Source organism: Aegilops tauschii, chromosome 2 (assembly GCF_002575655.3).
Source record: "Aegilops tauschii subsp. strangulata cultivar AL8/78 chromosome 2, Aet v6.0, whole genome shotgun sequence".
NCBI lineage: Eukaryota > Viridiplantae > Streptophyta > Magnoliopsida > Poales > Poaceae > Aegilops > Aegilops tauschii.
The window spans coordinates 610,739,618-610,811,031 of record NC_053036.3 but is presented as its reverse complement, the minus strand read 5'-3'; the positions used below and the strand labels follow the sequence as shown (position 1 = coordinate 610,811,031).

The window sequence follows — 71,414 nt, the reverse complement described above, 5'->3', positions numbered from 1 at the left end:
GTGGCACACTGACTTAGGTCGAATACAAGTGCCCAAAATTGTGTGCATGTTATAATAAGGATTCACTTAAAATAGTACGTGAGCGAACAGAGGGATCAATTGGACAGTGTTCCCAAGTAGTAGCGAGATGTGTGAGGTAAGATACACCGCTGGCGCTTTTAATTTTTCTTATTAATTTGTTTGTTTCACCCTCTGACTGGTGGGACCCGACGTACTACGTGGAGAGAGGTAAGGTGACTAAGGCTGCATTATTTCTGCACCACTGTGGATAGTCTTACCACCAAAGCCACATAACACAATTATGATTTAAATCCCAATGACTCCCACACAAAAAAACACGGCATGCTTGTCACACGAATGCAGGAATGTATAAAAGGTTATTTTCCTCTCGTTGAACATAACGGGAGGGTTGTGTAGCTGGTTAGCCTGTTCGCTCATCAAACTTGAGGTCTCGGGTTCGATAACTACACTTGAGCATAATTCGTGCCAGGAGGATTCTTTGACTAGTCAAAATGGATGGATACGGAGCTATACGATCAGCTGCAGTCTCCAGTATATATATATACACACTGGAGCCTCACCGCTTGTAGTTGCTCTCTTCACACTCTCTCACCCTCTCCAGATCTAAACAAGACTTCGTTGGCCTCTCTCTCTCCCCTCACTGCTGGTCTGCTTGTAGTTGCTCTTTTCACACTCTCTCACCCTCTCCAGATCTAAACAAGACTTCATTGGCCTCTCTCTCCCCCCTCACTACTGGTCAAAGAGCCGACATGATCCGTCTGCCGGGAAGGGAAGGAGGCTTAACGCTGTCGCTGTCGGTGAGGGAGGGAATCCACTACCGGCGCAGCTGTTCACTTTCACCCAGCGGCGGCGCGGGAGGGCCTCTGACCCCTTCTTCTTCGCCGCCGTACATAGTGTGGGCCGAACAGCCTCCGGTCGCCCACCGAACCACACCCCAAGAAGCTTAAGGTATAATTTACTTATTCCACATGCATTGCTCTAGCTGCATGTGGGCTTTTTCCACTTCTGCACTCGAATCTAGGTGTTGGATCAAACAGGAAAGTAGTGGGGAAAGTTGTATACCATGAATCTAGGACGTGGTTCAAAGAGGAAAGGAATGGGGGAAAGTAGTGGGAAAAGTTGTATAGCATGAATCTAGGATGTGGTTCAAAAAGGAAAGGAAGGGGGAAAGTAGTGGGAAAAGTTGTATCGCATGAATCTAAGACGTGGTTCACAGAGGAAAGGAATGGGGGAAAGTTGTATAGCATAAATCTAGGACGTGGTTCAAAGAGGAAAGGAAGGGGGGAAAGTACTAGTACAGATTGGCTATCCAGCACCTACGTTGGTCGAAAAGGGAAAACAATGACAAACGTAGTACGCACATCTGTAACGAACTGATCTTTTGTTTTGGGGGACAAGGCTGTAGAGTTTGAGCAGGACTAGATTTGCTGCGCTCACATAGGGAAAGGTGTCTAAAGATAACAAAACTGGGACCAACACAAATATGCTCCTTGGTTGTTTGTTCTTTGTTGCAACTGACTGTGCATCACCCCAGTACATCGGTAGATGCACATGGTGCTGGTGCGTCCACTATCCCGTGCAACTTTTTAGCTGTTGTTAATCTAAGGCCCTTTTTGGCTAAAAACTCCCTAGTCCCTACCTGCTTGGTTCCAGGGACTAAACCTGGACTAGAGTTTATTAAATGACATGCTAAAAGACAACGTTACCCCTAGTAATGAACGAATAGAGACAAGGTGCGATGCGTGGTAGGGGCAACTGTTGGAAAAAGTCCCAAAAAGACTCTCCCTCGTGGTCTTCTTTCTTTAGTCCCAAATGCCCACTTTTAGTCCCTAAAAGTCCCTCCTGTTTGGTTTAGATGGGACTGACACGGAGTTTTTTTAGTCCCTCCACCACAATGTCCCTGTAAACAAACACCCTCTAATAATGCCGCTAGAAAATTGATGCAATGCCACAGTTAAAAGCAAATTACATGTTTAACAAATTTTATTGTTAATACAATCTCTATGTTAATATTAATCAATGCCATCGTTTGAGAAATGCTACTGTCTTGCTTTCTTTCCCATTTACATAAGGTAGATGCTTCTTTTTGTTGGCTTCTGTGTCATCCACCGTTATTGACCACTAGTTGTTTCCTTTGCACCTCTGTGTAAACAGGGTTATCTACTTCACCTCGTTGCCATTGTGACCTTTTGTTGCACTGCACAAAACACTTTTGTTTTAAGAGTGTTTTGTGCAGTTCAACCAAAATGTCACACCGACAATGTTGCTTGATTGCTTGATCTTAGTGGAACTGCACAAGAGGAGATCTTACTTCCTATTCGTGTTGGCAAATTTGGTTCGGATCTTCTTCTTGTGAGTTGTTTGAATTCCGCGTCATGAGAGGTCAGTACTAGCCTTCTTTCACATGATTCTGTAGTGTGCTTTCATATGTTGTGCTACTTGTACTGTAATGTTGCTTGATTTTAGTGAACTGCACAAATGGAGACAAGACTTCCAATCTGTATGTGCACCGTAATATCCCATTGAGGTAAGATAAGGATATTTCACAACTGTTGGCCTGTATTTTGCCACTTTCATCAGAAAATTAATGTCATTGTTTAGTGCTATACTTGTGCAACCTAATTGACATGCCAAATCTTACATTGAAGGCGAAGCTTGTCTGTTATTGAACCAAGTGATGAAGGGGAAGAACAAGCGGAAGAAAAACAAAAATCAACTCCCGGTGCTGAAATGAAGTACTGGAACTGTGATGACACAAGTAATGATATAGTTTTGCATCTTAATTTATTGCTATGGCTGGAATGACCAATTGTTTGCCACTGATTTGTTGCCACTCTTAATGTAATACGTAATTATCTCTACTTGTGCAAACAGGGATCTTCTTTGAAGATACCATATATTTTAGTGGAACTGCACAAGAAGATGTTGAAAACATTAAACTAATCGAGGAGTATATAGTAAGCATGGCCACCACAGTAGATAGCAACAGATGGTTCCGGAGAAGTGCTTCATCTGTATGCTCTACACAATAAGCCTCCTGACAAAGGTTGGTACTCGCCCACTGATTTCATCCATATGATTGAGCTTTGTCATCTCTATTGGTGTTGTCCTACTGTTTAGATATTGTCATGAAAACGTGGTATTGTCCTTGAGAAGTGCTTCATCTGTGCTGTTTTAAATATTTCCTTTCCTTTTTTCGAGCAAACAGGGATGCTAGCATTTAGTTGTCCTCTTGTCTTTGCACAACAGGATCATCCTCCTCTGAAGAAGAATATGGAGTACGTGAAGTGACTAGTTCCGATTATGCCAGGATGAAGAAGCCCTGTCTATCTTCTCGTCAGAAGGAGCAATTGAAGGATGGTTACATTACTCCCCACAAGACAAAACTAACTTCAGCTCAGAAGGACTGACAAATCTCCATTTTCTTGCTGTGATGCGTGAGTACAATGTTGTTCTAGGATTCTTTCCGGTGTGTTCCATTTTTCTAAAAGTGTGCTCTACATGGACCATCTAGGTGCATGTTTAAACTGTCAATTCATAGTACAGTTTGCTTTATACTAATCACTTTTTTGTATTTGTGCAAACAGGGGTGCTCATCTTGATTTCAATGGGAACTGCACAAAATGTTCATGAATACATCGAATCATTCATTTCCACCACAAGAAAGGAGGTGCCGATAAGTTCAAGGCGTTGCAACATATAAGGGCGAAATCATACAAGCTACGCGCGAATTTGGTTGATTTTGGTGGAACTGCACAAAAAGAACAGCTGGTTTATTTAGCACGAGGTGCCATGTCAATGTCCAAACTGATGGCAAACCCTGCCCATTCCACAATCGTAGGCATTTGATATTTTGGAATGGGACAACCTTGTCAAATTTTGCTCATTGATTTTAGCAAGAAGACATGCGTTTGATATTTTTGAATGGGGCGCCCTTTGCTGTCAGCAGCGTTGATCCATTTTTTCTTTTTTCTTTAGTTGTGAAGTAAATATTGGCTCTGACATGTGAATCGCTGAGATGCATAATCATCGATTGTTTTGAATGTTCTCTATGAATTGCCAGGCCTGTGTGTTTGATTGCAATGTACAGGAACGCTAAAAAGCTGCTCAAACTCTTTGTACTCCCTCTGTTCCTTTTTACTTTGCACATTGTGAAAGTGCATACTTTTTTCTATAAGATTGGTCAAAGTAGAGATACTTTGACTGCAGACAAAACTTGTATGCAAACTAGAAAGGACCGGAGGGAGTACATGTGAAACTGCTGCAAACGAGGTGATCACCCTGGGAATAATGCTAGTACTGTTTTGCATGTTCATCCAATGCCAGTGATACAAGAATTCGAACTAATCGAAATAAATTCATTCATACACGGTCGGATTTCATATAAACATGTCGGATTTCATTACATTTCATACATTCTTCAACTAAAAACGGGTGCGCTGGAGGTATAATTAATTAACCGAAGCTACCCACCTGTGTCCGACTGAGCCGAACAGAAGCTTCAGTGACTTAACTATAGGTGCAGATGCGTAACTGACAGGTGGCCCAGATGCCTGTTGGGCCCACGTGTCAGTCAGCCAACTGCACCAGCAGTTAAGTAGAAGCAGCGTCCTTCTCCAACATAGCTCTCCGACTCCACGTCGCCGCCAAGAAGCTAACCGGCCGTCAGTGGTCAACCCGCCTAGCTTGGCTTCAACCGGAGGGTAGCAGCAGTGGCCTTACTTGGACCCGAGCGGCGGCGACCTACCGTGTTCTACTCTTCCTCGTTTTCTGTGTGGCGCGGCCTCGTTGGCAGCGGGGCGGGGCCTCGGCGGAGCCAGCGATGTCCTCTGTCTCGTTGTCGATGGGCGGCGCCTCGGCGGAGGGGGGGATCCTCTCCCTCGTTGCCGGCAGGGTGGGGCCTCGGCGGAGCCGGCGGTGTCCTCTGCCTCATTGTTGGCGCCGCGGGGCCTCGGCGGAGCAGGGCCTCGTCGACGCCAGCGGAGCGGGGACTCGTCGGAGCCGGCATTGTCCTCTGCCTCGTCCTCGGTCTCGCCAAACAGCGCCTCGCCCGCTTCATCGCCCTCTTTGTAGGCGGCCACAGCCTCCGCCACCCACATGCGGTACCGCTAGCGCTCGAGGCGGCCCTCGCGGGCGGAGCGGTACGAGTCGAGCAGCGCCTCCTGCTCCGCCCGCTCCACGGCGATGTGCTCCTCCGCCTGCAGGTGCTCCTGGAGGAGATGGTGGTTGTAGGCGGCGCCGGGCTGCGCCTCCCGGAACTTCTCCTCACGCTTCTGCCTCACCGTGTCCATATATTGGGCACGGGCCTCGCCGATGGTCATGGTGTTGGGGATCGTAGCAGAAATTAAAATTTTCTACGCATCACCAAGATCAATCTATGGAGTTTACTAGCAACGAGAGGGGAGGAGTGCATCTACATACCCTTGTAGATCACGAGCGGAAGCGTTCAAGAGAATGGGGTTGATGGAGTCGTACTCGTCATGATCCAAATCACCGATCCAAGCGCCGAACGGACGGCACCTCCGCGCTCAACACACGTACGGAGCGGTGACGTCTCCCACGCCTTGGTCCAGCAAGGAGGAGGGAGAGGTTGAGGAAGAAGGCTCCAACAGCAGCACGACGGCGTGGTGGTGGTGGAGTGACAGTACTCCGGCAGGGCTTCGCCAAGCACACGCGGAGGAGGAGAGGTGTTGGGGAGGGGAGGGGTTGTGCCTTGGATTCGGTGTTGCAGCCCTCCCCTCACCCCTCTATTTATAGGGAGAAGGGGGAAGGGGGCCGGCCCCTCTAGATGAGATCTAGAGGGGGGGCGGCGGTGGTAATCACATACAAACCTTCCTTATAACCCTAGCGTCATTGAACCTTAAGTGTGTAGACCCTACGGGTTCGGGAATCATGCAGACATGACCGAGACACCTCACTAGCCAATAACCAACAGCGGGATCTGGATACCCATGTTGGCTCCCACATGTTCCACGATGATCTCATCGGATGAACCACGATGTCGAGGATTCAAGCAATCCCGTATACAATTCCCTTTGTCAATCGGTACTTTACTTGCCCGATATTCGATCGTCGGTATCCCAATACCTCGTTCAATCTCGTTACCGGCAAGTCACTTTACTCGTTCCGTAATGCATGATCCCGTGACTAACTACTTAGTCACATTGAGCTCATTATGATGATGCAATAGCGAGTGGGCCCAGAGATACCTCTCCGTCATATGGAGTGACAAATCCCAGTCTCGATCCGAGCCAACCCAACAGACACTTTCGGAGATACATGTAGTGCACCTTTATAGCCACCCAGTTACGTTGTGACGTTTGGTACACCCAAAGCATTCCTACGGTATCCGGGAGTTGCACGATCTCATGGTCTAAGGAAATGATACTTGACATTAGAAAAGCTTTAGCAAACGAACTACCCGATCTAGTGCTATGCTTGGGATTGGGTCTTGTCCATCACATCATTCTCCTAATGATGTTATCCCGTTATCAATGACATCCAATGTCCATGGTCAGGAAATCGTAACCATCTATTCATCAACGAGCTAGTCAACTAGAGGCTCACTAGGGACATGTTATGGTCTATGTATTCACACATGTATTACGATTTCCGGATAACACAATTAAAGCATGAACAATAGACAATTATCATGAACAAGGAAATATAATAATAACCATTTTATTATTGCCTCTAGGGCATATTTCCAACAGTCTCCCACTTGCACTAGAGTCAATAATCTAGTTACATTGTGATGAATCGTACACCCATAGAGTTCTGGTGTTGACCATGTTTCGCTCGTGTAAGAGGTTTAGTCAACGGATCTGCGACATTCAAATCCGTATGCACTTTACAAATATCTATGTCTCCATTTTGAACATTTTCACGAATGGAGTTGAAGCGACGCTTGATGTGCCTGGTCTTCTTGTGAAACCTGGGCTCCTTGGCAAGGGCAATAGCTCCAGTGTTGTCACAGAAGAGAGTCATCGGCCCCGATGCATTGGGAATAACTCCTAGGTCGACAATGAACTCCTTCATCCAGATTGCTTCATGTGCTGCCTCCGAGGCTGCCATGTACTCTGCTTCACATGTAGATCCCACCACGACGCTTTGCTTGCAACTGCACCAGCTGACTGCCCCACCATTCAAAATATACACGTATCCGGTTTGTGACTTAGAGTCATCCAGATCTGTGTCGAAGCTAGCATCGACGTAACCCTTTACAACGAGCTCATCGTCACCTCCATAAACGAGAAACATATCCTTAGTCCTTTTCAGGTACTTCAGGATGTTCTTGACCGCTGTCCAGTGTTCCATGTCGGGATTACTTTGGTACCTTCCTACCAAACTTACGGCAAGGTTTACATCAGGTCTGGTACACAGCATGGCATACATAATAGACCCTATGGCCGAGGCATAGGGGACGACACTCATCTTTTCTCTATCTTCTGCTGTGGTCAGGCATTGAGCCGTGCTCAATCTCACACCTTGCAATACAGGCAAGAACCCCTTCTTGGACTGATCCATATTGAACTTCTTCAATATCTTGTCAAGGTATGTGCTTTGTGAAATACCTATGAGGCGTCTCGATCTATCTCTATAGATCTTGATGCCTAATATGTACGCAGCTTCTCCAAGGTCCTTCATTGAAAAACACTTATTCAAGTAGGCCTTTATACTTTCCAAGAATTCTATATCATTTCCCATCAATAGTATGCCATCCACATATAATATGAGAAATGCTACAGAGCTCCCACTCACTTTCTTGTAAACACAGGCTTCTCCATAAGTCTGTGTAAACCCAAACACTTTGATCATCTCATCAAAGCGAATGTTCCAACTTCGAGATGCCTGCACCAGCCCATAGATTGAGCGCTGGAGCTTGCATACTTTGTCAGCATTCTTAGGATCGACAAAACCTTCTGACTGCATCATATACAATTCTTCCTTAAGGAAGCCGTTAAGGAATGCCGTTTTGACGTCCATTTGCCATATTTCATAATCGTAGAATGCGGCAATTGCTAACATGATTCAGACGGACTTCAGCTTCGCTACGGGTGAGAAGGTCTCATCGTAGTCAACTCCTTGAACTTGTCGATAACCCTTAGCGACAAGTCGAGCTTTATAGATGGTAACATTTCCATCCGCGTCAGTGTTGTTCTTAAAGATCCATTTATTTTCTATCGCTCACCGATCATCGGGCAAGTCTGTCAAACTCCATACTTTGCATACATGGATCCTATCTCGGATTGCATGGCTTCAAGCCATTTGTTGGAATCTGGGCCCGCCATTGCTTCTTCATAGTTCGAAGGTTCACCGTTGTCCAACAACATGATTTCCAGGATAGGGTTGCCATACCACTCTGGTGCGGAATGTGTCCTTGTGGACCTACGAAGTTCAGTGGTAACTTGATCATGATCATCATCATTAACTTCCTCTCTAGTCGGTGCAGGCACCACAGAAACATTTTCTTGTGCCGCGCTACTTTCTGGTTCGAGAGGGGTCATCTCATCAAGTTCCACTTTCCTCCCACTTACTTCTTTCGAGAGAAACTCTTTCTCCAGAAAGGACCCGTTCTTGGCAACGAAGATCTTGCCTTCGGATCTGAGGTAGAAGGTATACCCAATGGTTTCCTTAGGGTATCCTATGAAGACGCATTTTTCCGACTTGGGTTCGAGCTTTTCAGGTTGAAGTTTCTTGACATAAGCATCGCATCCCCAAACTTTAAGAAACGACAGCTTAGGTTTCTTTCCAAACCATAATTCATATGGTGTCGTCTCAACGGATTTCGACGGAGCCCTATTTAAAGTGAATGCGGCAGTCTCTAAAGCATAACCCTAGAATGATAGCGGTAGATCGGTAAGAGACATCATAGATCGCACCATATCCAATAGAGTGCGATTACGACGTTCGGACACACCATTACGCTGAGGTGTTCCAGGCGGCGTGAGTTGTGAAACTATTCCACATTTCCTTAAGTGTGTGCCAAATTTGTGACTCAAATATTCCCCTCCACGATCTGATTGTAAGAACTTTATTTTCCTGGCACGTTGATTCTCAACCTCACTCTGAAATTCCTTGAACTTTTCAAAGGTCTCAGACTTGTGTTTCATTAAGTAGACATACCCATATCTACTCAAGTCATCAGTGAGGGTGAGAACATAACGATAGCCACCGCGAGCCTCAACGCTCATTGGACCGCACACATCAGTATGTATGATTTCCAATAAGTTGGTTGCTCGCTCCATTGTTCTGGAGAACGGAGTCTTGGTCATTTTGCCCATGAGGCATGGTTCGCGCGTGTCAAATGATTCATAATCAAGAGACTCCAAAAGTCCATTTACATGGAGTTTCTTCATGCATTTGACACCAATGTGACCAAGGCGGCAGTGCCACAAGTATGTGGGACTATCATTATCAACCTTACATTTCTTGGCATTCACACTATGAATATGTGTAACATCACGTTCGAGGTTCATTAAGAATAAACCATTGACCAGCGGGGCATGACCATAAAACATATCTCTCATATAAATAGAACAACCATTATTCTCGGATTTAAATGAGTAGCCATCTCGCATTAAACCAGATCCAGATACAATGTTCATTCTCAAAGCTGGCACTAAATAACAATTATTGAGGTTTAAAACTAATCCCGTAGGTAAATGTAGAGGTAGCGTGCCGACGGCGATCACATCGACCTTGGAACCATTCCCGACGCGCATCGTCACCTCGTCCTTCGCCAGTCTCCGCTTATTCCGCAGCTCCTGCTTTGAGTTACAAATATGAGCAACCGCACCGGTATCAAATACCCAGGAGCTACTACGAGCGCTGGTTAGGTGCACATCAATAACATGTATATCACATATACCTTTGGTATTGCCGGCCTTCTTATCCGCTAAGTACTTGGGGCAGTTCCGCTTCCAGTGACCGTTTCCCTTGCAATAAAAGCACTCAGTCTCAGGCTTGGGTCCATTCTTTGTCTTCTTCCCGACAGCTTGCTTACCGGGCGCGGCAACTCCCTTGCCGTCTTTCTTGAAGTTCTTCTTACCCTTGCCTTTCTTGAACTTAGTGGTCTTATTCACCATCAACACTTGATGTTCCTTTTTGATCTCCACATCCGCTGATTTCAGCATTGAATATACCTCAGGAATGGTCTTTTCCATCCCCTGCATATTGAAGTTCATCACAAAGCTCTTTTAGCTAGGTGGGAGCGACTGAAGGATTCTGTCAACGACCGCGTCATCTGGGACATTAACTCCCAGCTGAGACAAGCGGTTGTGCAACCCAGACATTTTGAGTATGTGTTCGCTGACGGAACTATTCTCCTCCATCTTACAACTTTAGAACTTGTCGGAGACTTCATATCTCTCGACCCGGGCATGAGCTTGGAAAACCATTTTCAGCTCTTGGAACATCTCATATGCTCTGTGCTGCTCGAAACGCTTTTGGAGCCCCGGTTCTAAGCTGTAAAGCATGCCGCACTGAAACAGGGAGTAATCATCAACACGTGTTTGCCAGGCGTTCATAACATCTTGGTTTGCTGGGATGGGTGCTTCACCTAGCGGTGCTTCAAGGACATATGCTTTCTTGGCAGCTATGAGGATGATCCTCAAGTTCCGGACCCAATCCGTATAGTTGCTACCATCGTCTTTCAGCTTGGTTTTCTCTAGGAACGCGTTGAAGTTGAGGTTGACATTAGCGTGGGCCATTTGATCTACAAGACATATTGTAAAGATTTTAGACTAAGTTCATGATAATTAAGTTCATCTAATCAAATTATTAATGAACTCCCACTCAGACAGACATCCCTCTAGTCATCTAAGTGATACATGATCCAAGTCAACTAGGTCGTGTCCGATCATCACGTGAGACGGACTAGTCATCATCGGTGAACATCTTCATGTTGATCGTATCTGCTATACGACTCATGCTCGACCTTTCGGTCTCTTGTGTTCCGAGGCCATGTCTGTACATGCTAGGCTCGTCAAGTCAACCTAAGTGTATTGCGTGTGTAAATCTGGCTTACACCCGTTGTATGCGAATGTTAGAACCTATCACACCCGATCATCACGTGGTTCTTCGGAACAACGAACCTTCGCAACAGTGCACAGTTAGGGGGAACACTTTCTTGAAATTTTAGCGAGGGATCATCTTATTTATGCTACCGTCGTTCTAAGCAAATAAGATGTAAAACATGATAAACATCACATGCAATCAAATAGTGACATGATATGGCCAATATCATTTTGCTCCTTTTGATCTCCATCTTCGGGGCGCCATGTTCATCATTGTCACCGGCATGACACCATGATCTCCATCATCGTGTCTTCATGAAGTTGTCTCGCCAACTATTACTTCTACTACTATGGCTAACGGTTAGCAATAAAGTAAAGTAATTACATGACGTTTCAGTTGACACGCAGGTCATAAATAAATTAAGACAACTCCTATGGCTCCTGCCGGTTGTCATACTCATCGACCTGCAAGTCGTGATTCCTATTACAAGAACATGATCAATCTCATACATCACATCCATCTGGCCATATCACATCACATGACACTTGCTGCAAAAACAAGTTAGACGTCCTCTAATTGTTGTTGCAATTTTTACGTGGCTGCTATAGGTTTCTAGCAAGAACATTTCTTACCTACGCCAAAACCACAACGTGATATGCCAATTTCTATTTACCCTTCATAAGGACCCTTTTCATCGAATCCGATCCGACTAAAGTGGAAGAGACAGACACCCGCTAGCCACCTTATGCAACTAGTGCATGTCAGTCGGTGGAACCTGTCTCACGTAAGCGTACGTGTAAGGTCGGTCCGGGCCGCTTCATCCCACGATGCCGCCGAATCAAGATAAGACTAGTAACGGCAAGTAAATTGACAAAATCGACGCCCACAACAACTTGTGTTCTACTCATGCATAGAAAATACGCATAGACCTAGCTCATGATGCCACTGTTGGGGATCGTAGCAGAAATTAAAATTTTCTACGCATCACCAAGATCAATCTATGGAGTTTACTAGCAACGAGAGGGGAGGAGTGCATCTACATACCCTTGTAGATCGCGAGCGAAAGCGTTCAAGAGAACGGGGTTGATGGAGTCGTACTCGTCGTGATCCAAATCACCGATGATCCAAGCGCCGAACGGACGGCACCTCCGCGTTCAACACACGTACGGAGCGGTGACGTCTCCCACGCCTTGATCCAGCAAGGAGGAGGGAGAGGTTGAGGAAGAAGGCTCCAACAGCAGCACGACGGCGTGGTGGTGGTAGAGTGACAGTACTCCGGCAGGGCTTCGCTAAGCACACGCGGAGGAGGAGAGGTGTTGGGGAGGGGAGGGGAGGGGCTGCGCCTTGGATGTGGTGCTGCAGCCCTCCCCTCACTCCTCTATTTATAGGGAGAAGGGGGAAGGGGGCCGGCCTAGAGGGGGGCGGCGACCAAGGGGGGAGGGAGCTTGCCCCCCAAGCAAGGGGCGCCCCCCTTTAGGGTTCCCCCCAAACCCTAGGCGCATGGGCCCTAGGGGGGTTGGCGCCCAGCCCACTAAGGGCTGGTTCCCTTCCACCTACAGCCCATAAGGCCCTCCGGGGCAGGTGGACCCTCCCGGTGGACCCAATACCTCGTTCAATCTCGTTACCGGCAAGTCACTTTACTCGTTCCGTAATGCATGATCCCGTGACTAACTACTTAGTCACATTGAGCTCATTATGATGATGCAATACCGAGTGGGCCCAGAGATACCTCTCCGTCATACGGAGTGACAAATCCCAGTCTCGATCCGAGCCAACCCAACAGACACTTTCGGAGATACCTGTAGTGCACCTTTATAGCCACCCAGTTACGTTGTGACGTTTGGTACACCCAAAGCATTCCTACGGTATCCGGGAGTTGCACGATCTCATGGTCTAAGGAAATGATACTTGACATTAGAAAAGATTTAGCAAACGAACTACACGATCTAGTGCTATGCTTGGGATTGGGTCTTGTCCATCACATCATTCTCCTAATGATGTGATCCCGTTATCAATGACATCCAATGTCCATGGTCAGGAAACCGTAACCATCTATTGATCAACGAGCTAGTCAACTAGAGGCTCACTAGGGACATGTTATGGTCTATGTATTCACACATGTATTATGATTTCCGGATAACACAATTAAAGCATGAACAATAGACAATTATCATGAACAAGGAAATATAATAATAACCATTTTATTATTGCCTCTAGGGCATATTTCCAACACATGGTGCAATGCACCGGTGAGGATGGCGCGGAGGAGGGGGTTGGCGCCGGATCGTTGACTACCATGTTCTCCATTGGGACGTCGTCGTCCTCCGGCTGCCTGCCGGCCAGGCAGTCGGCAACAATGGCTGCCATCTCCTTGTGGTCCGTCGTCCGCCCATCCCGAAGAGCGCTGGAGCACGAGGAAGCCATGGCGGACAGTAGTGGTGTGGACAGGAGAAAGGGAACGGATGCGGATGACTGCAGCTATGGCCGGCGCAGCAGTTTATATAGCAATGGTGGGCGGCGGAGGGACGGACGTGTGGCGCCGGAGTAGCCGCCTCGGCAACCACGTATCATTAATGTGGGCGGCAGAAGGACGGACGGACGGCACTTGTGTTGTTTGAAGGCGGAGCAATCGCCTGCACCGAGAAGCGGGGCGGGCGGCGCTGACCGTTTCGGGCGGAAAGCGCGCGCGGGCGAGGGAGGCGGTCTGGGTGGGCCAGGGCAGTCAGACTCGTGCTTGGCAGTGGGTCGGTCCAGCAGCCAGACATGCTGGCTTGCCAGCTAGCTCGCCAAGCTGAGCGACGACAATCAGACGATGGGCGTAGCTTCCGACCAGGAGCCGGCGCCACTGTCCAAGCCGGTTCATGCCGTCTTCGCCATAGAGCAGGTGCGGCCGCACTTCGACACCCTAATGGCGGAAGAGCTACCAGCGCAGGAGGACCTGTGCTGCAACCTCCGTCTCCTCAACGAGCATCGGTGAACAAGCGAACGACAATGCCGTCGCGGACATGTGGCCCTATGATCCTAGCTTGCCGAATGAGCAGCGGGCGCTGTATCAGACCATCCGTAGGGCCCGCGAGGTCCTCTCCGTCGTCCTTCGAGTTGTTGCGCTCGTCGTGGCGCCACCGTCTCGCGTTGTCAACATGGTCAACGGACATGAGGATGAGGAGATGACTTTACTTGGAGAGGATGACAGTGGGGACCCACCAGGGCCATAGCCGCACGTACGCAAGTGCCTCCTTATTAGTATATAAAACTATAATTTTTTTGCTTCCTCGTGGTTTCCTGAATCACGGTCTCACACCATTGTTAACCTATGTAGTCAATAAACGAGAGAATTGCACAAGAAGCGGCCGACAGCTGGGACCAAGCAGCTCGAGTAGTATTTGTGTTTTTGAGGTGTGAGCACTACAGAGTTTTTCTTGAGCGATGTTTAGCCCAGATATTAATTTTTCTCCTCTGAACAACAACGAAAACATTGCTGCAGGTATTAACTGGGCGGGCTGTGGCCCGTCTAGCCCAGGCCAGATATCCAGCCCAGATATTATTATTTTTCAAGCTGAAAATGGCTAGCCCAGCTATACTTTTTTTAGGAATACCCAGGCAAGGTCAAGTTGTTATTCTCCACCCCGCTGGGCTGCAAATCTTTCCTAGGAGGGATGCATTAGGCTTAACAAGAAAATGGGCTTTAAGAAATAATAAATGGGATGTAATTATAAAAACTGGGCAGTAATTATAAAAAAAGCACCAAACACGTAATTACTTTATAAAATATTATTTTTGGATATTGAAAATTTTAATTTCATTAATTTTTGCGAGCGCAATGTTTCGTTGAATTTTTACGTAATATAAATGTATATTGAAATTGTATTTAATATGACTAGAAATTTCGGGATAAAAATATTTCTGATCCCATCAAAATGTGGGAAATTTTATTGAATTCTGTTTTGAACGGTTGGTTGAAATGGGTTGTACTTTTCACAAACTGTAAATGGGTTGTAGTAAATTCCATTAGAATTCAAAAATTGGCTGCACATTCTTACAAATCTCAAATGGGCTATAAGTTCTCTGCCACACACTTGTGGCCTTACTAAGTTGACGCGTCCCCTTAAAAAAAAGAGTTGACGCGTATGCAAGACTTTGTCAACTTATAGTCAACACATGGTTCTAGCAGCAGTGGCCGTTGGATGTCCATCCAACGAATGACGTGCTTCTTCTTCAATCTCGGATATTCTAGCTTCACCCGCCCAAAAAATGATTCCTCCCCTGACATCTGGGGCGCACCGTTTCGGAAGCTGACCTGTGGGCCTACTAAGTTGACGCGTACCAAGGGCTTTCTCAACTTAGTCAATATAAACGATTCTAGCTGCAGTGACCGTACAATGTCCATCCAACGGCTGTCATGCTTCTTCAACCTCTGGTCTTCTTGCTCCAGCCGCCCAAAGCAGCGCCGGTCGTGCCGCCTACTCCTGCCTTTTGTGGCCGGCTGTGCTGCTGCGGAGGCCTCACCGCCCCCTACTACTCCCAACGCTGGCCAGGCCATCCCTCCACTCACCCACACCCCCTGTTATTCTGCGGCGACGGCAGCCTCACACCGCAGCCGAACCAGTGAACCCTCGTACTCCTCTCCACGTGGGTATCCACTACCGCGTCTTCCCCGGCTCCACGCCGTCCCCTTCCTAGGCCTCGCTGTGTCCACCGCCGTGGTGCTCTCGGCGCGGCGTGGTCAATATGGTCAACGACCGACTTCCATCGAAAGAGTACTGTACATAGAGAGGCTGACAGTTGGGTCCACGGCAGCCGCAAGGAAGTGCCTCCTTATTACGCGCAAAATAATTATTCCTCCACCTGACAGCAGGGACACACCGGACGGGCCACCGTATTTCGTGAAAAAACGTTTCCCCGCTGACTGCCGGGACCCACCAGCTACATCTTCACACGCAAGGAAGTGCGTCCGGGCAAAAAAAACGATTCGCCCCCCTGACTGTTGTGACCCACCAGCTACATCTTCACACGCAAGGAAGTGCCTGATAGTGTTCATGGGAAGCCAACGGAATGCGTCGTGTTCATCGGGAGGCAACGGAACGCGTGGGAGCCAACCGGCTTGGACGGAACAGCCGATGGAAACGAGGCTTGGCGTACCGCAGAACGGAGGAAACGGCCTTGTGTTCGACCGGCCACGGTCGAAACAGGATCATGTTCATCGGGAGGGGTCTGGCGTACCGCAAAACGAAGGAAACAGACTTGTGTTGGACCTCCTACGGTCGAAACAGGGTCCTGTTGATCGGAGGGGTGTGGCGTACCGCAAAACGGAGGAAACGGACTTATGTTGGAGCGCTACGGGCGAAACGGGGGTCCTGTTCATCGGGAGGGGTGTGGCGTCCCGCAAAGCGGGACTCCACGAGATACTGTTCATCTCCACCGTCGACCCCCTCCAGCCTCCACGGGCTACTGTTCATCCACCGTCGACCTCCTCCAGCCTCCACCTGCGACTGTTCATCCACGGGCTCCTGTTCATCCAGCCTCCACCGCGCGCTACTCCACCGGCTACTATTCAACCAGCCCTCTCCACTGGCTCCTGTTCAACCACCCCTCCACGGGCTACTGTTCATCCAGCCCTCCACCGTCTACTGTTCATCCAGCCCTCCACGGGGTCGTCCTATTCATCCAGCCCTCCACGGGGTCCTGTTCATCCAGCCCCAACCGGCTCGATCGATCGGGGTCCTGTTCATCCACCCCATCGGGAACTATTCATCCAAACCCCCCCAGCAACGCTCACTGTTCATGCAGAGGCAGCATCGACCGGCTTCAGTTAGCAGCAGTAGCGAAGGAATCGCTCGATCGAGTTCAGTAACGTAGCTAGTGCAATCGCTCGGGTTCAGTTAGAGCCCAACGCCTCACTCGGGTTCAGTTAGAGCCCAACGCCTCGCACACACGCGCGTACGTGTACGAGAGAAACGCGCATCGCTCAGCCCGACCACCCATCATAACCGGGAACACCCCGATATTTTCCTCGCCCTCGCTTCTACCACGGTTTTTTCCGTCATGGACTGCCCAAAGAATGTCATGCAGCTGCGTCTCCGGCCCGCCCAGGACGAAAAGCCCATTTCCTGTCATGATTTTTTGTCATAGAAGTAGGAGCCCACCACATCTATGATGATATCGGGTTTTGTCATAATTATCGTCATAGAAGTGTCATAAGTATGACAGAAAAAAAAATTCGTTCGGCCCAAAATGTCACGGATGTGTCTTTTTTTGTAGTGGCTGCCGCTTGCTGCCGCGACGCCACTGCCCTCTAGCCCCCCAGACTGTCGCTGCCGTTGCCTGCCCCGCCCGCTCCTGGCGACCTGGCCAGCGGCGGCTAGCTTAGCTATTAGGGTTGTTGCGTGGCGTCGTGTGGAGAGAACAGAGTGGTCAAGTGTGTTGCGTCTCTGCTCGCGTGGACGCTCGAACCTGGCTGGCTACCTCGGGCCTCGGCTGTTGGCCCATCAAGTCGCTAGCTGCGTCGGCCCATCACGTATTAACAACGATAACGCAGCCTATTCTGCTAGCGATCGATGCATAGTAGTTATATTTTTTTGCTCAAACTTAAGGTATGGCAGGCGCCATACCCTGCCCACCGGAGAGCTCCGCCAGTGCACACCGTAGTGGACACGTGAAGCTGCATGAAGATATGTGCCAAAACTCAGCCATTTGCGGCTAGACAGCGTAGCTCCGACTCTGGTGGAGAACTCTGAAGGACAGAACCAGGCACGACTGGAGCCACGGGAGATCGCCGAACGGGCCACTTGTAGCCAGTCATCATATACCATAGGGACTCGCCGCCGCAACTTCGACTCCACAGCAACAAACAAACCGAGGTAATACCACGAACATGCCTCCCACATTTCAATGTCTTTTGTACTACATACTACTATAGTCCCAAGCAAAACTGAAAAAGGAAGAAAGCTTGAGAAGCCGAAGTAGAGTCATCAAGAAAGATCGAAAGATGAAAAATGACCACTACCAAAGGAAAGAAAGCTTGAGAAGTCGAAGTAGAGTAGTACTCGTTAAATCCCCCCCTCTCGCGTCGCCCCTCTCGGGCGACACGGGAGCGGCCCCAAATCCTAGCCGCCGCCACCTCTCCTCCCTCCTCGCCGCCACCCAATGAGGCCACCGGCTTTTGCGCGTCTTTCGGTGAAGGTGACGATGAGGATCTGCTGCCTCGCGCTGGTGTGAAGGGCTCTAAAAGCCAGGGCGGCGGCATTGGGTGGATCTTTTGTTGAATTATTGCTTATTGGAAGTTGAAGTCGCATGGCACGGATGGTGAGGACTGTGACCAATGTTGGCGTTTGACGCCTCAACCATTTCAATGTCTTGAAACGCGTAATACATTCGTGGACATGTTCGGACATGTCCACAGATAGCAGATAGGGGCTGACATCTAACCGTATACATCAAATGTCTGCCTAGGGTCCGGCCACGTCCATTTGACATGCATATGTAGATCAATAGCAATTTAAGCATATGTAAATATAGTGCAAACATATGCAACCACAAACAAAAAAAGTCGGATGTTTATAAGGTTTTTATATGCAGCGATCCCAAAAGGTGCCAGTCATATTATTCATGCAAAAATACAACTTACTTTTTTGCCGCCTAGACCAGCTGTCCATGCCAAGTTCTTCACTGTGCGGCCATGTCCTCCGCACCAGCCAGCTCCTCCAAATTGGCCACGAAGCGCTTCAATATCTTAGCATGGTAGACTTGCATGATCTTCGTCGCATCGGGATCCAAGTCCAACATCTTCATGGTCAACATATTGATCTCCTTCAAACCGGCCGCGAGCTCAACCATCTTCTCTTGAAGCTTGATCATATTCTCTTGAACCACGATGAAGTTTTCAAACCTCTTGGTCTTCTTTTCCTCCTTCATATTATTGGCCCGACGCATGTCTCTCCTTCTTCGCCATGGTGCCCTCGAACCTCGCGATCATCTTGGCCGCTACCCCTTCTCGTTTCTCCTCCTTCTCCTCCCCTGGTTCCTTCTTCTTCACGAATATTTTTTCTATTTGTGGACATTTTCAAAAAGTCTCAAACATATTTTTAAATTCAAGAACGTACATGAAATATTGAAAATAGTGAAACTCTAACAAATGGAAAATGGGCTAGCCCAACTAGTGTCGCTAAACTCAAAGGCGTACACGTTTGCATGGCGTCGCACAACGATTCCCTAATCTCCTACTGCACTGGAGAGGGGGGGGGTCGCATAGAATGTTATGTGCTTCAACTTGTCGTGCCCCCCGACTAGGCCGACCCAGTGATGCAGAATCATAACAAGCGAGCACTACAAAAAAAAAAATCAACGACCGGTTTCCAAAAGAACAGTAGTTTTTTTTCAAAAAATACATTATTTGAAAAGTGAACATTTTTATAAAAATCATGAACAATATGAATTTTTAAAAAAAAAATCATGAAATTTAATGTGTAATTTTTTTAAAACAAGTTTTCTTTTCTAAAATCCAAACACTTTTTTTGGAAAACAGGATTTAAAAAGAAACATGAACGTCTTTTGAAAATCCGAACATTGTTTCAAACATGTTTCTAAAACAAATCCTAAACATTATTTTTAAATGGGATTTAAAAAAGTTAAATAATTTTAAAATCTTTTAGCATTTTAGAAATTTCTAAACATTTTTAAAAAGGAAAAAAATTAAACATCCAGAAAAGGAAAACAGCATAAAACTAGACTGAAAGTTCAGAAACTGATAAAAACGGACAAGAACCTACTGAAGAGTTCCTAGTGTTGGGAAACCGGGTCACCCGGATGGGGTGGCGGCGGCCGCGTGCAACGCTACGGGCCGGCCCCTCCCGTTTTCCCCTCTTTTTGCTAAGTGGGTACTTATCCCTTGACCACCTACCCCCTATATAAAGCAACGAGGAGCCATCATTGTAACACCTGATCATTGATTAATAAAGCTGGTCTCCTCCATCTCTCTGTGTCACTTTTACTTTCGCATACTTCGACTACTTCGTCTACGACGCTCGCTCTCGCTCCGCAACCTCGGACCGGACTCGCCGGCGGAGTTGTGGAACACGTTATCAGCACGCTTCGCTCCATCAACTCTCCGTCAAGCCTGCGTCAAGCCTGCATCACGCAGGCTTTCGTCGATCCCGCGGAGGTATAAGATCCGATCCCCACTTTTTGCAAAAATGGATCCCTCTCGTTCCTACGTTTCCGTTTTTGCGATTAGATTATTTTTCGGATTTGATCTACCTATGGTGCGGATTTTTCCTCCCAAGAACCGAGCGGACGAACACGTCGCCGACCAATGTCGATGTTCTTGGACTAAGAGGAACTTGTTGACCGCACTATAGGGAGTCGGTACAAATCGCGATCCAGATGATCGTGGTACCGCCGCAAAAGCACCAGATGTGTCATGCGCCGTCGTTTTTCCGGATGAACGCGACGAAGAACGCATCCCGAGGCCGGCGTCCGGATGGCGCCGCGCTGGCCGCGACCCTGCTGGTCGCACGCGCCCCGTCGCGTCCCGCTGACCCTGCCGCCGCAGCCGTCCCGCTGGCCAGCTCGTCGCCGAGCCCCGATGGCCGGCCTGGCAGCTGCCGCCGCCGCGTGCCCAGCTGGCCGCGGCTCCGCGAGTCGCCGCCCAGCTGGAGGTCGCCGCCGCGTGCGCGCCGCGCCGGGGCCTCGCGCCGTGGCCGAGTGCCTCGCGCCGCGCCGGGGCCTCGCGCCTCGCGCCGTGGCCGAGCGCCTCGCGCCGCGCCGGGGCCTCGCGCCTCGCGCCGTGGCCGGGCGCCGCGCCAGGGCCGGGCGCCGCGCGCCGTGGCCGAGCGCCGCGCCGGGGCCGAGCGCCTCGCGCCGGGGCCGAGCGCCTCGCGCCGTGGCCGCGCCCCGCGCCGTGGCCGTGCGTGCTCTCGCCGCCGCCGCCGCTCCCACACTGCGGGCGCTAGGGGAAACCCTAGCGTCGCCCCTTGGCGAGCAGCGCAGCGCCTGGGCCGACACTGGCGCGTTTTTCACTGGCCCCTGATGGGCCCTGGCCATGGGCCTTCGGTCCTCTAAAAAAAAAAAGGGGGGCAACGGCGCTGGCTGCTGGGCCTGGATGGGCCGCGCGCCCTGGGGATCTCAAAAAAAAATGAAGAGGGGCGCCGGCTGTTGCGTAAAATTGCGGTTTAGCCCCTGTATTTTTCAGTTTTCGCGTGATTTTTTTTATTCATGCAGCAATTTTTCGCGTAGCCCCCTGGGACTGTCTGTTTTCGCTGAAAATGCGTATTTGGGCTTAAAAATACCTCGGGAATTCAATTTTTGGGCTAGTTTTCACATACTAGATGCGCTTAACATGCTATCTTTTGTAACATGATATTATTGTATGATTTTACTGCTGTAGATTAATTGTTTAGCACTCTTAATCATTTAGTAAGTCATATAATAGCATGTTTTAAATATTGGAACGTCATTTTATTGAATAAGTTTATCAACATCGCTTTGTGCAAAAGATTACCTGCTGTAATCTCATGATTTTTGCATAAATCGCAGATGGCCGGAATTGCCCACAAGGAGTTTCCTGAGTTGGCCCAGACAGGGTTGAACTACCTGTCATGGTCCTCGGACTGCGAGATCTTTCTCCAGGGCAAAACCCTCCTGAGGGCGATCGGTAAGGGGGCCCAGCTGGCCGTCACTGATCCCAAGTTCGAGACTGAGAATGCGCAGGCTCTGCACTTTCTCCGTCATCACCTGTCACCTACTCTGAAAGATGAGTATATGGCTGAGCGCAGTGCTTCTAGCCTTTGGAGCGCTCTTAAGCAGCGGTTCGAGCGGCTGAAGTACACTGTGAAGCCACGTGCAGAGGCAGAGTGGATCCGTCTGAGGTTTGCGGACTTCAAGACGGTTGGGGAGTACAATTCGGCTCTGCACCGGATTTGTACGACTCTTCGGTTGTGTGGTACTGAGATTACCGACTCCCAGAAGATTGAGAAAACCCTATCCACTTTCCACCCCGACGCGGTCCAGTCCTCACGGAACTACCGCCAGGGGAACTACACGAGGTATTCAGAGTTGATTGACGTCCTCCAGGTGGCGGAGGCGCAAGACGAGGTTCTCAAAAAGAACTTTGTCGCGCAACCACTTGGGGGGAGTTCTCGCCAGGAGGTGAACGCTCTCAAAGTCCGCAAGCCTCAACAGAAGAAGAGGGGCCGGAAGGGCAAGAAGAAGGGCCCTCACCCCCCCGCCCCGGCTAAGCAGAACAAGCCGGGCACGGGAGGGCAAAGGCCTCAGGACTGCTTCCGTTGTGGCTCGGTGGAGCATTTCTCCCGCCAGTGCCGCGCACCACAGGAGGTCGTTGCTGCATATAAGGCTCGGAAGGCGCGTGAGACGCACCTCGCCTTGGTTCAGGAGGGAGCTCCACCGGCGCCCATGGTGGCACCCGTGATGATTGCTACTCCCCCTGCTGTGCCTATAGAGGCGACCCCCGTGGTGCCCATCGCGGCAGCTTTGGCGGCCTCTACCGAGGCCCACGTCGCCATGGAGGTTGACCACATGGCCGCCTCGGCGGCGCCGCCACTAGACATTGATGCTGCCTCCAAGATAATTTCTGAGGAGGATCAGTTCACTAGTATGGAGATTGCGGCGGAAGTGAATGGCTTCTTCACCGAGTCCACTTAGCTTACCTCTTTGGTTATCACGATTCCGTGCTTTGCTACAATAAAATTGAATAAATTCGATTTGGTTGTAAGCTCTATGAGAGCATAAACTTATTCTTTACTTTGGCGATTGGATGACATTTATTCATTTATTCCATTATTTATACATGATAGCATGTTATGTTCTAAGATGTGTGCATTTATTTTTAATGCATTTTCTTCCTCATTACATTAATTAGATGTCATATTTTAGAACGCGTGTGGCGCCCGAATGGAGGAAACGTGCCTTGCCGATAGCGCCACCACTCATACCATTTTACGAGAAACTAAGTACTTTGAGTCCATTAAAAAATCTCCGGGAAGTATTATGACAATCGCCGGCTGCGGTTCTCACATAGTTGGCTCCGGACGAGCCACTATTACACTCCCCATGGGAACAACTTTGCTCATTAATAATGCGTTGTTGTACCCGGAGTCGACTCGTACTCTATTAAGCTTTAGAGACATCCGCGCTAATGGTTTCCATGTTGAGACCGATGATGAAAACGGCAAGGAATGCCTACTCATCACAAAGCGGGATGAAGGTGGTAAACATGTTATCGAGAGGCTTCCTTCGTTTGACACAGGGCTATACTACACTAAGATAGTAGCACCGCCCGTGTACACTACCCTCAAGACCGTCTTTAGAAGCTCTGAACTCTTCTGCCTCTGGCACGATAGGTTAGGCCACCCCGGACTTAGGATGATGAGAAATATAATTAACAACTCGCATGGCCATAATGTTAACGTGAAGAGCTTCCCGAATCCTGATGATTTCGTGTGCTCCGCATGCGCTAAGGGGAAGTTAGTCATTAGGCCATCACCCCTCAAGGTGAGGGATGAAATCCCCGCGTTCTTGGAACGTATCCAAGGGGACATATGCGGTCCAATTCAGCCCCTCACGGGGCCGTTTCGGTACTTCATGGTGCTCATTGATGCTTCCTCTAAATGGTCCAATGTTTGCCTGCTGTCAACAAGGAACCATGCCTTTGCCAAATTGATCTCACAGATCATCCAAATGCGGAATAATTTCCCGGATTATCGTATAAAGTCTATTCGAATGGACAACGCCGGAGAATTTACTTCAAAGGCGTTCGATGATTATTGCATGGCAATGGGAATCAAAGTGGAGCACTCGGTACCCCATGTTCATACACAAAATGGACTTGCCGAGGCATTGATTAAAAGAATTAAATTCATTGCCCGACCGCTCCTTCAGGGTTGTAATTTACCAACTACATGTTGGGGCCACGCGGTGTTACACGCGGCTAATCTCATCAACTTTCGACCGTCGGCCTACAACATCCACTCTCCTGTTCAACTTGCGCAAGGGTCGGCACCGAAAATTTCCCACCTTCGTAGGTTCGGTTGCCAGGTATATGTACCAATACCACCCCCTCAGCGATCGGCGATGGGCCCGCTCCATAAGTCGGGGATATACGTTGGTTATGAGACTGTGTCCATAATCAGGTATCTGGACCCCATGACAGGAGACTGTCACACGGCTCGTTTTGCTGATTGCATTTTTGACGAGGATCTTTTCCCGACTTTAGGGGGAGAGAATCAACCCCTTGATGCTACAAGTCGAGAAATCACGTGGCAAGCCACGGGGATCCACGCTCATGACCCGCGCACTGCTGAGACTGAGAGAGAAGTCCAAAAGATAATAGATTTGCAGTCTTTAGCAAATCAACTGCCCGACCACTTTAGTGACTTAAAGACTGTGACAAAATCGCATGTGCACGCGCGCAATGCACCAGAAAGGGTTGAAATACCGAAGAAAAATGATGGTATGCCCGCTCCCGTCCAAAGGCCTAAAAGGACGAGAAATCCGGCTTCTCAAATCCCAAGTACTCGGGGACGCCCGACGAAAAAGGATAAGAGAGATTTATCACAGCCTGTCACCAAAGTACCCCAAATTGAAACGGGGAGCCAGTCGAGACCTGGCACAAGTACGGAAAATTCAGTGCACGAAATTCCGGACTTAAACTTTCCCATAGGGGAAACACCCAGCGGAGATGTGAGCGCACACATCGGCGCGGGAAATCTAAAGGACCTTGCCCCCATAATGGGAAATTTGGTAGAGCAAGTGTTTGCGCCTGATGCGCTCCATGACGAAATGGCCATAAATTATATTTATACGGGGGAGTCCCTGAACCGAGCAACGGTGATTGTCGACATCAACTTTGCTACGAAAATTGCCTCAATCATAGATCTTGACCCTGAGCCTAACACGCTCGCTGATTGCAAGAAAAGGTCGGATTGGAAAGATTGGCAGCAGGCAATTACTGCCGAATTATTATCTCTCAACAAAAGGAAGGTGTTCGGACCAGTTTGTCGAACTCCTCCCCACATTCGCCCTGTTGGCCATAGGTGGGTTTTTGTTCGAAAGAGAGATGAAAATAATAAGGTAGTACGGTACAAAGCAAGGCTCGTTGCTCAAGGGTTCACTCAACGACCAGGTGTCGATTTTGAGGAGACTTATTCCCCAGTCATGGATGGAGTTACCTTTAGATACTTGATCTCGATGGCAGTAAACATGGGCTTGAAAATGAAACTAATGGATGTTGTCACTGCTTACCTATATGGTAACTTGGATTCGAACATATACATGAAGGTTCCAGAAGGTATCCCTGTTCCGAACCATGATAGAGCAAATAGGGGTCTATACAGTGTTCAACTTCAAAAGGCACTGTACGGACTCAGACAGTCCGGTAGAATGTGGTACAATCGCTTAAGTGATTTCCTTCATGAGAAGGGCTACACGAGCAATAAAGATTGCCCATGTGTTTTTATACGGCGATCCCAAGATGGATTCTGTATAATCTCGGTGTACGTGGACGATTTAAACATAATCGGTACACCTGAGGATATTGAGGAAGCGAGTTCCTACCTGATGTCGGAATTCGAGATGAAGGATTTGGGTAAAACCAAGTTCTGTCTAGGTCTGCAACTTGAACATTCCCCTGATGGGATTCTAGTGCACCAGTCGGCCTACACCCAGAAGGTGTTGGAAAGATTTGGATTTGATAAGGCATATCCTTCTAAGACCCCGATGGTCGGAAGATCTTTACAGCCAGACAAGGACCCGTTCAGGCCAAAGGAAGAGGGGGAGGAAACTCTGGGACCAGAGGTTCCTTACCTGAGTGCAGTTGGAGCACTCATGTACCTCGCAAATTGTACACGGCCAGACATTGCGTTCGCCGTCAGTTTGCTTGCTCGGTACAGTTCTGAACCTACCAAAAGACATTGGAAAGGTGTCAAGGACGTCTTCCGTTACCTGCAAGGGACCAAAGATCTTGGTCTATTTTACAAGAGGAATCAAGACCTATCTATTATAGGCTATGCCGATGCTGGGTACCTGTCGGACCCGCATGATTGCAAATCACAGACTGGCTATGTTTTCCTTTGTGGTAGAACTGCGTTTTCCTGGAAATCGTCCAAGCAAACACTTGTGTCGACTTCCACGAACCACTCGGAAATCATGGCACTATTCGAAGCGTCAAAAGAGTGTGTATCGCTTCGGCGGATGATCGGCCACATTCAGCAGACATGTGGGCTGAACACCGTACAAACCCCTACCATTATCTATGAAGATAATGCTGCTTGTGTTGCACAAGTCCAGATGGGTTATGTGAAGAGTAACCTCACAAAGCATATTAGTCCCAAGTTCTTCTATGCACATGAGCTGCAACAGTTGAACGAGGTGAGAGTTTTGCATACCAAGTCCTGTGACAATCTTGCTGATATGTTCACTAAATCATTACCGGCATCAACCTTAGAGAGGTGTGTGCGTGGAATCGGTATGATGAGACTTAGAGAGATGCAAGGTTCAGGGGGAGAAACTTCACAAACTCGTCGCTAAAATCTCAATCCTGATGATCGAGTACTCAACTTGATGGTTGAGTGGATTGTACTCTTTTTCCCTTGAGTGAGTTTTCCTGATGTTTCTCACACGAGGTTTTTGACGAGGCAATTCGTGCAATACAACAACGTATACTGTGTGCTCTTTCTCCACATTTTTTCCCACTGGGTTTTTCGGAGTTTTGAGGCATGGATATACGGATAATTACCCAAGGGGGAGTGTTGGGAAACCGGGTCACCCGGATGGGGTGGCGGCGGCCGCGTGCAACGGCCGCGTGCAACGCTACGGGCCGGCCCCTCCCGTTTTCCCCTCTTTTTGCTAAGTGGGTACTTATCCCTTGACCACCTACCCCCTATATAAAGCAACGAGGAGCCATCATTGTAACACCTGATCATTGATTAATAAAGCTGGTCTCCTCTATCTCTCTGTGTCACTTTTACTTTCGCATACTTCGACTACTTCGTCTACGACGCTCGCTCTCGCTCCGCAACCTCGGACCGGACTCGCCGGCGGAGTTGCGGAACACCTAGAACCGGGATTCTATAGAGCACGTAGATGCTAAATGGCCGGCGTATCTCTTGGACGCTCGGTCATTCGGCTGTGCGAGCCCCCGACAATTTCATGCAAAATGCGTCAAATAGGAATTATCGGTATGCGACAATGCCACTCCCCTGACCTACATGGGCTGGCCATTTTCGTTTTCCTTTTCCCGTTTTTAAATTCAGGAACATATTTCTAAATCTGTAAATAGTTTTTAAATTCACGATTATATATTTTGAATTAGCGAACATTTTTTTGAATTCACGGACGTTCTATGTGCGCAATAGGATGTTTGGGCACAGCACGTCGTCGCCCTCTGCGGCACCACGGTTATCGGCCCATCGCTCGCTCGCTCTCCGCCAACCCGTCACCCCACTCGCTCACTCGGGCCAACCGCCAAGCCGGCCCCCGCGGCCAATCCGCGTGCGCGCCTGCTGCCCTTGTCCCTCCGCCCCGTCCGTTTCCTCCTTTCTCCCCACCCGGACCCAGCAGCAGCCAGACCCAGACCAGCAACCCAAGCCGCAGCGAAGCGAAGCCTCGTTGACCGCTTCGCCTCGTCTTGCCTACCACCCTCCCTCCTCGCCTTCCTTCTCCGAACCCGTGCTTCCGCCCGCTGCTTCCCCTTCCCCTCCCCCAACTCCCCTACGCTCCCCTCCAGACCTCGCCGCCGGCCCCCTCGCCTCCCTCCCCCGCGCGGCCCGCAGGTGAGCCGCAACCGTCTCCTCCTCCTCCCTCGGTTCCTCGCTGCTCTTATTTTGGCTGTTGCTGCTGCCGCCGCGTAGAATTTGATGCTGCCATGGCCGTCCCCTCGATTCGATCGCCGCGTTCCGGGAGCTCCCTGCCCGGGCTCGTAGATCTGGATCAGCCAGCGCGGGACGCGAGGGACGAAGGCCGGTGGACGGATTCAGTTAGACAGCACGGGGGGTACTGCTTCCGTTCTTCTGCCAGCATAGCACCCTATCGGGAAAATGGAGGCGTGGTCTCCGCTGTCGCGGCGCCTAATTCGGGCGGAGGCCGCAGTACTTCAGCGCTGAGCCTTTTTGCTTGCTAATAATAGTAGGCTGCTCCACTTTACTGTATGTCTGTATTACTAGGATTCTACCCTACTCGTTCCTTAAATGTATCAGGCTTCCCAATTTGAGTGCTCCCGTTCCTTTTTGGTGTCTCACTAGTCACTACTGCATTTGTGCTACATCTTTATGTGTGACGCTTACCTTGCAACTTCCTTTTTGTTCTTACGCTTGCTTTTTGTGTTCATTCGGTGTGATTGATCAAACAGATCAGAGCATTTTGTGGAAGGACGGACTGCGGGTTGCTTTTGGTACCATCAGCTAAAGGGTCGGTAGATTGATGGCAGTTATTGGGGCCGTGGAGGATCTCTCGCCAGCTCTGCTCTTCCTTTGACATAGCCGTATGTTTGATTGTGGTTAGAAAGCTCAATACATGGACAGATACAGAGAGGACTTTAAGAGGTTGGTCATTTTTACTTAAAAGGGCACTCCTGTCATGCGCTTTCATAACTCTTATTAAAGGTCATTTACTTAAAAGTGACAATGTTTTCCTTTTCGCATGTCATGACTGTCAATTCTTAAGCCTGGACATTGTAGTACCAATTTCTCTCTGGACACCTTCCTGTAGGCTGTAGCCTTGCATCTCTCCTGCATATAGTGGTAATTCTATTGAAAAAGCACAAACTTTTGCTGTATAGTCCATGTCCACATCAAATATTCACGAGTTCTTCCCATGGTACCCCCTCGTCAAGCACATGGCATCCTTTCTCGTCAAGCACATGGCATCCTTTCTCGCCGTCTTTTGTAACTTAAAACAGGTCTTTGGCTCTTTGTTTGACCTTCCGGTATTACCTGTAAGAGTTATGTCATGTTTATTTTTGGAAGAAAACGACAAAGCCAGTCATTTGTTTTACATTTTTCCTTCATGTTGAACAAATAAACTGGGTTTTACCCATTTTGCTGTATAAACAGAGAAGCAGCCAGTATTAGTTTTTACATTTTCCTTCATGCTGGAGTGATGATGTAGAAAATATAAGGGAGAAATCTCAATCATAGCACTCTATCAGACGCGTTATATGATTTAACTTATCACTGCGCACTGTACGTACACATATTTATGTTGCTTTTGTTTAACCGTGGGCTGTTTTGAATTTGTTTTAATTATTTATCAATACTCTATGCAGGCTGGATGAGTTTAGCCCTAGATCATCTGTACAATCTGAAATTGGTGGGAGGAGCAGCCTGAGGTTCAGCATGCCTGGGTTCGGTTATGATTCGTTTAATCCACTAAGATCATTCATGTCAGGGCTGAGAAAGAGTTCTGGAAGACTCAAATCACTTAGGCACCCCAATCCATCTGGTGCTCCTAAGACAGCTTTTGCAGAAGATCTTAAATCTTTTAAGAAGAATATATTTGATCCCCAGCAAAAGTTCCTGCTGCGAATGAATAGATTTTTCTTCCTGTCATGTATTTTCGCTGTTGCAGTTGATCCACTCTTCTTCTTCCTACCCGTCATCGACAACTCAAATTGCATCGGTATAGATAAGAAATTGGCAGTGACATCAACAGTAGTACGGACTATTATTGACTCTGTCTATCTTATCCGTGTGTTTCTTCAATTCCGCACTGCTTATGTTGCTCCATCTTCTCGAGTGTTTGGAAGTGGCGAGCTTGTGATTGATCCAACGCTAATTGCGATGCGTTACATTAAAAGTTACTTCCTAATGGACTTCTTCGCACTGTTACCACTTCCACAGGTACTTCTTTGCATCCATGCTCTTCTATAGTATGAAGGTTATTTTACTGTCACTTGGTCTTTATCTGAAACAGTAAGCCTTTTCTTTTACGTGAAAACAATAAACCTTTTAAGTGCTTTTACACTTTAGCGTTAGATATTTTTATTTATCATTTCAATAGCCTGGCTCTATGCACAGATTTGCTGCATTAAATTTATCCCATTAATTTGATATTCACATTCGACTATCCTGAACTATGATTACTGCATACTTCAAGACATTTTTCATATTTTCCTTGAATGATCTCGTTGGTTATCGACAGATTGTTGTTTGGAGATATCTCCACAGTTCTGATGGTCCAGATGTGCTGGCTACAAAAGATGCACTGGTTTGGGTTGTCCTGTGCCAATACATTCCAAGGTTGCTAAGGATATTCCCTGTGACCAAAGATTTGAAAAGGACAGCTGGTGTTTTTATTGAGACTGCGTGGGCTGGTGCTGGTTACTATCTTCTCTGGTTTATGCTTGCTGGCCATGTAAGTGATTGCTATGCTATGTATTGTTTATCCATGCCATGTGCATCTTCATCTAGAGAGCATTATCACAATTATCTCTGCATTTTTACACTATGATGAGTGCCTCGAGTAGAAACATTGTTGATACATTGAGGTTCCTTGCATACCTGGTAGCTTTTCAAAACTTACCATCTTTGCTATCTGAACTCTTCAGTTATCCTGTCAGATATGATAGTTTAAAGATTTCGTAGCACTTGGAGATTGTGCATAATACTCTACATTGTAGGCATTGCTAATATGTCAACTAATTGACTACATTTATGGTTAGATGATTTTTGTTAGTTAACTTTTGATGGTATCCTTCTCTCCTCACATGTAGTTATTGTCTTACGTCATGTTGAGCATAATTCTCTGAACATAGTTTGTCGTAGGTGATCATGTTTTCCTTGACTTACCCTGTAATTTTTCTATACGCTGTTTGTTGCAGAATGTTGGTACTCTGTGGTACTTCTTATCCATAGAGCGCAAAGATAGCTGCTGGCTTGCCAACTGTCATGCCACAGATGGTTGTGAACCCACCTACTTGTATTGTAGTGAGAATCATGGTGGCAGTGAGAGGTACAAAAATTGGAGTACGAGTACCCCAATATTTAATCAGTGCAATGGCACTGATGAATCTTTCAATTTTGGTATCTATCAGCAAGCATTGGTGTCTGGAATACTTGGTCCAGGAAATTTTGTCTCTAAAAGTTGTTATTGCTTCTGGTGGGGATTACAAAATTTAAGGTAATAGAAAAAAACAATACTCCGTACATCTGTTCATTATTCTTCGAAGGCTTTCATTGTGCACAAGAAAATATATTTGAAAAACTCTGATTTAAACAGTTCCCACAAAATGAGTCATTTTTTACCGAAACGGAATTTCTCTCATGGTAGGAGTTTGTAAAGTCCATTTCACTCCCTGTCTTGGAAAATAGATTTTGTTAGATACTTGGATCTGCATAATGACCACTCCAGACAAACTGGACTACTGGAGCTTGGAAGCAACAAATGGAGTGGATCTTAGAGACCCGTAAAGGAACTACCTACTTTCCTAACTTTGTATGCTGTGGCATACATATAACTTGTAGAGATTATTTTTGTATGATTTGAAAGAGCATGCCAGTTAATATTGGTTACACTAATGGTCTGAAAAGCCAACGCGCGCCAAATTGCTAGTGAGAATATAAGATATTGTATATGATCTGTTATCCTGTTAGTATAACCTGGACTTACTGGTGTTAGATTAGATTTTGTTTGGAAATAGCAATATTATAACATAACTTACCAATTCAAATATGATTGCCGTGGTGTCAAAAAGTTGCCCAACTTTCTAGCTATTTAAGGTTTGTTTGGTTTGAGACTAAGTTTGCCAAAGGTGTCACACCTAAGGTTAGGCAAGTTTGACCAACTTAGGTGGGTGTTTGGTTCAAGCCACACTAGTGCCCCGCATTACATACACACAAAAAGTGTGGCATGATTCCCTTAGGATTGCCAACTTGTGGCTCTTATTTTGTTGAACTAACCTTAGGCAAGCTTGGCAAAAAATGTATGGCAAAGTGTGGCAATGCAAGGCGTAGAACCAAACAGCCCCTTAAGCTGGCTTCTTTCCAGCAGTACACTTTTTTGATTATCGGGGTTTATAGAGAACTAAAGGGAACTAGCCGCTGCCGGTTCTGGGTTTCCTGTTGTTCTAGCTCAACACACTTGAAAATAGGGTGGTTGTATTTCATATGCTGCCTTTAACAGAATGCATATACTACTATTTCCGTTTCTAAATATAAGCCCTTTTAGATATTTCAATACGGAGTACATACGGATGTATATAGACATATTTTATAGTGTGGACACACCCATTTTGCTCCGTATGTAGTCCGTATTGGAATCTCTAAAAAGGCTTGTATTTAGGAACGGAGGGAGTACTAGTCATCCAAGATGAAGAGAACACAAGATCTTAAGTTCCTTGCAGCAAAAATGGCATACCAGGAAAGAGGCAAAAACCAGCCTGTTCACATTTTCCTGGCTTAGGTCATGAAATCTAGCAAAAGCTATTTTGTGAACCCTGATCCTAATTTGGACCTGGGTCCTTCTGCTTGGGGTGTCAACTTTGCATTCTAATTGTTGCAGGTTTATATGAGCAGCTATCATTGTTTGCGTACTTCCTCCGATTTCAGATGTAGTGTCCTAGAGACTGTATTGGTCAAACATTTTGAAGACTAATGGACCTTCAGTGTATAGAATTTTTATATTGGCAGCATGGAGTTCGTTTTACTAGACCTTTTGTGAGTTTTACTTCCATGATAGATTGTTTTTTGCGACCTTCAAAAATATGATGATAAAAAATAGCAGCCAATGTGGTAATCGTTTGTCTCCACAATGAGTATTTTTTGTGACTAGAGAGTACATTACTCTTCCATATCTTATATTTGTGGTTCATTGTGCTTGATATGTTTAACTTCCTTTCCATTTAACAGTACCCTTGGCCAAGGGTTTGTAACAAGTACATATCCCTGGGAGGTGTTATTCTCCATTGCAATATGCATCCTTGGACTGATTCTCTTTGCGCTCCTCATCGGTAACATGCAGGTAGAATGATAATGCATCGCAAACTATCTTTTCACCCTGTTTTGCCGGATTCTAAGTTGTAACATTGTCTTTTCAGACCTACCTTCAATCAGTTGCTATACGCCTTGAAGAGATGAGAGTTAAGAAGCGTGATGCTGAGCAGTGGATGCATCACCGATCACTGCCGCCGGATATCAGAGAACGAGTAAGGCGGTATGAACGGTATAGGTGGTTGGAGACCAGAGGAGTAGATGAAGAAAATTTGGTTCAAACCCTTCCAAAAGACCTTAGGAGGGACATCAAACGCCATCTCTGTTTGGGTTTAGTGAAAAGGGTAGGATATATATTTTGTCAGGTATCTTTGAAATTCTTTTAGCGAACTACACTGATTTCTTCCTGTTTTGCTGCTGAATAGGTACCTTTGTTTGAGAATATGGATGAAAGACTACTAGATGCAATATGCGAGCGATTAAGACCTGCACTCTACACTGAACATGAATACATTTTGAGGGAAGGTGATCCAGTGGATGAGATGCAATTTATTCTCCATGGTTCCTTGGAGAGTGTGACTACTGATGGAGGCCGAAGTGGGTTCTTCAACAAGGTCCAGCTAAAGGAGGGTTCTTTCTGTGGCGACGAGCTGCTCACTTGGGCATTGGACCCCAAGTCTGGTGCTAACTTCCCGGTTTCGTCCAGGACAGTGAAGGCTCTTAGCGAGGTCGAGGCATTCTCCCTGCGTGCCGACGAGCTGAAATTCGTGGCCAGTCAGTTCAGGAGGCTGCACAGCAGGCAAGTTCAGCACACATTCCGGTTCTACTCCCAGCAATGGAGGACCTGGGGAGCCTGCTTCATCCAGGCGGCCTGGCGCCGCTACTACAAGCGGAAGATGGCCGAGCAGCGCCGGAGGGAAGAGGAGGCCGCAAACCGCCAGAGCAGCAGCAGCAGCGGCCCGAGCCTGGGAGCGACCATCTACGCGTCCCGGTTCGCGGCCAACGCGCTCCGGGGAGTCCACCGGCTTCGGAGCAAGGCTGCTGCTCTCCCCATTGTGAGAGTGCCGAAGCCCTCGGAGCCAGATTTTGGCGTCGACGTTGACGACGCGGACTAACAAAAACAGACCATACTGGGAATTACCTGTGCTAATTAATTAATTAAGCTGATACTTCAGGCGTGTAGATTGTGTACAAAATTCAAAAGACAGCAGCCGCACACAACATTGTGATGATTGTAAAAGTTTTACTGCTCCAAGGAGTATAGAAGATGCAAATGTAGTATAATGTTTCAGTTTTGCTACTTGCCGGTTGCCTGAAACTTTTGATGCCTCTGTGTGACCTAAAGTTGCACATCACTGATCCTGTAAAAATCGCAGTGCCAAAATTCTGCAAGACTTCATCTACATCGAAATATTGCCGCAAAGATGAAATTGTTAGTTGTTTGTTGAAAATTTGGAAATGCTATTTGAATTCAATCAGTTTGACTCGGATCGGCTGAGATTTGGAGAAGTTTCAGGTCAGGTCAGGGGGGAAAGAGGTTTCAGGATTCAGGCGTCGTCGGTCGCACTCGCACCACACTCGTCTCTCTGCTCGATTGCGGGATGCTCTCCCTGGCGCGCCGCCGCCTCCTCGCCGCCCGCTTCTCCACGCTGCCGGAGGCCGCGCCGCCCGCCCCTCTCGACGCGGCGGCGGTGCAGGAGACGCTCACGCTCTACACCAACGACTGGCGCCGCGCGCTCGACTTCTTCCACTGGTCCGCCTCCCCGGGCGGCGGCAACCTGCGGCCGACCCCGTCGACCCTCTCCCGCGCCGTCGACATCCTCGGCAAGCACTTCGAGTTCCCGCAGGCCACCGCCCTCCTCCTCGCCCACCACGACCCCACGGACCCCGCCTTCCTCCGCCCCGCCCTCCGCGCGCTCCTCAACCGCCTCGCCGCCGCCAACCTCGTCGACGACGCCGTGCGGGCCTTCGAGTCCACCGCCGCCTCCGTCGGCCTGCGGGACGAGGCCTCCTTCCACCTCCTCGTCGACGCGCTCTGCGACCACCGCCGCGTCGACGAGGCCCACCACCTCTGCCTCGGCGGCAGGGGGGCGGCGGGGCCGCCGCCCTTCCCGCCGGGGACGAAGACCCACAACCTGCTCCTCCGCGGCTGGGCCAAGGCGCGCGCCTGGGCGCGCCTCCGCCAGCACTGGCTCGACATGGACGCCCGCGGCGTCGCCAAGGACCTCCACTCCTACTCCATCTACATGGACGCCCTCGCCAAGTCAGGGAAGCCCTGGAAGGCCGTCAAGCTGTTCAAGGAGATGAAGCAGAAGCGCCTCCCGGTGGACATCGTCGCGTACAACACCGCTATCCACGCCGTCGGGCTCGCGGAGGGCGTCGATTTCGCCGTTCGGATGTACAGGCAGATGGTTGAGGCCGGTTGCAGGCCGAATACCGCCACTTTCAACACGATCGTCAAGCTGTTGTGCAAGGAAGGGAGGTTCAAGGAAGGCTATGCGTTTGTGCAGCAGATGCACAAGGCCGGGTGCGAGCCCAATGAGCTAACTTACCATTGCTTCTTCCAGTATCTGACCCGCCCGCAGGAGGTCCTTGCGCTGTTTGAGAAAATGCTCCAGAGGGGCTGCCGGCCGAGGATGGACACATATGTCATGCTCATAAAGAGGTTTGGGCGCTGGGGTTTCCTTCGTCCGGTGTTCTTTGTGTGGAAGACAATGGAAGAGCAAGGGCTCACCCCGGATGCATTTGCATACAACACACTCATTGATGCATTGCTGGAAAAGGGAATGGTGGATTTGGCTAGGAAGTATGACGAGGAGATGCTCGCAAAGGGCCTCTCACCCAAGCCAAGGAAAGAGCTGGGGACTAAAATGCCAGGATCGGAGTCTGACAGTGATAATAATGCATTACGTGGCGTGATCTGAATTCTGGCAGCCAGACAGCAGAACTGATATTAAAATGTTCCTCTACACACTGGTTGTCGTTGGATCAGAGTGTGACTGAAACAATGGTGTCATGATGAGGCTTTGTGTTGCTGGAGATCTAATGTGAGCTTGTGCGCTTGGCACTGAAGGAAAATAGAATGGGCAATGTTGCATTTCCTGTCAACTTTCATGCAGCTGTTCCCTTAAAAAACATGTGGAAGTGGAGGGACTTAGCTCAGATGTTTTGCACACAATGTGGTTGCTTGAAAGCCTGTTGAGTGTTGAGCTGTTGCCCAAGTTGATCAAGGACTGAGTTGGGCTGTTAGCCTGCTTCAACGTTTGGTAACACTGAATGACATATTCTGAGAGCTGGACAGGAAGATTAGTAGTACAATTTTAGATTAGTCCCTTTGCTCCATAGTTTTGCCATATAATCATTCCGACCGCCTGAAGCATTAATGCCTTTCAAGGCAAACTGCCTTATCTTGAATGGGCATTCAATCATACACTCTACATTGAAGTGAAATGAAACCAGTTATAGTTGTCTTTATCATATTCTCACTAGGCTGTTCTCTGACAAAACCATGGTCAATTGAAGTATGCACAGGAAATCTCATGTCACGACAAAAGCTTAGAATAGCAGCATACCGTGCCTGGAAGCTGCATGAGTTGTTTATACAAATTACAGGTAAACGTACTCAACAGTTCTGGTATTGTAGTGATGTTTCCATTGCTTTGAATGTTTGATTCCAGTACTATGCTATGCTTGTATTATTGTTGCATTACAGATAACGCATCCAGTTCTTTATTCATTCAATGTCCTTCCTACTGGTCCTTGATGTGGCAATTGTTTTCAGATTGACTTTTCACTCAGTTTGATACAAAATGAAATTGTTATATATATAGCTTCTTAAACATCTTTTCTCTAGTGCAGGTTGCAGTTTATCGTGTTCTTCTGCATTTTCCTTAGGAGTATAACCTTAAGAACAATTTATTTTGAGACCAAACTGGGGAAAAAAAATCTTCCTCTCTTCATTTAAACTTGCAATAGAAAATAATCTTAAGCTTTTCTGGAGTTCACTTTCAGATCTCAGTACACTGTAAGCTAACCAAATCTGATTTGAGGAATGGGTAGTATAATAGTCAGCTTTAGAGGAGTATTGTTCTGTGTTCCCTGTGAGTAAATCTCAATCCATGGCAATCTTCTTGTTCGCCATATTATATTTCTGATATCCAATGAGCTTTGGATGCATTATCTCTTGCCTGTGAATTTACTTGTATATGGTCAGAGGCTTAAAACCCTGTGTTGTACCCTGATCGCAGGGTCACTTTTATCAGTTTCTTATCTGTTTCTAATATAGGGTTTGGCCAGCAATATACCACGAACTTGCCTAGAACTTGGACAAATCAGCTAGGTAACAGAAGGAAAATAATCTTAAGTTGTGAATGTTTTCTCAGAATTTGAGAACTTTATGCTTAATCTAAAACAATCTTTAAACTGTTGAGATAAGTGATAATCTGCTGTAACTTGTACGAGGTGTAACTGAGAGGAGTCTGCCTCAAACTAGTTAGATGAAACGTCCCAAGGAGGTCCAGGTAACCAGTGGTTGCCTATTGGGAATTTCCTCAGTGCAGGCAAGGGACAACTGGTGTATAAAAACACAGATTGATATTCTTTGGCTAGCAAACAGTTGAACAATACATACTAGATCTTCTTCCTTGACATGATAAACAATGCATTGTCAAGTTGTCAACTAGATTTCGAAGTAGGAGTCCTTATGGATCCATAGATCAGCATGTGCTTGAACATGCTTGCAGTTTGTGACCATCATAGAGCCAGTGGAATTTCAGTATTTGAACCTGGTGTCAGAGCTTGCTACTCCCAGTTAAATTTTTGTATGGAACCACAGATACGAGTGATTCAGTCAGTATTGTCCATGTAACCTTAGTGTAAGTTCAAAATGTCACATGGAATTGCACAAGCACAACTGACTTGTTATTCGGTGTGATGCGGATCTTGTAGATTATGAAGGAACCTTGAACTAAATTTTTATCTTGATCTGTAGCTTTTCACCAAAAGCATTGATTTGTAATGTTTTTTTCGTACTATATTAAATGGCACGAGCTCGTGCAAGAAATAATTTGTTAATCGTTTTGACTAATAATGGGTTGTACATGCTGTTGGCCTCTGCCCTCGGGGTCAATTAAACTATTTCCCAGTAATTTATCATCTTGATTAGAGTTTTGGGATGGCCTGAGAGTCGAGTACTTACCAATGGATATATGTGAGCATATTTGGCCCATCTGGACGGGGTTATGAATGCTGCTGTTGAGAAATCAAGCAAAATATCACTTGAGTCAGGGCGTATTTTGATGCAGCGTTGAGACTATCAAATACAGGCAACAGGCACTTGGGTGAAGGGTGTCCACCGGTCTAGTAGTGAAAGGGGCAAGATCATGACTGCACACAGAGGATCTATGTGAACATGTCTGCTCTCAAACTGTGATGCATGTACAACATATGACGTAAACACAAGATGAGACACGCACGCGGCCATGCCTTGTTTGGTCTGCATCCCAAGACGAGCCATGCCCATGCATGCATGGCAACATGGCCCCGCCAACGATGATACTGTGTCGAAAAACGTCTTACATTATGGGACGGAGGGAGTAGTAGATAGGCTGCTGCAATCATGCCCTGATGACTTGATGAGATTTCTTCTTTAATGTTTGGTACTCTGTATGGTGTACTCTGAGAGCTGGGAAAGATTAATGGTACAGGTTTAGATGAGTCCCTTTGCTCCGTCGTTTTATCGTATGCTCATTTTGACTACCTGAAAGCATTGATGCCTTTCAAGTTTCAATGCAAACCACATTGCCTTGAGTTCACATTCAATCATGCATTCTAGATTGAAGTGAAATGAAACCAGTGATAGTGGTCTTTCTCATATTCTCACTGGCTTGTTCTCTGAGGAAACCATGGAAGTATGCGCAGGACATCTAATGCCACGATGAATACTTAGAATAGCAGCATACCATGCCTGGAAGATTTATGAATTGTTTATACAAATTACAGGTAAATGTATTCAACAGTTCTGGTATTGCAGTGAAGTTTCGATTCCTTCAAATCTTAATTCCAGTGCTATGCTATGCTTATATTGTTTTATTGTTGTATTACAGACAACACATCCAGTTCTTTATTCATTCACTGTCCTTTCTACTGATCCTTGATGTGGCAATTATTTTCAAGTTGATTTCTCACCCAGCTTAATACGGAATGAAATGGTCATATATATTGCTTCTTAAACATCTTTTCTCTAGTGCAGGTTGCACTTTATCTAGAGTTCTTGTACTTATCTTCCTTAAGCATAGTTAAAACTATTGTGAGACCAAGCTTGGAAAAAATGGTTCTGCTCTTAATTTTAACTTGTAATAGAAAATAATCTTACGCTTTTCTGTATTTCACTTTAAGGCTAGATTACGCAGATACTTCTGGAAACTGCTGTATCGGGCGTATCGGATACTCGAATACGTCTGGATACCCGCAGAAACATATCCGATATGTATCCCTCTATTTTCCCTTTTTCAAAAAATTAAATTAATTTGGATACCTGTGGGATACCTGCCGGACACGGGAAAACCTTAAATCCCTCTATCCATGCCCATGACACCCCCCTCCCTCTGTCTGTCCTTATTCTTCCTCCATCCCGACCTGAGCTCCACGCCACCGCTACACAGGTGGGGAAGGCCAGCCACCGCCAGTCAGACACTTCTCTCTTCCCTGTTCTCAGCGTGGCCACACCGGAGGAGAGCTCCAGGATGCTGCTGTTCCGTCAACCAATCTGAGCGCTAACACAGCTCCCTCTGCCGGCCGCCCCTGCTCAATCTCTTTCCAAGCTGCACTAGCTTATTTATTCTTCTTCTCTTAAGGTCAGCAATGGCTAGCATCGGTAGTGGTTCTGGTTCTGGATCTTCTGGTTCTTGAATCAGAAGTGAAAGCTTAAACTCATATGCACGCAGTGGAGGAGTCAATGCAGTCGAGTTGCTGAATGCTGCTTGTGTGATTCCTCTGAATGCAGTCTGAAATTGTCACTTTCCCGAATTCCCGTATGGAAATCATGAATTTCTATATGTTTCTAATATTTCCTATATATATATACAAACGTATCCCCGTATCTGTGTTTTTGAATAATTGATGTATCGCGGTGTCCGTGTCCGTATCCGCATCGCTGTATCCGTGCAATATAGCTTTCAGGTCTCAACAGGTCCGTGCAATATAGCTTTCAGCTTGAGAGGGTCATATCGATCTGTGTTCCCTGTGAGTATATCTCAATTCAGGGCAATCTTCTCCGTCGCCATATTTTACTGCTGACATCCATTGGAATTCGAATGCATTATCTCTTGCCTCTGAATTTACTTGTATATGGTCAGTAGCTTAAAACCCTGTGTTGTACCCACATCTCAGGGTCAATGTTACCAGTTTCTTATTTATTTCTCATATGGGCTGTGGCCAACAGCACCATGTCGCATGAACTTCCCTAGAACTTGGACAAATCAGCTAGGTAACAAAAGAAGCTGTCAACTTTTTCTCGGGTATTTAGAAACTTTATGCTCACTCTAAAACAATCTTCAAACTGTTGGAATCGGTGCTAATATGATGTAACTTGTACCAGGTGTAACTGTCCCAATCTGAGGGGAGTTTGCCTCAAACTAGTTAGATGAAACTAGTCCTGAGGGGGTCTAGGTACCAGTGGTTGTGTATTGGGAATTTCCTCAGTGTGGGCAAGGGACAACTGTTGTATAAAAGCACAGATTAATATTCTTTGCGTAGCAAACAGTTGAACATTGCATACTAGATGTTCTTCCTCAACATGATAGAAATGAACTGTGAAGTTGACAGCTAAATTTCTCGAAGCAGGAGTCCTTATGGATCCATAGTTCAGCATGTGCTCAAACATGTTTGCACTTTGTGACCATCATAGAGCCAGTGGAATTTGAGTATTTGACCCTGGTGTCAGAGCTTGCTACTCCCAGTTAAATTTTGTATGGAACCACAGGTATGAGTGATTCAGCCAGGATTGTCCGTGTAACCTTAGTGTAAGTTCGAAACGTCACATGAATTGTACAAGCACCACTGACTTGTTATTCGGTATGATGTGGACTTATAGATTTTGAAGGTACCTTGAACTAATTTTTCATCTTGATCTGTAGCATCAAACCCAAAGCATTGATTTGTAATTGTTTTTACTGCACTATATTAAATGGCACAAGCTCGTGCAAGAAAGAATTTGTTAATCATTTTTGACAAATTATGTGTTGTACATGCTGTTGGCCTCAGCCCTCAGGTTTAATAAAACTGTTGCCCAGTAATTTATCACCTTGATTAGAGTTTTGGGATGGCCTGAGAGTCGAGTACTTACCAATGGATATATGTGAGCATATTTGGCCCATCTGGACAGGGTCATGAATGCCAATGTCCCTTGTTGTAATCAAGCAAAATATCACTTGAGTCAGGTCGTATTTTGGTGCAGCGTTGAGACTAAGCAAATATAGGCAACAGGCGCCTGGGTGAAGGATGTCTGCCGATTTAGTGAAAGGGGCAAGATCATGACTGCACACAGAGGATACTGTACACTGGTAATTCCCTGCGATGGGGATTGGGGTCGATATTATTCTGGGCTAGCGGCAGCTTTCATGAGAAGATATATGCATGTTTAACTAGGGGTGAATGTCGGGGCGGCGGCCCCGGAATTGTTGTTTGTCTTGCCTTGGACCTTGATCTTGTGTCGTGTGGGCGGCAGGCTCTCGCCGTTGTTTGCGAGGTTTTCGACCCGTTTTTCTTATGAACTCGATCAATTCTCTTATGAATTGCCAGAGCACCTGGCGTCTTGGCCCTTTAGGTTTTCAGAAGAAAAAAAAACTATACTTATTTAAACCTTGGAAAACCTGTGACTGGAGTTTGGTATCACCTGCAACATTTTTTTCTCAGTGCGGGTTACAATTTCATGATTTTTTTATACTTGTGTATAACAGAAATAAATGCTTCATATCTTATGTGGCAATTCCCTGTGTTGGAGAGGGGTCAGTGAGTCACTGAAGTTGCACTTGCAGACAGGAGTAATACGAAGCTGCAGCCTTCGTGACAAGATGATATGTGCATGTTTTCCACCTACCTGTTCAAAATCCTGAAACAAAGAAGAAAACATGTGAACGGGGCCTTGGATGACCTGTCTATAGCTCTTGTTTGTTTACATGTCTGCTCTCAAACTGTGATGCGTGTACGGCTGTACCTACCTTTCTATGTGAACCTGAGACAATGATAATCCATATGATCATCAACGGCAGACAATGATCCATACGAATTGATGGATGATCAGGCCGGGCCGTGACAATTAATAAGTGTCGTTGATCTTGGTAGACAACCTGCTCACCTGTAGACCATGCACCGTCCCGTATGTTCCATGTGAGACTAATGCGATTCGCCGTGTTGCTTATCCATCCACACAGCTACAGGAGAGGCTGGTGGCGGTAGCCGACTGCCGACAGCCTCACCTGCATGGCTATTCCTGCCGTCTCCCACGTCCCCCGTACGCTACATGAGTACATGGCGTGTACCTACGTGTCTGCAGACGCGTACACACCGGCCGGCTTTTCGTCTCCGCTAGCTAATTGGCGCCTTCTCTCATTTGGCCGGCGTGGTACAGCGACATTGCTTGCCGCGACGGGACGGGACAGATATGAGATATCTACGGACGACGTGCACGCATGTACGCACCGATGTATACGTGGGTGCTACTGCATGCATACTGTACGCGGCAGCTAGCAGTAGCACCGGTGGGTGATGGGCACGGTCGGCCTGACCGCGTCGTGCAAGCGGTGGGTGTGGTGCAAGGAAAGCCAAACCGGTCAGACCCCAGCTTTCTTTTAGACAATCATATGAAGCTTTATTAAGTCGTTATACAGAGACATGTAAGATCATCGGGTTGGCCTAGCCAAACTTGATGATCAACCCTTAAATGTAAAGCATGCTTCGCTAGTAAACTCGTGCACGAATACAAATGTTAAAACTTCTAGAGTGCTCTATGATTTCATAAACGATAGCCAGCTGGGCTTGGTAGTTTTATGTCATCGACTACCACAACCTCGCAGTCCGACGCGACGTGCAGCCTTTGAAGATTCAGATCATCAGCTAGAGCCATGGCCTCCCGGACCCAGCTGCATGCACGTACGGCACGTCAGGCCGGGCGGCCGCGGGGCGTGCGTACGTGCGTGATTGCGGCGTCTGGAGCCGTACGTGCCGTGCCGTCCGCCTCGGCCGATCGCTCCAGCTGGGACGTCCGTGGTGGAGTCGATCGGGGACCGTACGTACGTACTGATGTGGAGGTGGAGCGAGCAAGAAGGTAATGGCGGCACGTCGCAGGCCGGGGACATGTCGACGACAGGCCGAGCACGGCCCGTCGCTGCCGATGGCAACCGCGGGGCGCGGACGGACGCGGCCGCGGCCAGCGCCGTGGACAGGACGGCGTGCGCCAGCGCCGTGGGCCGGCCGCGATCGAGAGGGGCGCGCCGCGCGACCAAAGCCGTACGTACGTACGTCGCCAGACCGATCGCGTCGCCGTCGCCGTCGCCGCCCGTACGAACGGTCCAGGGTGGGGCGCGGTGCCATTTCCAGGCAGGCAACCCGGGCGGACAGATGTGAAAGCCCGCGTCGACACCCAACGGAACGGTGCCCGGCACGGCCCCACGCACGCCCTCCCGACACCTTCTCTCTGGCGGTCGGCGCGGCGGCAGACGTGGTGGCGACGCCTCCGGCCCGCCGAAAGGGGCCGGAGCTTAGCCGCCGGCCGGTGAGCGATCGTTACCTATCAGCGCCGCGCATCCATCCATCCATCGCCGTGGGTCGTTTGTTGCGCCGTGCATGCCCAAGTCCTCGAACAGATCGGTCGCGGCCGGCCGGCAACGGGGACCCGCCGGGGATCGCAACGGATCGATCGAGCTGCGTTGCGATCGGTCGCTGTTCCGGTTGGATCGCGCGCGTGGCGACCGGTCGACAAGGGTCACGCGCTCGACCACGACGCCTTGTGCGTACGTACGTGCCGCTGCCGCAACAGGGTCCGACACCTGGGCTCCCCGAGCTGGCGACCCATCGAGAGCCAACCGCTTCACTAACGTCATCCGTCAATGTTCGGCCGATTTAATTGGGTCGTACTTCTCACGTTCTCATATGATCCGGTGATCGTGTCACGTTTGAATTGTCAACAGAGGAATCGTCAAGAAAAAGAAGGGAGACTGTGGAGGGACTTCGTGCCCAAAAATTCCATGTCGGCAAATTATAAGAGAAATGATTCCCCTCAACCGGCTGATTTCTTGGATCCATCCACTGTCCCGCTCGCACAACACGTGGCCCACGTGACATGCCGCGGGCTCCCGATGATTTTTTTCTGCAACTTCTGCAACATCACCAATGTTGCACAAGTTTACAGCTGTAACATTAGCTATGTTGCAAAAGATAAAGACGAAAAAACAAATTCTGCAACAAAGCCTCTGTTGCCAAAATAAAAACCGCAACAAAATCTCAGTTGCAAATATTTTCCCAAAAGTCAGGCTTCATATTTTTTTCTAAATGCATAGAAAAATTATCCTTATCTACATCACTAAATGAATGTAATATGAAATACGCATAATGATGCGTCTAATGAAGTAATGATGTGTGTTTGACATTGTAGATGTAGATTTTTTTCTCTATGAACTTGGACAAACTTATTTGAAATGGAGTACACGATATGATTAACCACCTCCATAATATATACTTCCAATTTTTTATGTGCATTTTCTAGGCGGCAGGCACTTTTTTTTTTCTTCTAAAGCGCAATAAGCTTGAAGCAACACATGAGTATCAGGGTGAATAAGGCGATGAGGGGGGCAGCGACAACGGGCGGGCGGGTGGCCATGGCTTGAAGCATGAGCAACAATGATGTGATGCCAGAGGGCTTGTGTTGAGTCTGAGACTGCGAGGACAGGGAGCAGTGGCAATGATGTAGTTTCGTGTCCGTGGTGTGGAATGGGGTTGGGGTGCGAAACTACATCGGAGAAGAAACTTGTGACTCTAGGGGGCGGGGTGGAGGGATCGATGACTTGAGGCAATAGTAGGACCGACAAAAATGCTGGTTGAGTAAGGCACGAGAGGCGAGGCGGAACCGTTGTAGACTGTGGGCGAGTGAGATAACTGAGAAAGACAAGGTAAGGGGATAGATTGACCGAGCAAAAGATGATGATAAAAAGTCGACTTTGATTTTAGGAAGAAAAAGAAAGACAACATAGTTTGTTTTCCGAAGGAACATACTCCCTCCGCAAAAGTCATATTCTATTCCCAAGCTCAAATGCTCCCTTATAAACAGTAAAATCAAACAAAATAGTAAAAAATATTGTAAACTTTGAAAAATGTTTTGTATGCTTGAAAAATTTCAGTACAAAATGTCATTCATTGAAGGTGTGGCAAAAAAAAATCAGCGCTCCAAAATATTTTCAAAACTAGCACTTTTGGAACAACGATTTTTTTGTCATGACTTCCATGAATGTCATTTCGTGCTGAAATTTTGCAAGCACACATAAGATTTGTCAAAGGTTACCATAAAAAAGAAATTTTATTTCTTTACAATTATTTTTTTATTTTACTGTTCATAAAGGAGCATTTGAACTCGGGAGTAGATACTCTATGTCCTTCCCTTCGTTCCTTTATATAAGTCCTATATTCAACCACGAAAAAAGAGCTATATCAACCTGTCAAGCAGATTATTTTATTTGATATATGATTTTGTATAGGGGTGACTAACTTAATTAAAAATGTCTATAGTATTTCTCAATCAATATTCATAGCTATATGATGGTCATCCTCACGCCACTTCATACTTTCACAAAATTTCAATGACTTTCAGCGGAAGACTTTTTTTTCTGCGACGAAGCGTAAGACTCAGAAGCTATAATTTCTTAGTTCATGTGAAATAGTATGGGCATCTTCAAAGCGAACCCTCAAACCATCGCTATATGCCCGAAACACGGTGTTTGAACCACTTTTGCTATCCAGTGGGGACCTATATATATATGTCCGCTTAGCAGTTCGGACATACGGATTTCGGTATCCTAGAAACAAACGTAGGGAAATTTTGCCGGAGTCTAGACATGCACTTGACCAACACAGACTCCGTATGATTTCCTCTCTTTTCTCTCTATGCACATGCATGACCCCTCCTCTCCTCTTTCTCTCTGCTCCCAACCGGACACCACACCACAAATCCCATCGTATGCATGTTCCCCCTCTATTCTCTCGCCTCTCAACCTGATTAATTTGTGAATAACTTTGAATGGCTTCCTTCTGCATCATGTCCACAGATCACGTCCGGGCATAAAACGGACATACACCAGAGACATTTGCGGGTCAGCTTTAAAGATGCCCTAAACTGTTTCTTATCTGCGACTGTTGCTTGTCTGCTTTGATGTCACGTTGATTAGTCAAGTTGGATAAACTTTTTTGATATGAAGTTTGGATATAATTGGTATAGTGCAGCATCGATCATGTGCTGCCCCTTGATCTGACGTCCAATCCGGCGCGCGTCAAAAAGACGAGCGGCGCGGGTCGTACGTGTCCCGACGCCTTGAGCCAAGTGGCACAGTGCAACGACCGTGAAAAGCAATGACGCTTTCTTCCTCCCTCGTCCGGCGTTGCACGATCTATGCATGCATCATTCCTTTTCGGCATGGAAGCTAAAACTAGCCCTGTCGACATGGGAAGAAGGATATATATTCTCCCTTCAGATTTGATGGATGGACCTTTTTGACTGCATGCATGGACAGTAACAAATAAAGTATTTTACTCATTAGGAAACCCATTTTGGCTCTAGGGAGCACATGCTCCTGCGTGCCAAATGGATTGTACAAATGTCAAAAAACATTGAAAAAAATATATGTTCATTGTCACCCCCAAATGGTACCTGTAAAATTGAAGCATTTTGGCCTATGCAAAAAACAAAAGTAAAACGCCAAATGTTACCTTTTTTTGTGAAACCCAAATGTACCTTCAAATGGTACACTTAATATGCAAAAAAAAAAAAGTTCATTGTCACCAACGAAGCACTGCTAACATGAACATCTACCAAAAATATCAGAACTGTAGTGGCCGTTCGATGGTCTAGGAAGCTTGATGTAATTTCTATTAGTACATTTATAAGATGCTTTGTATCTCTAATGAATTTTTATAACAGATTGTAATCTTTTTTGAGAAAAAAAGCGACGGCATGTTGTAGTACGTGCGTGCTCCGTCTGAGTTTACGCGTACTGCGCCACCTTTCGTGCCTGGGGCCTGGCTTTGAACACAGGGCATCTGGTCAAAGCTGGCGCCGCGCGGCGAGATCCTCCACTCAGCCGCGCCCCCCTGGCGCAGGAGAGCTTTGATGAGCCTAGCTATATGATACACTACGCCTACGTACATGATGCATGGCCCGGCCGGCCCCGTGGCCAAGTTCCAACGCCCCCCAAACTCCCACGCCCACCTGCGCCCGGGCACCTGGCTGGCCATGCACCTACCCTACCTCCCAATTATCTGGACTGGCTTCTACTCTTACAGTACGCCCAACATGTCTTAAGATAAGCAGCGCGATATGATCATCATCATCAGGGAGGGGACAGGGGGGCCTTGTACACGCCAAGAGCTAGCAAAACTAGTGCAAGCTAGCCACTGCTCGTACGGCCTTGTACAGTTCAGGCCCAACATTATTCCCTCCTCCTCCTTGTGCGTTACGGCGGCCGAACAACTAAGCCTGGCCTCAAAAGGATACATGATCTCCGATGTATGCCCGGCCACAGGAACAAGATCTAGTGTGCGCAATATTCTACACTGGTGAAAGCTTTTGATGCACTACTAGGTGGGTTTAGCTGGTTTTTAAATTGGTGCTCCTAGGTTAGCACGTAGTGGAAATTGATCCCTACTACCTTCATCAAAAACAAAAGAAAAATTGATCCCTTGCATGCATGCATGCATGGATGCTCTTGCCCGAGAGACATGGGGTGGTGCCGACGGGTAACCACGGGCCGGGCTGTACGTACAGTGGTGGGATCAGTACGTAGCAGGCATATGTTCGGCGTATCGACGGCATTGACTCCGTTGGAACTCGGGAGATTTCTCCCGGGGACAAGACAAACTCGTTCAAACCAACGTACGTTCGCCGCTCGCAAATTTTTTCAGCTTCTTCGGGTGCGTGCAGTACAATGCCGTACCATAGGATCGGCATGCTGTTGCGGTTTGTGTGGACAAACACCACTTGTCCATCGACCATGGGGGGCAAATGCATGGAGGGAAGCGTGGAACTATCATGGCAAGTAGTTCGATCCGATTCTTATTGACCGGGGAGCCGATCAAAATTTAGAGGCCTCCACATGCCACTCGGGCATCGACCCATCTTTTTTTATTAACATTAAGAAAAAAGAATATAACTAAAATGGAATTGGCAATATAATTTTTAGAGACTTTTGAAACAAAAAAAGGGGGGGGGGGGAGGGGGGGGGGGTTGCAACCGTTATTTCGATAAGAAAGATTAGTTACACACAAGATATGTTTTCCTTTCTCACTTCCTCTACAAACCAAACGGTATTGATAATTAACCATTTTCGGCACTACCGCCAAAGGACTTGCCATGGTAAAAGGGAGAAGGAGGAAGAAGCACACTTGAAGAGCGCAGTACAATGGGGAGTATATACTTCAATAACAATTTGAGTTAATTAAATTTTTGGCCAACAAGTTAACTAATGAGATTTTTTGAACTACCTATGGTTTTTCTAGATCTAAGTCGTCTGAGATGTAGATCTAAGGACAATTTGGCAAAACGCAATTGGACAGGATCTCGAAGATGTAGCTTCTATGATCATGATGGATCTATCAAACACCTCTTTCTTGATTGCCCAATGGCCAAAATTTTATGGCGGTCTGTCCATATAGCGTTTAACATTTCTCCTCCAAATAGCATTCACACATTATTTGGGACGTGGCTAAATGGAGTTGAGACACAAACAACGAAACATATCCGTGTAGGAGTATGTGCTTTATTATGGGCTATATGAAACTACAGGAACGATTTGGTATTTAACAGAACAACACATATTTATTTCTTGCAGGTTATCTTCCGGGCCACTACATTGATCCGTATGAGGTCGCTACTCACTCCGATGGATTTCAGGGAGCGTATGGCTACTGGGTCTATCCGTTGGGAGACGGTAGCGCGAGCTATCTTTAACCGGTTTGGATGGTGGTCATGTAATAGGATAGGTGTTTAGTTTCCTATCTATCTTTATTCCGCCGGTTGTGGCTATCCCGTTTCCATGTTTTTAGCTCTATGTGAGCATTTTTGCTTTTTGAGACCTGGAGACTTTGTTGAACTGTTTGCTTATTAATAAATCGGCCGCATGCATCGATCTGATGTAGAGCCCGGAGGATAACCTCCTTTTCGAAGAAAAAAAAAGTCGTCTGAGATGTTCTTATGTCTAAGCCAATGGTGCTCTGCATTGAGATTTTCTTATGGCTGTAGTGAATCAAGATTAGACCAAATGGCTAGCACCATCAAACCTAAACTTACGAAAATCTTGCAGGGATTGGGTCTTTTTTGGACGGCCTATTTGCTATCCATGACAATATGCCAAACTTCTGCGTTATTACTTCCTCCTTTTGGGTTTACAACTTCTGTATAAAAAAAATACACCAAGCCATCCTTGATTTTCAATATAACCACACAAATTTGACTTTATTTAGTTACGTTGAGGCCCATGCTCTAATTGATTTAGTGTTGCATACATTGAGATGACACTGTGCTAATTAAACACAATTTAACAAAAAAATGAAGTTTTGGGAAAGCAAGGTCGTATGAAGGCCTTGTATTTGCATTTTGCTTTGTAATAAAATAGTTAGGAACCGGTATAGGGCATTCCTCGGATATGCTTGGACTGGTTCTTGATGGTGAAAACCTATAATCTTGTCTTTGGAGGTTGGATCCAGGGACGACGGTGCTTGCTTGTCGCTCCCTTCCTGAGGGCATTGTTGTTGAAGAATGTCGTTGTCCTTGTGCTGTCATGAGATGGTTGGTGTGGATATGACCATATATGTAGCTTGTTGACCACGGATTTGATCGCTTCAATTTTTTTTCCCGCAATTAGGCATAGCTTTGGTCTTATATGACTTTGCTATTTGTCAGCGTGTTTTTTTGTGTATGCATGTTGATATTGGTTGTGTGCTTCCTAACTATGCAGAGGATGATTTATGTGCTCATTGTGTCCGTATCCTCTTAATGCTTCATTTTGAGTCAATAAAATTCACCGTTTGTCGAAAAATTTGATTCGGTGTTGCATGCAGTGAGCTGAATGTGCTAATTAAAGACAATTAACAAGAAATAAATGAAGTTTCTGGAAAGCAGGCCGTATGAGGGCCTTGTATTACATTTTATTTTGTAAAGATTTAGTTAGGGACCTTGTAAGGGCACTCACAATGATTGCCTCTTAGCACAATTTCATAGGTAAAATATTGATGTGCCACAATATTTAAAGAAGGGAGTGGGGTAGGGCGATTCGGCTCTCGAGCTCATCTGCTCCCTTGGGAGAACAGTAATTCAAAAAAAAAATACTAGATTTTTTTCTTCAGAAAATCTGTTTTTTGGGCATAGAAGATGTTTGAGAGCGTGATTTCCGTGCCAAATTTAGTGGTATTTGTACATGTAAGGCACTGTTTGTTTGGGATGTTGCTTCTACTTTTGCAACGCTTTTACTTTGACAAAAAAAGCCACAAAAGCTTCTAAATAGGGGCTTTTTCTTCGGCTTTTGGCTTATGAATCAATATTGTTATATGATGGTATAAGCCAAAAGCCAAAGAAAAAAGCACCTATTTAGGAGCTTTTTTTGGCTTTTTTGTCAAAGTGTAAAAAGCTGCAAAAGCAGAAGTAAAAAACCCAACCAAACAGGGCCTAAGTAGCTCTCAGCAAATTTTTTTTTAACAAAAATTAGGGTCTGTGAGAAAGTTTATTGTTCACCCACTGTTCGGACCGATTTTTCTCTTTTCTGCCACGAGCTCCTCGGATGTACGAACACGATGAAATTTTTCCCGGACATCACGCACTCGAACATCTTCCATGACAAAAGAATTCAATTTTTTTTGAACTTTTCCAGTATTTTCTTTAAATTACTGTTCACTTGGAGCAGATGAGCCTCGGATCAGAAATGAATATTCGGAAGGAGAGTTGTATGTAACTCATGTGCAGATACAACTCTTACCTCTTTTCACCATGCAATACAATTACCGTGTGACTTCTCTCCCTATGTTTCTGTCTTTCCCTTCCGTCCACAATTAGGCTATAATATTTAGATGCAAACATGATATCTAAATCGGTTAAATGTATTATCACTTACATACAACATCTAAGAGATAATGCATTGGTAGTTGTCTCTAAATTGTTTCCACCATCTAGGATGATGCGTTAAGAGCCATTGCATTGAGAACACCCTAAACACAGAAGGATGGGGTAATAAATAGGCAAAGCTTCGCCTATATACTAGAAAATAGGCCACTTGGCAAAATCTTTTACTGTTCTATAGTTGTGATTGTCTTGTTTTCATTTTGTTCTACAATACTTTGTCATAATTTATGCTACATCAACAAGATCCATCTGCTTCAATTTTCATATTAACTGTGTCTTGATCAGATTGATGTGCATATAATTCGAACTGTATTAAAGTTTATGCCCTCTGTGGTAATCAAGTAATCACAGCTGAACAATTCATATAGTAAGTCTGTTTTGATATGAGTAAATCTAGAGTAAAAGGAGGAGAAAGTCACAATCTTATGAAGAGAAAAGCCAAAAGTTGAAAGATGATATGAGCAGTAGCACCTTGGCTGGTTCTTAGCACAATTATTAACAGATGATACTACAACCAAACTTGCAAGAGGTTGGGACCATGCTGCCACTCCTGGTAAGCCTCAGCAGTTCCAGATTGAGTTTGAAGGCTTGAAGCACTTAAAAAGGGCAATCCTGTATAAATTATAACCGAATCAGGTTAGGACAAACGCAAAGAGGTAAATTAAAACAGGTACCAAAGTTTTGGGGAACACACCTTCCTTAAAAAGTGACAGCCCAACCAAAGCACAGGATACAGAAATGGCTTAAAGAACAATCACCAACACCAAGGTTCGCGGCATTTCTAATTGTTTTTTCATAAGATCACTTTAATTAATTTGTGAGTTTGACATGCCAGTACAGTGTGGTCAGTGAGTGGATCTGGGAGAGGAGACCCTCAGGCCCCTGCCTGTCTATAAATACATGCTCCTGAGGCCAGTTCTTCTTAGGCATTGCTTCCATTCTCCTTCACCTGCTCCACCACCCATATATTTAGTACCAGCACTAGCATCTCCCACCGGGCCATCACTTGTACTACCTCAGGAAACCCAGCTCATTTGGATCAACATACAGATCATGAGGTCTTCACTTATGGTCCTGGCTTCTCTTCTCCTTCTCCTGGTTCTGGCTACAACAGCACATGGTATGCTCCATGCATGGCTGGCTGCCCACTCTTGTCTATTTCGCTCTTGCATTTGGTGGCTCTTTTGGGAGTGCCGCATATTCTGGATCAGTGCTCACTGGAATGAAACTCCTTTCTTTGGAAATGCAGGGATTCGGCTGGACAGGCACCTGCATGAGGCACTCGGCAACAAGGTCAGTACCATGTACCCTGTATATGATCAGTGATCCTGATTCCTGATCCAGGCAGTTCTTCCTGCCTGAAACTGAATCTGAAACGATTTTTGGCAAATTTTGCTCATCTCTTCTCCGCTTCTCTTGTGTATCCAGCAGGAACAACTGGCCGGGCAGCCACAAAAATCCAATGACGCCGCTGATTCTACCGGCAGCAGCAAGCCCTGCACGTCGGATGGGAATTGCTCAGGTACAGCAATGGAGCAGACGCCTCATACTGCCATTGTTGTGAAGGATAGAGACCACAACCAAGTGGTGGCTAGTGCGTTCGCGCGGCCCGCCGTACCAAAGTTCCACGAAGATTACTACGGGCCGGGCGGCCATGAACCTAATCACCACTAAGCCGCTCGCTCGCTGAATTGAATATCCACCCCCACCTCCCTTTGCAGGGCGCAGCAGCTTACTGAGCCTAATTACCTTCGTGTGGTAGCAGTACCAGTTCAACTGTCCTAAACACTATCCTAATGCTGCTGCGTACGTCTTGGCTTGGAGCTTGGGTGATGTAAAAGGAGAAGCATTAGCTAATGTTGTGTACCTGAAAACCTGAGTTTTTAGCTCTCTGCATGCATCGTCGGTTTGGTTTTCACCCGCGCGCTACTGTTGTGATCCCAAGTTCCCAGCATGTTCCTCTCTTTCTGTGGATGCATTTGCATGCAGTGGCGTTTGTGCGTGGCCCATAGTTCCATTTCTGGTTCTGAGCAGCAACGGTACTACTATAGCACACACATGTCACATGCATGTCAGGATATAGTAAAACAAATGCAGTGAGTTAAAAAAAAAGGCACAGTAAAAGTCTTTTTGTAGTAATAGAAGAAACTCATAACCACTCTAGTCACCGGCCACGCATTGACAATTCGTATTTTTTTGTTTTGAGGGGAACAATTCGGTTTTCGGACCATGTACAGTAGACACGGCGCTGTAGATCGTAGCTAGATTTCGTATAATACCACGTTAAAAGCACGTTGCAGCGTTTAAAGGTTAAAAGCACGTAGCATATTTTAGCTTCCTTGAGTTGTGGCAGCTAGCAGCCTTAATCTAAATCTAACAGGGAGGGTCTCTTTGGTGCGTGCAGGAAAGGCGAAAAAGCCACCGTCGCCGCACACTCACGCCGAACCGGAAGAGGCATCAGCCAAGCATCAGGTCAGTGCAGTCGCAGGTCGCAGCGCACGCATTCCTTTCTTTTCCCCCCGGATTTTCGGGCTCTGACCGGAATGGCTAATGCGTCTGTTTTCAGATACCCCCGAAGAGGAAGGACGGTCACGCTCAGGTGACCAGCCACGGCGAGCAGGAGGAAGCGCCGTTGCCACGGCAACCGCAGCAGAAGACATGGTCGCGCCGGACGCTGCCGCGGCGGCCAAAACAGCAGGAGACGAGGACGTACCCGGACCTGATCGACATCGCCGGGATGGACTACTCGCCGGCCGCCAGAAAGCCTCCCATCCACAACTGAATCTAACGAGGGCACACGGATCGATCGATATATTGGAGCTGAAGTACCTAGTTTATTATTATAGTAGATTACCAGTACGCGGCTACTGGTTTATTAGTTTTGTGGAGCTACTATTAGCTTATGGATCCTCATGGAATAGAATAGTGCGGTACAGCTAATTGATCAAGTGTGGTGACTGATATATATTACTCGTATGATGCTACGGGACAGAGACAGCGTCGCCGGAATCGCTGCGCCTTTTGTGAAGACTCAAGACGATCGTCCTACTGGCAGTACACACCAAAACTTGGCGTTTCCCTCTCGAGTTTCCCGCGATTTGTAGTAGTAACATGCATGCATGCATGCCCGTGTATGTAAAATAGCACCGCCGTTTTGACCACTGGTTATACTATATAGCTTCGCTGTGAGAATGTGAGATCGACGCCGGCCGATTTCATTTATGTGCATGTGACACATCGAACAGATTGATTAATGGTAATGGAGTGTGTTCCACTTAACGAGCTAGTCCATTTGTCCGATTAGTTAAGAGCTGCTCGGTGAGAGACACGGCAAGGAGAGGTTCGGCACATGCAGTGTGTGCGACTGTACTGTTGTCTGTGCATGCAGCCCGGTGGTTAACGCTGTCACAGCTGCGTACTGGGCGCATGTTTAGTGCATGCAGTGGCGCCGCGCCGGTACCGTGGAACCACCATGCATGCATGCATGGCCGATGGCCGGACCTGGCACGCGTTGCTGTCGTGCGTTCGCGACGGACACGCCGTCGCTTTCCGGCGACGCCAGAGCGCGACTGAGCCTCGACAGGAGGAGGGCAGGCAGCGTCCATGCACATGGCCGTGTTCCTGCGCCGCTGCACGGAGCCAGAGCCACCCCGCCCGGCCCGCCGAGATGGCGATCGATGTGGGCTACGGCGTGGGATAGATATAGATCAGCGCGCGTAGTCGCATGCATGGCACCGGCACTGCATCGACGGTGGACTGGGCCGAACGACGGATGCGGCGCCGGCCGGCAGGCTTGACTTGTGTTGCACTCAACGGAGCTAAGGCACCGTTGTATATGGTGCTTGTCAGAATGTCAACCTTGTCATGCATGCATGCATGTCAGCGTACGCGCCGGCCGGCATGCCCATCCGTGCATGACTCGGTGACTCCATTAATGGTGGTCGTCTACTCGTCAAGCGTTGGAACTTGGAGGCCACGCCCATGTAAATAATAATAATCATATAAAAGAACGGTAGAAGTAAACGGCGACACAGAGCATGTATTCTGATGCACGTACCACTGTAAAACTTCTGAATCCTGGTGTGTACGTTCACTTCTCCTCGAGACGACAGAGGGAGGAGGGAGTGGTTGTGCCTTCACTTCTCTTCTCCATCGGTCATGCACGCATGCCTTGGGATGTGTACTTCCTAGCAGACGTACGTTGAAGATGCACGTATAGTAGTACCGTTACGTTGTTTGGTTCTGACGAGATCGTTTTGTTTAGTGATTCCTGTGCTTGATTTTGTATGTGTGGCTCCATGCGTGCTGACAAGCACCTGACGCTCTTGATGATATCGCCTGCCTGCGTGCCGCTCTGATCGATCGGAAACGAACTATGCTGCACCTCGTATGGAACAAAACGGATGTATGCATGTTTTCACTGTCCAGTGGACTATTAGAGGCTGGTTAATAATATAGACAGTTCCTATAGCAAGTTGTCATGTCATTTATAGCCAATCTAATGGCCAATACGTATAATAGTTAGCTATAACAAGTACTACTTTATGAACATATGACCCACCTTCCACTCTCTCGAACCTTCTTGGAGCTCGTGTTACAGCCGGCTGTAAGTCTACAGCCCGCTTCTCTTCTTTCTCTTCTTCTCTCTCTTCCAACTCAGCAACAATATAATATTTAAATCCTTATAGCCCGCTTACGTCACCTTATTATACTTGGTTTTATAGGACAAGCCGACTATAGGATTGGGTCAAAAAACTCGAGGACCTCTCTTGAGCCAACGTACCGCGTATTAGGAGTTTAGGACCAAACTGAACACAAAACTGGTTACGTATTAAGAAGAGTGTGGCTAGGTCTCAATCGAATAAGACTTAACCAAATTTCAGTCAAATGACATGACATGTATAAGAAAGAAAGAAAGAATTACACGGATCTGAATGTAAGATCGCATAAATATAGATCGACTGAGACATAACGAAGTCTCAATCGACTGAGATTTAGCAAATTGAATGAAAAATATATTCTGAGCAGGCCAGCCTTAGAAAAAAAAACAATTCATCAATTAAATATTTTTCGTAATATTAAATCAGTCCGTTTAGAATGAAGGGGTCTAGGTTCTTGGATCGAAAACCGACGATCAAATTGTCGTCTTCTTTCTCCAACCGTCTTTCCCCACATATTGTTTGTCTTCTTTCTCTACTCTCCCATGACACATTTCTTCTCCTTTAACATATCACCATCATCCGCTCTAAAAATACTCCCTTATTTTTCACGGACTTCCACCATCAGGGCGAAACAGAGAACCCAAGTATTTTTCTCAAAAAACCAAGGCATCATTGGAGCATCTTCATCAACTTCATCTACACCAATTCCATCTACAACACCAACCCTCATCTCCATCCCTGGCTGCATCAAGGTGCAATTGATGTAGATTCACTACAATCACTTCTCAGTGTTAATTGTTGTTTGTAGTTGATGCTTCATGTTTTGTGGGTGAAATGTTTTAATTTTGAGGTTTTATGCATACTTGTGGGTATCAAGCAAGTCCAACAGAATTGTTAAATTATATCTTCTCTAAAATTGTTCGGGTATAGGAGAGAGAAAAAGTGGAGAATCCTTTTTGTATCTCCTCAAGGAGATTACCTAAATCTCATTACGTATGAACTTTTCCTACAGACTACCGCATGGAACCCACTCGTCAATGACTTCCAGGGCACATCGGCACATGGCATGGGATGGGCGGTGCACGACATGTACGCGACGACACAACATGAGGTGGTAGGAAGGAAAATTGAGGATGTGGGTGCACTGGCCGACCGTAATGGAGGAGATGAATGGGGTGGTTTTAGGGGTGCACGAGGATGAAGAAGGTGCAATGAGGCAATGTGTCGGGGGGGGGGGGGGGGGGCTAGCTAGGGAGCTTATGGTAGGGCATCGGTGTTGGATGGTGGTTGGAGTGGGTGGTGATGACAACGATTTGGCAGCATGGAAATTTCCCTGTCCATGCCGCTTCCTCGCCTGCACCTTCTAGACTTTTACCAGTTCACTAGTTGGTTTGTTATTTGAAGAGAAGATAGAAATTTAATGCTTTACCTAAGTTTTTTGGGATAGTAAACCATTTAGATCATCTGTTGGAGCACATTTTTGGTAATATTTTCTGTTTTTCGGGATAGCAAATGAGTTTAACTAGATGATACCTCGCGCGTTGCTGCGGGGTCTTTTGATGATTTTTTTGAGAAAAGCCGATATCAAAATTGATGCAACAAACTATATAGAAAATGCGCGGATGATATCAGATATCAACAATTGACGCAAATACATGTACACCAGCATGACGATATATTTTAAGTATTGTACCACTAAAAGACATCTAGAAGTGTGAGAATCTCGGCTATAATATTAATAGGTGGCAATCAAGGCAACGATTATTTATACTATAAATGGCATGGAGGGAACTGGAGCATGTATCTTCATTGTACCATAGCTTGGTGTTGCCCTACATGGTGTAAAATTGTAAATTGTTGGGGAACACAGTAATTTCAAAAAAAAATCTACGCACACGCAAGATCCATCTAGGTGATGCATAGCAACGAGAGGGGAGAGTGTTGTCTACGTACCCTCGTAGACTGAACGCGGAAGCGTTATGACAACGCGGTTGATATAGTCGTACGTCTTCACGATCCGACCGATCCTAGTACCGAAAGTACGACACCTCCGCGATCTGCACACGTTCAGCTCGGTGACGTCCCACGAACTCTCGATCCAGCTGAGTGTCGAGGGAGAGCTTCGTCAGCATGACGGCGTGATGACGGTGATGATGAAGTTACCGGCGCAGGGCTTCGCCTAAGCACTGCAACGGTATGACCGAGGTGGATTATGGTGGAGGGGGGCACCGCACACGGCTAGACAATGTCAACTTGTGGGTTTATGGGGTGCCCCCCTCCCTCGTATATAAAGGAGTGGAGGAGGGAGGAGGGCCGGCCCTCTATGACGCGCCCTGGAGGAGTCCTACTCCCACCGGGAGTAGGATTCCCCCCCTTCCCTAGTTGGACTAGGAGAGGAAGGAAGGGGGAGGAAGGAGGAAGGAAAGGGGGGGGGAGGGGGGCGGCCCCCACCCAATTCGGATTGGGCTTGGGGGGGCCCTCCTAGGCTCCCTTCTCCTCTCTCCCACTATGGCCCAATAAGGCCCATATACTTCCCGGGGGTTCCGGTAACCTCCCGGTACTGGTAAATGCCCGAACTCACCCGGAACCATTCCGATGTCTAAACATAGTCATCCAATATATCGATCTTTATGTATCGACCATTTCGAGACTCCTCGTCATGTCCGTGATCATATCACTAGTAGAAAAAGGGTCAAATGTCAAGCACATTAGTGCCGGTTTGCTTTTGAGCCGGCACTAATGTGTGCATTAGTGCCGGTTCCAACGGCTAGCCAGCCGCTTTCATTAGTACCGGTTCGTGGCCGACCTTTAGCACCGGTTCGTGCCACGGACCGGTACTAAAGTGAGGGGTGGCAGGATGTTGTCAGTCCGGGGCCCCTCCAGCACCTTTAGTACCGGTTCATGGCACAAACCGGTGCTAAAGGTCGTCCTACATAAACCCTTCCTCCACCCGAGCTCGCTCTGTTCTTCCCCTTTCCCCTCTCCTCTCTGTTCTTCCCCTCTTCCTCTCGAGCTCATCACACATTTTGCCCAAAATTTGTCAAGATTTGAAGGCCCCCATCCATTCAAATGATCACAAAGGTTAGCAACTTTGTCCTTTCATCTCTCATTGCTAGATTAGCTCTTGCAATGCTTTGTATAGTGATTAATTTATGAGTTTAGTAATTTGGTAGAAAATATATGTGCTAGTATTTGATTTATATGCAATTTGTGGTCAAAACTAACACTTAGTTTGCATATGTAGGTGTGGTTTACTTAGTGCCTTCTAAATCTCCGTCGTAACCATAGTCGATCGCCCGCACCGTTCCGTCGCCGGCACCACCTTGTGGTGAGCCTCTTGTTCATGAATGTTTTACATTACCAAATTGATGTTTGTGTGATTTGGATATATAGTTACTAGTATAATTATCTTACCCGTACGTTGTTTGTTATACATAGTGCCATGGTTTTGATATCCGTCCCCGTCGGCCCTCGTCCTTGTTATGATTCGAATGTGGTATATTCTCTTTTAAAACTAGTTGTTGCATTTCGTGTTTATGACAAATTATGCCCATCAAGTTGACATAGATATTTTTGTCTAGGAGGTTTGTGAACCGGAAATTCCAACCGAACCTATTGTCGAGAGGTTAAATTTAGTTGAAAGAGAAAACGAGTATTTGAAAGAAAAATTGAAAAGAATTGAGGGGGGAGAAGATGGAATTGGAGTTGCATGTTGCCGTTGTCGTCGATGATCACAAGATCAAGATGGAGAAAATGCGCTTGAAGATTAGAAAGATTAGAAAATATGCCATTGATAGTGAGGCTTGGTATCATTATGCTGTTGGATCAATTGTTACCTTAGTTGCGATCTTGATCGCATTTGTTGTTGCATTTAAATTCTTTAGTTAGAGAGTTATTTGTTTGTTGCATTTAAGTCTTGTATGAACTTTATGTATGAACTTGTATTAATTTGGTCTATTCGGTGTTGTGTAATGAAGATGAGCCGACAATGGATGTACGATGACCGATGCTCTTCCGAGTTCATTAATGACGTGCAAACTTTTCTGCTTGCGCCTGTGGCAAACAAGCGGGCGGATGGTTTTATGCCTTGTCCATGTTTAGTCTATAAGAATGATCACAATTACTCTACGTCAAGAACCATTCACGTCCACCTGTTTAAGTCCGGTTTCATGCCCCACTATAATGTTTGGACCAAGCACGGAGAAAGAGGGGTTATGATGGAAGACAATGAAGAAGAAGAGGACGACGACAACTATCCTGGCCATGGGTTCCCTGAATACGATGATACAACAATGGGGGAAGAAGCTGAGCCAACAATGTGGGAAGAAGCTGAAGAAGAGGCATCAGATGAGCCCACTGATGATCTAGGTCGGGCCATTGCCGATGCAAAGAGAAACTGCGCAAGTGATTTGGAGAAGAAGAAGTTGCAGCGCATGTTAGAGGATCACAAGAAATTGTTGTACCCGAATTGCGAAGCTGACAAGAAAAAGTTGGGCACTACACTGGAATTGCTGCAATGGAAGGCAGAGAATGGTGTATCTGACAAGGGATTTGGAAAGTTGCTGGTAATGATAAAGAATATGCTTCCAAAGGACAATGAATTGCCCGAGAGTACGTACGAAGCAAAGAAGGCTGTCTGCCCTCTAGGGTTAGAGGTGCAGAAGATACATGCATGCCCTAATGACTGCATCCTCTACCGCGGTGAGTACGAGGATTTGAACGCTTGCCCGGTATGCGGTGCATTGCGCTATAAGATCAGGCGCGATGACCCTGGTGATGTCGAGGGCGAGCGCCCCAGGAAGAAGATTCCTGCCAAGGTGATGTGGTATGCTCCTATAATACCACGGTTGAAACGTTTGTTCCAAAACAAAGAGCATGCCAAGGCGATGCGATGGCACAGAGAAGACCGTAAGAAAGACGGAAAGTTGAGAGTACCCGTTGATGGGTCGCAGTGAAGAAAAATTGAGAGAAAGTATGGGAAGGAGTTTGCAGATGACGCGAGGAACGTATGGTTTGGTCTAAGCGCAGATGGCATTAATCCTTTTGGGGAGCAGAGCAGCAACCATAGCACCTGGCCTGTGACTCTATGTTTGTATAACCTTCCTCCTTGGTTGTGCATGAAGCGGAAGTTCATTATGATGCCAGTGCTCATCCAAGGCCCTAAGCAACCCGGCAACGACATTGATGTGTACCTAAGGCCATTAGTTGAAGAACTCTTACAGATGTGGAATGGAACAGGTGTACGTGCGTGGGATGAGCACATGGGGGAAGAATTTGACCTAAAGGCCTTGCTGTTCGTGACCATCAATGATTGGCCTGCTCTCAGTAACCTTTCAGGAGAGACAAACAAGGGATACCGCGCATGCACGCACTGTTTGGATGATACCGACAGTATATATTGGGACAATTGTAGGAAGAATGTGTACCTGGGACATCGTCGATTTCTTCCGAGCAGGCATCCCGTAAGAAAGAAAGGCAAGCATTTCAAAGGTGAGGCGGATCACCGGACGAAGCCTCGCCACCGTACTGGTGCTGATGTACATGATATGGTCAAGGATTTGAAGGTAGTCTTTGGAAAGGGTCCTGGCGAACAACCTGTTCCGAATGACGCTGACGGACGCGCACCCATGTGGAAGTAGAAATATACATTTTGGGACCTGCCCTATTGGAAAGATCTAGAGGTCCGCTCTGCAATCGACGTGATGCACGTGACGAAGAATCTTTGCGTGACCCTGCTTGGCTTCTTGGGCATGTATGGGAAGACAAAAGATACACCTGAGGCACGGAAAAAGTTCCAGAACCTAAAGTCTCATGACTGCCATGTGATTATGACGCAACTGCTTCCGGTTGCATTGAGGGGGCTTCTACCGGATAACGTTCGATTAGCCATTGTGAAGCTATGTGCATTCCTCAATGCAATCTCTCAGAAGGTAATCGATCCAGAAATCATATCAAGGTTAGAGAATGATTTGGTGCAATGTCTTGTCAGTTTCGAGTTGGTGTTCCCACCATCCTTCTTCAACATCATGACGCACGTCCTAGTTCACCTATGCGAAGAGATTAGCATTTTGGGTCCTGTATTTCTACACAATATGTTCCCCTTTGAGAGGTTCATGGGAGTCTTAAAGAAATATGTTCATAACCGTGCTAGGCCAGAAGGAAGCATCTCCAAGGGCCATGAAAATGAGGAGGTCATTGAGTTTTGTATTGACTTTATTCCTGACCTTAAGCCGATTGGTGTTCCTGAATCGCGGCATAAGGGCAGACTGGATGGAAAAGGCACGCTAGGAGGGAATCAAAAAATATGTATGGACAGACATTCTCTCACTGAAGCACACTACACAGTTATACAGAATTCCGCCTTGCTAGCTCCGTATATGGACGAACACAAGAATTTTCTACGCTCCAAACACCCGGAGCGGTCTGATGACTGGATTACACATGAACAAACCAGGAGTTTCGCCGGCTGGTTGCAGACACATACCATGCATGACGCCTGTATTGAAGATGACCTGTACTCGCTGTCCCAGTTACCATCTTCAAATATAATGACTTTCAAAGGGTACGAGATAAATGATAATACATTTTACACGATCGCCCAAGATAAGAAGAGCACCAACCAAAACAGTGGTGTCCGCTTTGATGCAACAACCAAGACGGGAAAGGAAACATATTATGGTTACATAGAGGAGATATGGGAACTTGACTATGGACGTGATTTGAAGGTCCCTTTGTTTCGGTGCAAATGGGTCAATATGACACGATATGGGGTAACGGAAGACCCGCAGTATGGAATGACAACAGTGGATCTCAACAATCTTGCTTATGCAGACGAACCATTCATCCTAGCTAATGATGTGGCACAGGTTTTCTATGTGAAGGATATGTCTACCAAGCCGAGAAAAAGAAAAGATAAGGAAGCGAATGCATCATACGATGAGCCAAAGCGCCACATAGTTCTTTCTGGGAAACATCGTGGGAGTGGATGACAAGACAGACATGTCAGAAGATTATGAAAAGTTTGATGAAATTGCTCCATTCACAGTGAATATTGACCCGAGCATCCAGTTAAATGATGAAGATTTTCCATGGCTACGGCGCAAAGGGACATACGCGAAGAAAAAATTTCACACCCAAAGATCTGGGATGTGATCGGCTTCACTATCATCAATTTCTTCTGTGTTTCACACCCAGGAGGGAATCTCTGTAATAGTTAGGGTAGTTATGTGTTTTGGCATTTGAAACGCGAAGAAATTTTATGTGCAATCAAATTCTTTCATGCATTTACTGATTTTTTCAGCTAAATGACCCTGAAATTGAAAAGCATTTCAAATGAACTCAGAAAAGGTTGAAAGTTGGCATGGTATCATAATTTCACCCACATAGCATGTGCAAAAAAGTAGAGAGGGTTACCGCAAAAACTGGATGCACTTCGTGTATAAAATGGACAATCTCTTTTGAAGTATCAGGGTTTCGGACGAAAACTCATCCGTTACAAAGGGATTTCATTTTTTAAATAACCTAAGCATTACCAAATTGAATATAATGATAAAACACACTAATATTAAACATAAGAAAAAAGAATCACTGAAAATCTATTTTCAAAGTTAAGTTATTCACAAACTAGTGATTCACACAAATTTCAAATAATTCAAAATGTAAACTACCGGCACTAACAAAAAATTTGTAATTTTTTGTACCTAAGGCAAAAATATTCCCAAAGAAACTCTAAATACAGCAAAAAACAACTCAAAAATAAATAAACCAAAAATAAATAAAGCAAAAAAATAAGAAAATAAAAAAGCCCACCTACTGGGCCAGAGCGGCCTGCATACGACTAGAAACCCAACCTGTAGATGGGCCAGGATGCAGGCCCGCAAGCTCAGTAGACCCACAGGCAGAGTAGCAGAGGTAGGCCCAGAAGGCCTGCTATTGAGAGGAGCTCAATGGAGTGCCCGCGTCGGGGCTTATAAACTGGTCCTGGCGCTCCTCAACTAGCGAGGTGGGACTAAACTTCTGCGCCCCTCGCCTGGCAGCGCACACCCTTTAGTACCGGGTGGTGGCACCAACCGGTACTAAAGGGTGGCCCTTTAGTGCCGGTTGGTGCCACCACCCGGTACTAAAGGTGGGCGCTTCCCGCCGCTTGGCCTGGCCAAAATCAACCTTTAGTACCGGTTGGTGGCTCCAACCGGTACTAAAGGACCATCCTATATAAGAAACACTTACGGAAATTTCGTCAGTTTCCTCCCACTTCTCTCTGCTTCATCGTCGCCGCCCCGTCCTGCGCCGTCGCCGCCGCCGTCGCGCCGCCCCCGTCCTGCGCCGTCGCCGGCCCGTCCCCATCCCCGCACCGGCCCGCGTCCCCGTCCCCGCACCGGCCTGCGTCGCTGTCGCCTCGACCTCGCCCGCGCTGTGAGCCTCTGTCCCCCCTCTCCTCTCCCTCCAATCGAAGCCGCCGCGCGTGCCGCCGGCGCCGTCGCCTTGGCTCGCCGTCGCCGTCGCCTGCACACACAACACATACACACACATACACACACACACATACACAATTTTTGTTCTGTTTTTAGTTTTTAGTTTTTCTGTTTTTAGTTTTTAGTTTTTCTATTATTAGTTATTAGTTTTTTCAGTTTTTTCTGTATTAATGTTATAGAAATGTTAGTTTTTTCTGTATTAATGTTATAGAAATGTTTGTTATATAGAAATGTTAAAGAAAAATTAGTTATACAATTTTAGTTATAGAAATGTTAGTTTTATATATGGTCGATGTTTTTTTAGTTTATTATATTTTTAGTTATAAAATTTAGAATTTGCATATAAGAAATCACAATCCAATCATTTAAAAAATGTTACTTTACTTTTGCGGCATATAGTATTTGTTGTCGACGATGCCCGGCCCGCATCCTCGCCGTCGACCCGTTCGCGACGACGTCCTGCTTCAGAGGACCCATGTCCGGGATTGGGCTCCGCCGGGCTGGCACTGGGAGGTGCTACCTGGAGGGGCGCGACGCTTGGTGAGGAACCCGGCCTCGGGTCCCGTCGTCGACCCTGATCTCCTTTGGTGGCGTTCGCGTGGGCCACATTCGGTGCAGAGGGAGCCGGCCCCGCCGAAGGTGGTGCGTCGTCGTGTTAGGGAGGAGGACGAGCACGTCTCATCTCTACATGGCTGCTATGGACGTCAGGTTCTCCAATACCTGGCAGGTTCTTTGGGCAGATGACCGGAGATATGATCCTGTGATGGTTCCTTGTCTTTGGGTGTCCACCGCCCGCGCCCGAGGAACCACGAGTGGCCTAGATTCTTCTATAGTATTCGATCTTTATTAGCTACCTAGCCAGTGATGTATTCGAGATTATATATTATTTGAGACGATGTATTCGAGATTATATATTATTCGAGACGATGCATATTATGTACTATATGATTCAGTTTTTCCTTATTGATTGCATCCATGCATTGTAATTTGAATACTAAATTGTTTTATATTTCTTCTGTATTAGTTAAATAAAAGCTATGGCGGACAATACCGGCAGAGAGGGAGAAGAGGCCCTGTTCGAGATCATACGCAGCCCTAGCAGGCCAGATGATCTGAATGAAGCAAATGACGGCTCCCAATATCTGAACAATACCGGGGAGGGTGATGATAAGATATTCGATCTCGACGACCGAGCTGATGAAGTCATGAACTATGATTATGATTATGATGACGCAGGCAATGATTATGATGATGAATACAATGTTGATCTTGAAATAACAAAGACTACCGGCGAGGTATATTTATATAAGCAGGCATCTAGTGATCATCACATGTTTTTTTTATTTGAATATATATTAACGAATCGATCTTTCTTCTTTCAGCCCTCCTGATCGAGCAAATCTGCTTCTACAGACAGCAGGACAAAGTGCGGCCCGAGCAAAAAGTTGAAGGAGGGTGTAAAGTACAACATCGATTCCATCAAAGCTAGTGGCGAACCCCTCACGCCTAAGAACATTGTGAGCAAGTTCGTTCGTCAGTGCGGATGTCGGGTGGTAGGTGCGACATATGCCAATGGATGGCTTATCATAGTGGGTGCCAGTAAGACGTCGCCGGTCCCTGGAAACGGGATGAGGCGAAGACATGCACGCCGGCGAATCTTACGCAGGTTCGGGGCTCTCCGAGGAGATAACACTCCTAGTCCTGCTCTGCGGGGTCTCCGCATGATCACTAGGTCGGAAAGGGTAGCTACAAATGCTCCTAGAGCTGTTGGGTTCAAGGGAGAAGAAGAACAAGGCTAGCTCTTGCTTCCCTCTCTCTATGGTGTGTGTAACTCTAAGAAGCCAACCCTTTGCATGGGTGCCCCGGGGGGTTTATATAGGCCTACCCCCCCGGGGTACAATTTTAATCCGGCTGGGCGCTGGTCCCAGCCGTCAGTGTCTGCGCTCGCCGGCTTCTCCGCCGGCCGTTGGGGCCCGCCGGCTGGTTGGTCCCGCCGGCTGCCGGCCTCTTGGTCGACAGGCCGGCCCCACCGGCTAGGGGTCTTGTCAGCGGCTGCTTACTGTAGCCTCACCCTTGATGACGAGGGCTTCGTCGAGGTAAGCGTGGCTACAGTGTGCCGCCTCGAGGGCTCTCACTGTAGCCTTACCTCGTCTTGTCTTCTTAATGTGGCACATGCTTCGAGGAAGGGGGTAGCCGGCTTCTGGGGGCCGGCTACGCCCTTGGCCGACTGGGGGAGGCCGGGCCGCCTTCGCGCCTCTCTCTGGCTAAAGGGGCCCGCCGCCCGTGGGCCATACTGGCGTCTGTCGGGGGTGACGTTGAGGCCAGCATGGCTATAGTGCCGAGCAGGACGGGAGATGGCCGTCCCGTACGGCGTCCTGTGGCCATGCCTGCCTCGGGCTTCGGGGGTAGTGGGCCGCACCGTGGTCACACCCCGTCTTGTCACCGTTATGTGGGTGTAGTCTTGGTGGGTGCGGTCTTGGCCGGCTTCTTGGAGTTGGCGCTCTTCATGGCCGGCTCTGGGGAGTCGGCATCCTCTATGGCCGGCTTCCTGGAGTCGGCTATCCCGTGGTTATCTTTGGGGGAGGTTGCTGAGGCTGGGTCGCCTTCTGAGAGTCGGCTTCAGAAGTAGCCGGCCCGGGAAGGCGGCCCAATGCTTGAAATGCTTGAAGGCCCAAAGGCCTGATAATTTTTGGAATAGCCAGGGGCAGTCGGTTAGGCTACCCGTGGCTATTTACTCCGACAGTAGTCCCCGAAGCTGATTGGGCTTCGAGGTTGGGTAGGAGTCGAGAAGGTCGATCAGCTTCCTATCTTGACAAGCCGGCAGCTGGGAGCCGGCTTTGGTTAGGCGCGTCGTCTTGGCCAAAAATTTCGGAGTCGGAGGGCGGGTGCTCGCCAGCGCGTGCACCGGACCGCGGGCCGGCCACTTGCCGCCTGCGAACCACGTGGCCTCTCTAGGCTAAAAAGCCTGCCAGCCCACGCGCGCGACGGGACGTCGCCGCAGGGCGGGGGCCCGCCACGCCCACGCCTGGGCCCAGGCGTGGATTCTTTGCAGCCCCAAACCGCCCGCACGTCTCCCTGCGGCAGTTTCGGCACGCCTTTAGGGCGCAATAATCGCGCGGTGTGGGGGGAGTGGGTGCAGTTAATCCCACGTCTCGCCCCACGTCTGGCCTCCCCGGCTTCACCTTGCGAAGCTATAAGTAGGGGGAGGAGGAGAGCGGCAGGCTCTCGCACGCTCCTCCTCTTTCCGCCATCTTCTTCCTCCTGCCGTTTCTTGCAACAGCGCCTCGCCGCCGCGCTCTTCCACTACTCGTTCCTCCGCCGCCGCGCTCGTTTTCGCCATGCCTCCCGCCACGGAGCAGTATGGCGGGGATTGGGACGGCTCCAACGTCCACGAGGATCACGTCGAATTCCTCCGCAAGACGCGGCGGCTGCCCGGCGCGGACAAGGTGGAGGTCCGTCTCGCGCCGGCGAAGGAGATTACGCCGGAGCCGCGGGAGGGCGAGCGGGTGGTCTTCCGCTCGCATTTCTTGCGCGGCATCGGCCTGCCCGTGAGCGCCTTCTTCCGCTCTTGGCTCGAGTTCTACCAGCTCCAGCCGCACCACCTCACCCTGAACGCGGTGGTGCTGCTATCTGCCTTCGTCACCCTGTGTGAAGGCTACCTCGGCGTCCTCCCTACCCTCGAGCTCTGGGGGGAGTTCTTCCAGTCCAAGCTGGGCACACGCATGCAGGGCGTGCCGGCTCAGACTGGCGCCTTCATCGCGATGCGGAGGGTGGCTGCCGACAACCCCTTCCCCGTCATCACGTTGATCCAGTCGATGAAGTTATGGCAAAAGTCGTACTTCTACGTCAGGAACGTCGCCCCGCAGGGCGACTACGTCAACCTGCCGGCTTACGTAGCCGGCCCACCGGCGGGCAGGCGGCCCCAGTGGTCCTACCGGGCCGTGACGCTGACGCCGGCTGGAAACGCGGCCATCGCCCGAGTGCGAGTAATGATCCAGTCGGAGGGCTTGTCGGGGCCCGACCTGCTGGCCGCCTTCATCACGCGCCGGGTACTCCTGCTCCAGAGCCGCCCTCATCTGATCTGTCAGATGAGCGGCCAGCTCGATCCAAGCCGGATGTGTACCAAGGACATGCCGCACGACGAGGTGGCCTATATGGTGAACTACCTCGCGAACTGCAAACTCTCCGCAGAGTGGCAGTTCGGCAAGGAGCCATATAGCCGAGCCAATCCGCCGCCCACGGTATGTTCTCCTCGTCTCTTCTTCTTCTCTCAGTTTTATCGCCAAGTTCCTTTGGCCGACTCTGACTAGTCGGCTTGTCTCCGACAGAGCCCTCTTCTTCGGCCTGCCGGCGGGTCGGACGCGGAGCGCTGATTCGTCCCCGACCGGACGGAGCACGATCTGGAGGACCCCGAATTGGGGGCGGCTGCTATGGACGACAACACCGAGCCGGGTGGTGGCCGAGCCGGCGGCGAAGCAGGCGGCTCCGGGCATGGAGTCAACTTTGACGACTGGCCGGACGATGACGAGGCCGAAGTCGTCCCACGCCGTCAGCCGGCGTCTGGCCGCGGCGCGGGTTCCTCCGCTGCACCACCTGCTCGGGGCGGCGGGCAAAAGCGTCGTGCCGCGCAGGGTTTGTTCGGCAGTCGGACGAAGAAACCCCAAGGCGGGGCAGCGGCGACTAGGCGGGAGGAGGCGGCCGCGAAGGCGGCTCGCTTCCGCAAGATGGTGAAGCAACCGCAGACGGTGTCGGCGTAAGTTCAAAACTCCTTCATGTACTCTTTCTTTCTTTTCTCTGGTGGCTCCTGAATCCTTGTCTTTTTCTCCAAACAAGCAGAGCTCCATTGTCGCTCGAGCGGGCGACTGCCGCCTCCGTCGTTGAGTCACCGAGGGGGTCTGGGAGCACCACTCGTCGCGTGGACCCCCGAGCCGACCTTCAGGCGGCGACGGAACGGAACGCGCGGGAGGTGCGGAAGGAGCGGGAGGCGGAGGCACGGAAGGCTGCGGCCGCCCAGGCGGCGCGGGAGGAGGAGGCGGCGAAGGCGCGCGCCGGCGCCGCAGCCAAGGCCCAAGCGGAGGCTGCAGCTGCGGCAATGGCGGAGGGGGCCTTGTTGGTCACCCCACTGCGCGTCGCAGCGCCTGGGGCCCCGGAGCCCCCGCCAGAAGAAGCCGGCGGTGACCAGCCGGGGCTGGAGAGGGACGACGACATCGTCATCCTGGAGAGGGCGCCGGTTCCGACCCCGCCGGCTGGGACGGCTCAAGGCGGCCGGCCTGATCCGCCGCCTGCACAGTCGGCGGGGGGTGAGCCGGCCGCGAGGACTGAGCTGGCGGTCCGGATGCCGCCGAGCCGGCGCGCGGGGAAGGCTGCGTCGGAGCCGCAGCCGGCCGCGGGCTCCAGCTCGTCGGCCCAGGACGTGGAGGCGGCCAGTGCCACCTCGGGGTGGACGCCGGGCGGAGGGACGACCGTGATGAACGTGGCCGCGCAGGACGTCCGGATCCGGCTCCAGGCCCAGGCTACGGCGCTGAGGCAATACACCAACGAATTCCTTGCGACGCGGGCGGCCATCCGGGTTAGTCTTCTTATCTTGCTTCTTCTTGATCTTGATTTCTTCCGTGGGGGTGCGTCAGCGCACCCACTGGGTGTAGTCCCCGAGTTCCGAGTCGGCTGCTGAGCAGGCGGCTTGGAACTTCTTAGTGGATTTGGCTTTTGCTATTCTTGTTCTTACTTCGATCTTCTGCCTGTCTTGCAGGACTACCACAATCTTCGTGCGGCTGCCTTCAACGCCCAGGCTCGGGAGCTGACCCAGAAGACCTCCGACCTAACTGAGAGCCGGGGTAAGTGCTTTGTTCTTTATCTCATGTGGGGGCGCGTCAGCGCACCCACTGGGTGTAGTCCCCGAGATTCGGGCCGACTGCTGAGCAGTCGGGTCGGATCTTCCTTGACGACTTCCTCTTATTGTTTCTTCTTTTTCTGCCGTCTCTGCAGCGGCCAACGCCGGTATGAGAGCACAGTTGGGAGAGTCTCAGACTGCCCTTCGTGCCAAGGAGGCCGAGCTTGCCGCCTTGGTGCAGGAACGCGACCGCCTGGCCAAGAAGTTGGCCGACCAGGAGGAGGGCCACAAGGCGGCTCTGAAGGCGGTGCAGGACCGCGAAGCCGCCCTCCAGGCCGAGTACGAGACAGAAGCGGCTGGCTGGGCTGAAGCAAGGCAGACTCTGATCACCGGCTATGGTCAGATCGAAGATCTGGTTGACGGTAAGCCGCCTACTTCTTCGTCCTTTCTTGCTGTCTGCCGCTTTTGGCTCATTTTCTGACTTGGTGTTTTCTCTTCTTTCTCTTTCTTTCTTGCACAGAGTACTTCCCTGGCTACTCTACCGCCGCCAACCAGATCATCGAGTCCCGCCGCCAAGCGCGAAGGCAGGCTGGCTTCGAGATTGCACTGAGCGCTGGCCGTTCGCTGGAGGAGCAGCTCTTAGCGATCCAGGCCCGTCTCCAGCCGGCTCACCGACTGCTCCGCCGGCTTCAGCGTGCCGGGGCGCAAGTATTGGCCGCCCTCTGGCCCGCCGAAGTGGTTCCCCGCACCCCCAGTCGGACTGCCGACTGGCTGGAGGTGGCGGTCGGTCGCTTCGAAGCCTGGAAGGCCTCGGCGGCTCGGTCCGGCGCCCGGCGGGCGCTGGAGTTCGTCAAAGCCTGGTACCCGGGCCTGAGTCTGGACCAGCTGGCTACCTGGCGGCAGCAAGCTGACACGGAGCTGGAGCCGGCGCGGCCGGCTATCATCCGGCGGGCTTCGGCGATCGCCGACTACACCGACACCAGTGTCTTCGCCCCTGAGGTGGATGACAACGGCGTCGCCCAGCCGGAGGAGTGGTTCGGGCTGAACCCGGTAGACGGTGAAGACTCGGCGGAGGAGATTGACTCCAGCGACGAGGGCGAGGAAGAGGAG

General features: G+C 48.2%; 4 protein-coding genes across 5 annotated transcripts; all 4 read left to right on the top strand.

Moving 5' to 3' along the window:
* The first annotated feature begins 21,570 nt into the window (after positions 1-21,570).
* LOC120974246 (uncharacterized) lies at positions 21,571-22,695 on the top strand. Its single transcript, XM_040400689.2, has one exon. The coding sequence runs from the start codon at positions 21,571-21,573 to the stop codon at positions 22,693-22,695; it is 1,125 nt and encodes a 374-aa protein (XP_040256623.2).
* Positions 22,696-27,564: 4,869 nt separating this feature from the next.
* LOC109782254 (putative cyclic nucleotide-gated ion channel 8) lies at positions 27,565-34,272 on the top strand. The gene is made up of 8 exons (XM_020340848.4): positions 27,565-27,821; positions 28,397-28,589; positions 29,312-29,885; positions 30,187-30,399; positions 30,866-31,164; positions 32,892-33,003; positions 33,080-33,316; positions 33,398-34,272. Exons 2-8 carry the CDS (start codon positions 28,561-28,563, stop codon positions 34,085-34,087), a joined length of 2,154 nt encoding a protein of 717 aa, XP_020196437.1. The 5' UTR covers positions 27,565-27,821; positions 28,397-28,560; the 3' UTR covers positions 34,088-34,272.
* A 19-nt stretch (positions 34,273-34,291) lies between these two features.
* On the top strand, positions 34,292-36,446 carry LOC109782255 (pentatricopeptide repeat-containing protein At1g80550, mitochondrial). Its single transcript, XM_020340849.4, has one exon. It carries the CDS (start codon positions 34,574-34,576, stop codon positions 35,894-35,896), a length of 1,323 nt encoding a protein of 440 aa, XP_020196438.1. The 5' UTR covers positions 34,292-34,573; the 3' UTR covers positions 35,897-36,446.
* Positions 36,447-52,255: 15,809 nt separating this feature from the next.
* Positions 52,256-54,282, top strand: LOC109782222 (uncharacterized). Of its 2 annotated transcripts, none has more exons than XM_020340831.4 (5): positions 52,256-52,462; positions 52,592-52,635; positions 52,774-52,864; positions 53,747-53,814; positions 53,909-54,282. In XM_020340831.4, the coding sequence occupies exons 1-5, from the start codon at positions 52,396-52,398 to the stop codon at positions 54,122-54,124; spliced, it is 486 nt and encodes a 161-aa protein (XP_020196420.1). In that variant the 5' UTR covers positions 52,256-52,395; the 3' UTR covers positions 54,125-54,282. The 2 variants fall into 2 exon arrangements, with proteins under 2 accessions (XP_020196420.1, XP_020196419.1); XM_020340830.4 differs by having other exon boundaries at positions 52,771-52,864.
* Positions 54,283-71,414: the final 17,132 nt, after the last annotated feature.

Coding starts and splice junctions, on each gene's coding strand:
- LOC120974246 (XM_040400689.2), top strand. CDS start 21,571: ATGGCCGGAATTGCCCACAAGGAGTTTCCTGAGTTGGCCCAGACAGGG.
- LOC109782254 (XM_020340848.4), top strand. CDS start 28,561: ATGGACAGATACAGAGAGGACTTTAAGAG. Junction 29,886..30,186: donor CACTGTTACCACTTCCACAG/GTACTTCTTTGC, acceptor GGTTATCGACAG/ATTGTTGTTTGGAGATATCT. Junction 30,400..30,865: donor GGTTTATGCTTGCTGGCCAT/GTAAGTGATTGC, acceptor TGTTTGTTGCAG/AATGTTGGTACTCTGTGGTA.
- LOC109782255 (XM_020340849.4), top strand. CDS start 34,574: ATGCTCTCCCTGGCGCGCCGCCGCCTCCTCGCCGCCCGCTTCTCCACG.
- LOC109782222 (XM_020340830.4), top strand. CDS start 52,396: ATGAGGTCTTCACTTATGGTCCTGGCTTCTCTTCTCCTTCTCCTGGTT. Junction 52,463..52,591: donor TCTGGCTACAACAGCACATG/GTATGCTCCATG, acceptor TTGGAAATGCAG/GGATTCGGCTGGACAGGCAC. Junction 52,865..53,746: donor GTCGGATGGGAATTGCTCAG/GTACAGCAATGG, acceptor TGGTGCGTGCAG/GAAAGGCGAAAAAGCCACCG.